This window comes from Lactuca sativa, chromosome 9 (genome assembly GCF_002870075.4).
Source record: "Lactuca sativa cultivar Salinas chromosome 9, Lsat_Salinas_v11, whole genome shotgun sequence".
In the NCBI taxonomy this organism is placed as follows: domain Eukaryota; kingdom Viridiplantae; phylum Streptophyta; class Magnoliopsida; order Asterales; family Asteraceae; genus Lactuca; species Lactuca sativa.
The window spans coordinates 174719488-174791576 of NC_056631.2; the positions used below are offsets into that span (position 1 = coordinate 174719488).

General features: G+C 37.7%; 1 protein-coding gene and 4 long non-coding RNA genes across 9 annotated transcripts; 4 read left to right on the forward strand and 1 right to left on the reverse strand.

The window, feature by feature from the left end:
- Positions 1–20496: 20496 nt before the first annotated feature.
- LOC111916983 (uncharacterized) lies at positions 20497–23193 on the reverse strand. The gene has a single exon (XM_023912627.1). It carries the CDS (start codon positions 23191–23193, stop codon positions 20497–20499), a length of 2697 nt encoding a protein of 898 aa, XP_023768395.1.
- Positions 23194–46564: 23371 nt separating this feature from the next.
- LOC128128708 (uncharacterized) lies at positions 46565–50769 on the forward strand. The gene is made up of 3 exons (XR_008226719.1): positions 46565–47704; positions 50009–50430; positions 50537–50769. It is a non-coding gene; the product is annotated as an uncharacterized LOC128128708 (long non-coding RNA).
- Positions 50770–51070: 301 nt separating this feature from the next.
- On the forward strand, positions 51071–54122 carry LOC128128786 (uncharacterized). Of its 3 annotated transcripts, XR_008226820.1 has the most exons (6): positions 51090–51368; positions 52682–52843; positions 53243–53386; positions 53484–53590; positions 53740–53770; positions 53951–54122. It is a non-coding gene; the product is annotated as an uncharacterized LOC128128786 (long non-coding RNA). The 3 variants fall into 3 exon arrangements; XR_008226822.1 differs by lacking the exons at positions 53740–53770; positions 53951–54122 and adding an exon at positions 52549–52609 and having other exon boundaries at positions 51071–51368; positions 53484–53672; XR_008226821.1 differs by having other exon boundaries at positions 51086–51368; positions 53484–53770.
- Positions 54123–64801: 10679 nt separating this feature from the next.
- Positions 64802–65570, forward strand: LOC128128437 (uncharacterized). Its single transcript, XR_008226363.1, has 2 exons — positions 64802–65231; positions 65338–65570. It is a non-coding gene; the product is annotated as an uncharacterized LOC128128437 (long non-coding RNA).
- Positions 65571–65884: 314 nt separating this feature from the next.
- On the forward strand, positions 65885–68880 carry LOC111917011 (uncharacterized). 3 transcript variants are annotated; one of them, XR_002858759.3, is made up of 5 exons: positions 65885–66170; positions 67307–67367; positions 67440–67601; positions 68001–68144; positions 68242–68880. It is a non-coding gene; the product is annotated as an uncharacterized LOC111917011 (long non-coding RNA). The 3 variants fall into 3 exon arrangements; XR_006187408.2 differs by lacking the exon at positions 67307–67367 and having other exon boundaries at positions 65897–66170; positions 68242–68528; positions 68709–68880; XR_008226773.1 differs by lacking the exon at positions 67307–67367 and having other exon boundaries at positions 65907–66170.
- The last annotated feature ends 3209 nt before the right edge of the window (positions 68881–72089 follow it).

The following is a 72089-nucleotide window of genomic DNA, read 5'->3' on the forward strand; positions in this document are numbered from 1 at the left end:
CAATGATAATTTTTAGAGTAAATTATATTGAGAAATTTCATCAAATGACCAAAAGAAATAGGGGTGTTAGAATATTTTGATCATGAAAATTTGAGTTTTATAGAATGACCAAGGGGTCCTCAGAGGGGTTTTGCAAAAGTCTTTTACCCTCTGAGAAATGTGAATAGTAACGAGGAATTAAGGTGATAGGGGAAAAAAAACAAAAAAAAGGGTTTGTTGCATAGTTCCTCCGAAGGGGCTCTGAGGAAAGGTGACTGAGACTCTGATGATCTGTTCTTCATCAGCACACCTCTGAGGAACTGTTCTTCGGTACACCTCTGAGGAACTGTTCTTCGGTAAACCGAAGAACAGTTCCTCAGAGGTGTGCTGATGAAGAACAAATTCATAGAGCCTCAACAACCTTTCCTCAGAGCCACCTCTGAGGAACTATGCAACAAATCGTTTTTTTTTTCTGCTATCTCAATTTCTCGTTACTATTCAAATTCCTCAAAAGGTAAAACGCTTTCGTAGAGCCCCCTCTGAAGATTCCTTGGTCATTTTACAAAACTAAAATTTTCATGGTCAAAATGTTCAAACACTCCATTCATTTTGGTCATTTAATATTATATTTTCCCCTGATTTTATCTGATTTGTTTGGTTTTGATTTTTAAGGGATTTGGGTTGCAATTTTAGTCCTTATTTCACTATTTTTTTTAAACATTTTTGGTCTTTGGTCCTCAAATTTAACAACCGGTCTTTTAAATATCAAAATAATGTTTATTTTACCTCAATCCTCTCTATTCCTTCATCTACTTAATGCTCAAATAAGAAAGTCCCTAACATCAATGCACAATCCAAAAATTAATCTTCAAATTAATACTCAAAAAAGCAAAAAATGTAAAGAAAAAAAAAATCTAAAAACAAAAATACAATCAATTAATACATTCCTAACACACATATATGTTTATTTTCAAAATCATGGATTCGATTTTAAGGTAGAGAAACACACCTTGGTAGAGTTATTACATGGTTCCTAAGACAAAGTAAATTGGTCCATTATGATCCTATATAAAGTCCAAATTGATAGTGTTCGTAGTTTGGTCTCCAAGGTCAAAATATAGTTATATATGTGTGGTTCTTGATAAGTCAGGTTTATTTCATTTTATAGCAACTTTAACCATACTTTATTTTTACATTTATTTTTCAAAATGCAAATTAAAGTTTAGAATGGTTTATCTCTGATCCTACTATAAAATCTATTTTACACTACAAAAAGAGAGTGTGTGGGAAATGATATCATTTACACTCCAAATTGAAAGTGTCGTTATTCATTTATATGTTTATAGAATATAAAGTAGAATTAAGTTGTAGCTTTTACTTTAATCTATAAATAAAATATAATGACAAAAATATAGTGGGAATAGAGATGCTTTGGAAAAGAAAGTGAAGGGAGGAAGAATGGATAAAATTGTTATTAATTATGATATATTGAACATTTTAATAGTTAAAATGAAAGGGCAAACAAGTTCTTCTAAGAGCATCTCTGACCCACTTTCATTCTCCATTTTTTCCTTTATTTTCCCCCATTCATCTCCAACACTATCCCATTTCTTCCTCCATTTTGAGGGAAATGAATAGTATAACACCAAATATGGTGTTATACTATTCATTTCCTCTAAAATGGGATGAACTTTGAGTTGTCGGTTTTAGTATCTCGTTTTATATATTTATACATTTCTGGTTTTTTTTACTTACTAATTATTATTTAAATGTAATGTTTAATACTTAAAGTACTGTGTTATATATTAAATTATATTAATTAATTATAAATATAAATTTTCTTTTTGCTTATCAAATTCACATTAAAATTTAAATACATATTGAAAATTTTAAAACATAATAACGTATTTTACAAAAGCTTATAATTATGTATTATAAATATAATATTATTGATTCAATATTATTGTAATGAAAAAATATAGTTTATATATATATGTTAAACCAAATTAATAGAAGGGGTGTATTTGAAAATTTATATAAGTTAAAAGAAAAAAATATAATTTTTGGAGGTAAAAATGGGGTAAAAAATGGAGTAAAAAATGGAGTAGAGTTGGAGATTAAATACTATTTATCCTATTTTTTACTCCATTTTTAAGGGAAGAAATGGAAGTGAGTTGGAGATGGTCTAAGGAACCAGTGTTGTAAAACTCTCCGAATTGGCCGATTACTCCTCCAAGTACTCGCTACTCGACCTTTGCCAATGCGAGTTACAGAATCTCGAGTACTCTCCGATTGTCCTCTTATTGAACTGAGCAATGTTGTAAAACTCGGTCAACTCGGTGGTTATTATGTATAATATACTTAGTGATTTATTATTTAACATACACACATGTGATTATTACTACATATATATCTTAAATTTTCAGTAATTATTCACGAAGTGAGACCATTATTTGTTTTTTTTAGTTTTTGTGTATTCACATGTATCTAATTTTGTTATATATTTCAATCAACTTATGATTTTGACATATATAATTTCCCTAAAAATATTACTACATGAATTACCAAATCCGAGTACTCTCCGAGTACTCCTGAGTACTCCCGAGTACTCGCTACTCGATAGTCGGCCGGGCAGGTACCGAGTAATAAGTTCTACAACCTTGTAAGAAACAATACCAAAAATATGAGTTAAAACAAAGACCAAAATATTAATTAATCTAAATATTCTACTCGTTATGATATTTTTATTTCATTGTGGATAAGTTCAATGATTGTGGATGCTTTAAATATCAATTAAACACAATAACCAGAAAATTTGAGGATAAGATCAATGATTATGGATGCCCAAAATATATGTTAATGTTTTTAATTTGTTGATTTATGATGATATCATACAAAAAAGTATTGGAATTTTATGCATACCACTCCTCTTGTCTATCCTCTAATATCTATACAAATTCAATGTTATTGGTTTATCAATAGTATCACGTCGGTTTTTGTAATTATCTTTACATCAATAAATTATCAACAAGGTCGAATTGTAGATTGTATTCATAATTTAATTATATATAATATAACATTAGTAATTCATCAAACGATTTGCTTAAATTTATAATTTATAATATATAATATATAACCGGAAACAATAAGCTTAATAAGCTTAATGTCACTGGCCAATTATCATGTGTGTTGGAATCCTAAGCTTGAGGATCAAGCAATCCAATTTAGGCAATCTAGTTTTAGGAAACTATTTTACAAGTCGGTTCTTAGTTTCCTAATTACAATCTAATACAAGTAGGTCATTAGATCTATATATACATATCTTAATCGAGTTTTCGGATTAAGAATTCACAATTGTAACACAAAGGCTTTTGAGTGATTTTCCTTTTAATCAAAGAGTTTGTCTGATTAATTATGTCTCAGTTTTATCTTGAATTGGTATCAGAGCCAAGGAATCGAAGGATGTGAGATCGATTTTGTTACCTGTTGACAAGCTAAGTCAACATGTCGGATGTTGAAGATGGTGCACAGCCTCCTCTGGTGAGAATCAAGGAGGCCAGAGCGACTTCTATTGCTTGTCCGATGCTCATACCCACCAATTACACTATTTGGTCCCTGTGTATGATGGTGGTGCTTAGAATTCACAAGGCTTGGACTGTGATTGATCCAAGAATAGACAAGAACGAGGAGAAATATTACCTTGTTATGGGGTTGCTTTATCAGTCGATTCCAGAAAGCTTGATAATGTAGATTGGCGATGCCGAGTCTTCGAAGGCTCTATGGGAATCGATCAAGGATCGCTATGTAGGGGCTAATAGGGTGAAAAGAGGTAATATTACAAACCCTAAGCATCGATTTCGACAGGCTGAAGATGTTCGAGACAGAATCAATTGACAATTTCGCTGGAAAACTATCCGGAATTTCGTCTAAATCGGTAGAACTTGGTGAGACGATTGAAGAATCAAAGATGGTGAAGAAATTACTTAATTCGTTGCCAAAAAAATATATCCACGTCGTGGCCTCCCTTGAGCAGGTCCTTGATCTGAAGACGGTGGGCTTCGAGGATGTGGTTGGACAGTTGAAAGCCTACAAGGAGAGGGTGAAGGAGGCTGATGACGACGGAGAAGGGCAGACGATGGCGATGTTTTTGAGGTCTTCTAGCAGTAGTAGAACCAAGCAACGATGTTGGTTCGAGTAGTCGGAAGTAGGGATGAGATTTGGAACCGGAAAATCGGACCGGAACCAGAATCGGACCGGAACCGGAACCATTAGAAGCGGAATATATAGAACCGGTTCCGGTTCCGGTTTAAAAATTGGTTTTATCCGGGTTCCGGTAATCCGGGTTTGGGTCCATCGGGTCCAGGTAAACCGGGTCTAAAAACCGGAACCGGTGTTAGGAACCGAAACCACTTTTAGGGCCGGAACCGGTTTTAGTGAAACATTTAAAAGATGCATATCTCATTCGTTTCAATTTCAATTGGCATGCGGTTTTTTCCAACGTGTAGTTTATAGTTTTACATGATTTTATAGTATAAATTTGTCATTTTTAGTTTTATATTCATTGACTTACGGTTCCCCAAAGTCGAGATATCAAAGTTGAAAATTTTTAGTTTTTCAGTTTTCTTGTACTCTGTGAAAGTTTTAAAATAGGCATATTTAATTCGTTTGAAGTCGTATTGACATGTGGTTTTTTCCAACATGTAGTTTAGAGTTTGTACATGAGTTTAGACTATAATTTTGTCATTTTTAGTTTAATATTCGATGATTTACAGTCCCCCGAAGTCGGGATATCAAAGCTGAAAATTTTCAACTTTTCAGCTATTTGTTTTTGTACTTTGTATTATGTGAAAATGTTAACACATGCATATCTCTTTCGTTTAAAGTCAGATTGACATACGGTTTTTTTCCAGAGTGTAACTTAGAGTCTGTAAATGATTTTAGACTATAATTTTGTCAATTTTGGTTTAATATTCAATGAGTTACAGTCCCCCAAAGTTGGGATATCAATATGAAAAATTTCAAAGTTCAACCCACTAAGTAGTAAGTAATTACCAAAAAATTCCGGTTTTTCCAGGTTTTCCAATTCTAAACCCACTTTATCCGGTTCCAACCTACCCACTTTGATGTTTCTGGGTTTTCCGATTCTAGACCCACTTTACCCGGTACTGTACCCGGAATCGAACCGGAACCGGTTCCTATATACCGGTCCGGTTTCCGGTTCTACAAAATCTCGTTAAACGGTTCCGGGTTTTCCAGGTCCGGGTCCATCCGGTCCGGGTTGGACCCACTTTCATCCCTAGTCGGAAGTTGTTGTAGAGTGATTCAAGGTGGAAAGGGGCTGGTTGATCAAATAGCTTAAGTGGGTCATCAAATGGGTATAAGTCTCAATAGACCCATGGCCCAAAACAGAGAGATAATCGGCCCAATGATCAAAACATGCCTAAATTTGATCAAAAGCCCAAATCTAACCCGAACCGTAAATCGAAAAAGGACCCATCCAAAAGTATTTTCTACCGATGTGATAAACCGAGCCACTTCGTGTCCAAATGTCCAGACCGACTCCAAAAACTCCAAGAAAGTAATTTTACTGAGCATGATGCTGTCGATGAGACCGTATTTTTACATGAGACTGTGTTTTTAAACGTAGAATAGGTGATACCGTCTCGATACGACTCATAAGACAATGATGTGTGGTATTTGGGTAACGGGGCGAGCAATCACATGGTGGGAAACCGGTCGTTTTTCTCTGAACTTGATGAAGGCATAACTGGGAGGGTTAAATACGGAGGTTATTCGTGTGTAAAAATCAAAGGAAAATGTGCTATATTTTTCCAAGGGAAGAAGGCTCAACAAAGGCTGATGGCAGAGATTTACTACATACTGAATCTCAAGAACAATATTATTAGTCTCGGACAAGCAACCAAATTCGGGTGTGATATTAGAATGAAAGACAACTATTTGACCATACACGATGTTGATAATTGCTTATTAATGAAAGTACAAAGAACTCCAAACCGCCTTTATAAAATTACAAATTGAAGTACCTATTTGCCTTCATTCGAGACTAAGTGAAGATACATGTGATGACCAGCAAGACTCATGCACATCAATTTCGAGTCAATAAAAAAGATGTCCAAGAAGGGTCTAGTCAAAGGGTTACCCAAATTTGATCATGAGAATCAATTGTGTGAGTCTTGCTTGGTGGGCAAGCAAACAAGAAAGTCATTCTCGACTATGACGACATACAAAGCAAAACGACCATTGGAATTGGTTCACAGTGATTTATGTGGTCCGATCACGCTAGCAACCAAGGGTCAAAATCGATATGTCTTCACACTAATTGATGATTTTTCATGATTTATGTGGATTTATCTCACGAAAGAGAAGAGTGAGGCGTTTACACCCTTCAAAAAATTCAAAACTTTGGTGGAGAATGAAATTGTAAAGCCTTTGAAAGTGTTTAAAAGTGATCAAGGAGGTGAGTTTACTTCTCTTGATTTTTATTCTTATTGTGATCAAAACAGAGTCAAACGCCACCTTACCGCCCTATAATCTCCACAAAAAAATGGAATTGTGGAACGAAGAAACTGAACACTTATGGACATGACACGAAGTATGATGAAGGCAATGAATGTACCAACTACTTATGGGGAGAAGCGGTAAATCACTCTAAAGATCTAATCAATCGAGTTTACACAAGAGTCCTTGGTGATACAACTCCATATGAAAAGTTGTATAAAAGAAAACTAAATTTAGAAAATGTTCGTTTATTTGGGTGTCTAGCACATGAAAAAGTTGAACCGGTTAATCTAAAGAAGTTGGATGCAAGATCAAGACCACTAGTGCATGTTGGTTCTGAACCGGGTACAAAAGCTTATCGATTATTTAACCCGGCGACACAAAAAATAATCGTGAGTCGAGATGTTATTTTTGATGAAACCAAAGGGTGGGATTGGATCAAAGAAGCAGATACCAATGATGAAGAACCCGACTCATTCATAATACCATGAGACTACCCAAAAGATGAGATGAGCAACAATCAAGGAAACGATGTAAACAATGACCCAATCAAACCAATTGAATCAGATCATGAGTTTGAAGATGGAGCGGAAGTACAAGATAATGAACAACCAAGTCCGATCAACAATAATGCTCAACAAGGAGCCGCAGACCAAAGGCCCTCAAGAACAAGAGTACCTCCAATACGATTTCAAGATTATAAGCTTGATCTTGATAATCTCGAAGAACTTCTCCTAATAACCAATGACGAGCCGGTGTCGGTTGAAGAGGTGAAGAGAGAACCGGAGTGGGTCAAAGCCATGAATGTAGAAATCAATTTGATAAACAAAAATAATACTTGGACTCTTGTGAACAAGCCTATGGGGGTGAAGCCAATTGGAATCAAGTGGGTGTTCAAAATGAAGAAAAATGCAGACGATGCCATTAATAAATACAAGGCAAGATTAGTTGCTAAAGGTTATGTACAACAACCCGATATTGATTTTCAAGAAGTATTTGCTCCGATAGCTCGAATCGAAACCATCTGATTTCTTATAGTCGTAGCTGTTACTTATGGGTGGGAGCTTCACCACTTAGATGTTAAAACGAAATTGTTACATGGAGAATAGAAGGAGACCGTTTACGTATTGCAACTGGAAGACTATATAAAGAAAGGCAACGAGCATAAAGTGTATCACCTTACGAAAGCACTATATGGTCTAAGCCAAGCACCTTGTGCATGGAACACGAAGCTTGACGGGATTTTAAAGAGTATGGAATTTCAAAAGTGCATGAAAGAACCATCGGTGTACCGGAAAAGTGAAGGATCTAACTTGCTAATTTTAACAATTTATGTCACACCCCCAAACCAGAACGGCGGAAACGTTCAGGGGTGGATGACTTCATGTGACATCCCCAAAATCACGGCCAGAAAAGACCGATTTTGTTTATGCTTTATAAAAATCAGAGTACTTCATTTTATAAAAAGGTTGCGGAATTTGTTCCCAGAAAAACATGGTAAATACGTTATTAAAACATTTTCGAAGAAACGTATTTATTTCATTTTAAAATGTTTGGGATGTCATCGTTAATACCGAAACATAAGCATAAACAGAACTTACAATGATTTACACTAGTGATCTACATCTCTTTTAAATCTCTTAGTGTAATGTCACTTCACTTCGACACCTGTGATATACATAAACTGAGTGGGTCAGGTTGGGAAACCTGGTGAGTACATAGGGTTTTCAACCCACAATAATATAATTATTATGTTCAATCAAACAATCAACCCAATTACCCATCCCCATTATCTTCTTTACTCTTTAAGGATTTAACCTAAGAGTCATCTATCCTGCATTCGTTTATTCCGAAGTCCCTTACTTCCAAGGTTATGGGACTGGCACTAAATCCATAGCTGCCAATGTTCGTTCATAAAGCACTAATTCCATAGCTGCTATAGTCTATTCATCGGGTACTAAATCCATAGCTACCAGTCTTTATCTAATAGGTACTAAGTCCATAGCTACCAATGTTCAACATGTACTAAGTCCATAGCTACCAATTCCTACAGGTACTAAATCCATAGCTACCAACGTCTAAAAGGTACTAAGTCCATAGCTACCGGTGTTTGTCCCATAGGCACTAAGTCTGTAGCTGCCAATGTATACTCACGTCATCTTCTATCTCTCATCATTCATCTACCTATCTCATACCCAACATTTTTGTATATATAAAATACATATACAGTTTAAGTCCTTTAAAACATGTATAAAACGTTCAACCAACATAGACAGCAAGTATTCAGATAATGTGCACATATAGCACGTAGTTTATATAAAATACTTCATATTTATGTGTAAGATGAAAGTAACTATGCACTCACTTGAGAAGGTGGTGACTCGGTACTCGGACAGCGCTTTGTTTACTTTAAAATAATTTCCTTCGACGAAACCTAGTATTATTACCACTAGATTTTAGTCTAATATTTACCGTGACTAATTATTAGTCTTATTATTATTATTATATAAGCGTTTAAACAATACTTTCCAACCACTATGTACAGACAGGGACCAGACATAAAACACCAGAGGGCAGGACCATTTTGGCATATAGCACTTCTCAAATCCAACAACCCTATGCGGCCCTTTAAACCAGATTCCCCATACTGCGAGTAGTTAAAAAGATATTATAACGACACTTATATAAGTCATAATAATAGCTCAAATATTTATTATAAATTTATAATAACAATACTAATTTTAAATATAAACTATATTTAAAATAGGGTAAGCATAACTTACTTACAAGGGGATTTTAGCTAGGAGTCGGGCTCTATAGGGGCAGAACTTCGTCGCTAAATCTCTCTAAGAAAGATTCGTGCAGCGCTTCAGCGCTCACCTTACTATACTAAAACTACAGAAAGAGAAGTCGAATCACGAGGGACCGAAATGCTCGGGGGATAAGGAGAGAAAGACTCTTGAATCAAGAGAATGGTGCAAGAAATATGAGAGCCCAAGGCTCTTATTTATACTAATTGAATTTTCAAAAACTACCCTCCATAATTACTTAATGACCTTTTAGTTATATAAACAACTAAATACCCCTCTATAATACTATTTTAAATGGATTTAATGATATTTGTACTAAACTAACGTCGAAAGAACTCAACATTAGTCTTATAATGACCGCATCGTCGATACCTTTCTAATGATATATACATATGTATATATATGTGTACGTATACATGATTTATACTTTATTTTAATACGTAAATATGCAATTATAATTTGTAACTCGTTCATACGAACTCCGTTTTTGACATTCTTTATATCCACGCGTAGGTGGAGACATACTCTACAACTTTCGTTTAGACTCCGTCGGCTAATTTTGACTTTATTTTTAAAGTTATATTTTTAACAGGCCGGGACAGGATTGGTCCATTAAAATCTCATAACTTCTTTATCCGATGTCCATTTTCGTCTGTCTTTTTATCGTTACGCTACTAATAACGAGATCTTCGATTCTCGTTTAGGTTGTGTCGGCTAAAAATCAATCGATCTAAAATTCGAATTTCGGGTTGTACACCGCTAATCCGAAACTTAGAAAAATCATAACTTCTTCATACGAAGTCAGATTTGGGCGTTCTTTTTATCGATGTTCTTAGTTTAACATATTCTACGACTTTTTTTTAGAGCGCTAAGGCTAAATCTCGCTCTATCATAAATTTACTATTTACGCTTCCCGGTGCCGTGCCGGTTCCGACGCGAAACTTCGACGGGTCATAACTTCTTCGTTATAACTCGGATTTCGGCGTTCTTTATATGTACGGAAACCTTGTGACATATTCTACAACTTGGTTAAGATTATTTACTCTAAATAATCTTTTTGTCGAAAAGTTGTTTTCGACCTCTATTGCCTCTAAATTGACTAGCCCGGATCTGCGGACGTTACAATTATCTCCCCCTTAGGATGATTACGTCCCGGAATCATCAACGAAACAGGGCTCGTATAATGACTCCATACGTCATCTCTTCATCCTAGGTAATAATTATAACTTCTATATTCCTTCAAGTCTATCTCTTAGACTCATTGACTGTAAGAGTATTCGATCGTGCACCTGCTCTCTACCTCAGGTTAGACTCCAAATTATGACCTTCAAGTCACAATCTCGATCCTTGCTGGATACGGACTTGAGATAAGTTTTTTTATTACTACTATAGATCGATGTGTCATATTCTAATGACCTATCATCGTATGTTGCAACACTTAGACTTAGGTCTCTTAGAGTTAAATTCTAAAACAAACTATGCCTTCCTTCATGTTCTAATGTGATATAATCACACTTTAACATTAGGCATTTCTAGCCACCAACTTCTTTAACAACGAGTGCGATACTTCTATTGATCGCTTTGATTTCAACCGTTTGGTTTAAGTCGGACGCTACATCAAACTTGGTCCTCTGAGCCACACAACATACTCATCGTAGTCGGACTCGATTCGATATGACCACTAGGGTCGGAATATCAACAATCTTCTTAGTCATTACCGAAACGATGGTAACAACACACTTGAATAAAACGAAATCAATTACTAGCTTCTTGGTAACCTTGTGACTTTCCCTGATCCAAGTGTGAGTCCTGTGCTTCCGGTAGTATAGGCCTCTACTACCATTCACACCTACTCATACTCGTCTCAAGTATTGTCCCGCAGTTTTCCAAGTCACCACACAAGAAAATCACATAACAGCTTAACACATCAAATATCAAAACGAAGGTTTTTTTTATTATTCCTCGAAACTATTACATAGGTGTTCAAGTTCACCCTAGACTATGCCTCTAACAGGCTACATCATACGATTCTATGGCTACTTCATAACTCGATCCTTGGATGTCAAGCCATCACTCCTGAATCCTCGCATTGTCTTCTGCTTCGTCAAGGATCATTTGAAATGCTCTCGCCTTTGGCTTTGGCGACACATTTGGCTTTGTATCCCCCTCTCTCTTTGGGCAATCTTGCTTGAAGTGCCCTTCCTCATTACATTCGTAACACACCCTTTTATTGAATTTACACTCGTTGGCATAATGCCCATGCTTCCCACACTTGAAACAAGTTACTTCCTCACCGCATTTTCCAGAGTGTTTCTTTTTGCACTTCTCGCACCATCTTTCTTCACTCCCTCCTCCTCTAAACTTCCTGGTACTGGATTTGCTTCTCTCATCGGGCTTCGCAGACCCCTCAAATTTCCTCTTTTCGCCAACCTCGGTCTTGTTGGCAGCTCTTCCCTTGATCATCTCCTCAACCGACTTGGCAGCCCAGATAGCTGCCTCCAAAGTAGGTGCTTGACACACTGGTACTGCATATTCCCATGGAAGTCCTTTTGCGTACTTGTCAATTTTCATCAGCTCATCCGGAACAAGACGTAAGGCGAACTCCATCTTCTCTGTGAAGTTGTTGGTGTATTCATCAACAGACATGCTTCCTTTCTTTAAGGTAAGGAATTGGTTTTCTAGCTCGAGCAGATTTTGGGCTGAGCAGTACATACGTTTGAATTGCACCAGAAATTCTACCCATGTCAGCTGCAGGGGCTCATTGGGGCTCAACGTCTTTCCCAAGGTATTCCACCATCGTACAACGCCTCCTCGAAACTGACGCATTGCAAATGTGGTCTGTTGTTTTCCCTTGCAACCGCACGTCATGAAAGCTAATTCCATCTCCGAGATCCAATCCATGACCCCGATCGGATCCTCCTTTCCAGTGAAAGTCGATGGCTTGCAAGTCAGAAAATCCTTGTACTTGCATCCATTCCTCTCGACTTCGTCATCTTGGTTGTTTTGTCGAACTATTGGTGGGTTGACTTGACCAACAGTCCCACTGTAGTTTCCTTCCTCAGTCTGCCCTTCGTTCAACTCGGGCTGTTCGATCTGAATAGTCGCTTCCTCTCGATTTTGCTGGAGCAAACGTCTGGTTTCCTCCATTTGACGATCCAACATCGCTTGGATCATCGCTTGCACTCCGGCCATCGTTATTGGCTCAGCAGCGGCTACCACAACCGGTATTTGCTCAATCGCTGGGGGTTGATCTTGGTTCCCATTTGCATTCACGTTTCCGCTACAGGTTCTTGCCATCTTGATCTATACACCGAATAAGGTGAATCTAGACCTTTACTTAGGATTGACGTTTAAATCATTCTTATCACTCCGAAACGTTTATATGCTAGTTCTAATATCGTAGTTAAACGCTTAGAATCCTAAACACATAAGGTTTCCAGATCCGTTCGGCAACAGACCATAGATCCGAACAAATAACAGCATATCAGGCACAAGCATTTAGCACATAAAAGCATTTTAGGCACAATTCCTAAAATAATCTAGTGCTCACGACTCACAATCATCGCTTAGCATTCTAAGTTTAAGTCTAGAAATAAATCCATATTCCTAGTTCGCTTAAACTAATGCTCTGATACCAACTGTGACATCCCCAAAATCACGGCCAGAAAAGACCGATTTTGTTTATGCTTTATAAAAATCAGAGTACTTCATTTTATAAAAAGGTTGCGGAATTTGTTCCCAGAAAAACATGGTAAATACGTTATTAAAACATTTTCGAAGAAACGTATTTATTTCATTTTAAAATGTTTGGGATGTCATCGTTAATACCGAAACATAAGCATAAACAGAACTTACAATGATTTACACTAGTGATCTACATCTCTTTTAAATCTCTTAGTGTAATGTCACTTCACTTCGTCACCTGTGATATACATAAACTGAGTGGGTCAGGTTGGGAAACCTGGTGAGTACATAGGGTTTTCAACCCACAATAATATAATTATTATGTTCAATCAAATAATCAACCCAATTACCCATCCCCATTATCTTCTTTACTCTTTAAGGATTTAACCTAAGAGTCATCTATCCTGCATTCGTTTATTCCGAAGTCCCTTACTTCCAGGGTTATGGGACTGGCACTAAATCCATAGCTGCCAATGTTTGTTCATAAAGCACTAATTCCATAGCTGCTATAGTCTATTCATCGGGTACTAAATCCATAGCTACCAGTCTTTATCTAATAGGTACTAAGTCCATAGCTACCAATGTTCAACATGTACTAAGTCCATAGCTACCAATTCCTACAGGTACTAAATCCATAGCTACCAACGTCTAAAAGGTACTAAGTCCATAGCTACCGGTGTTTGTCAATAGGCACTAAGTCTGTAGCTGCCAATGTATACTCACGTCATCTTCTATCTCTCATCATTCATCTACCCATCTCATACCCAACATTTTTGTATATATAAAATACATATACAGTTTAAGTCCTTTAAAACATGTATAAAACGTTCAACCAGCATAGACATCAAGTATTCAGATAATGTGCACATATAGCACGTAGTTTATATAAAATACTTCATATCTATGTGTAAGATGAAAGTAACTATGCACTCACTTGAGAAGGTGGTGACTCGGTACTCGGACAGCGCTTTGTTTACTTTAAAATAATTTCCTTCGACGAAACCTAGTATTATTACCACTAGATTTTAGTCTAATATTTACCGTGACTAATTATTAGTCTTATTATTATTATTATATAAGCGTTTAAACAATACTTTCCAACCACTATGTACAGACAGGGGCCAGACATAAAACACCGGAGGGCAGGACCATTTTGGCATATAGCACTTCTGAAATCCAACAACCCTATGCGGCCCTTTAAACCAGATTCCCCGTACTGCGAGTAGTTAAAAAGATATTATAACGACACTTATATAAGTCATAATAATAGCTCAAATATTTATTATAAATTTATAATAACAATACTAATTTTAAATATAAACTATATTTAAAATAGGGTAAGCATAACTTACTTACAAGGGGATTTTAGCTAGGAGTCGGGCTCTATAGGGGCAGAACTTCGTCGCTAAATCTCTCTAAGAAAGATTCGTGCAGCGCTTCAGCGCTCACCTTACTATACTAAAACTACAGAAAGAGAAGTCGAATCACGAGGGACCGAAATGCTCGGGGGATAAGGAGAGAAAGACTCTTGAATCAAGAGAATGGTGCAAGAAATATGAGAGCCCAAGGCTCTTATTTATACTAATTGAATTTTCAAAAACTACCCTCCATAATTACTTAATGACCTTTTAGTTATATAAACAACTAAATACCCCTCTATAATACTATTTTAAATGGATTTAATGATATTTGTACTAAACTAACGTCGAAAGAACTCAACATTAGTCTTATAATGACCGCATCGTCGATACCTTTCTAATGATATATACATATGTATATATATGTGTACGTATACATGATTTATACTTTATTTTAATACGTAAATATGCAATTATAATTTGTAACTCGTTCATACGAACTCCGTTTTTGACATTCTTTATATCCACGCGTAGGTGGAGACGTACTCTACAACTTTCGTTTAGACTCCGTCGGCTAATTTTGACTTTATTTTTAAAGTTATATTTTTAACAGGCCGGGACAGGATTGGTCCATTAAAATCTCATAACTTCTTTATCCGATGTCCATTTTCGTCTGTCTTTTTATCGTTACGCTACTAATAACGAGATCTTCGATTCTCGTTTAGGTTGTGTCGGCTAAAAATCAATCGATCTAAAATTCGAATTTCGGGTTGTACACCGCTAATCCGAAACTTCGAAAAATCATAACTTCTTCATACGAAGTCAGATTTGGGCGTTCTTTTTATCGATGTTCTTAGTTTAACATATTCTACGACTTTCTTTTAGAGCGCTAAGGCTAAATCTCGCTCTATCATAAATTTACTATTTACGCTTCCCGGTGCCGTGCCGGTTCCGACGCGAAACTTCGACGGGTCATAACTTCTTCGTTATAACTCGGATTTCGGCGTTCTTTATATGTACGGAAACCTTGTGACATATTCTACAAATTGGTTAAGATTATTTACTCTAAATAATCTTTTTGTCGAAAAGTTGTTTTCGACCTCTATTGCCTCTAAATTGACTAGCCCGGATCTGCGAGCGTTACACTTCATGTATAGTATCATGACAACGAGTATAATAGCGAAGAAAGAAAACACAACCATCATCAATATAATTGAAAGAGTTACATCATAAAGTAAGTTTACATGTTTCAATATCAATTACATCATGATGACAAAATAAGTTTTGAATTTAATGCCTTAGCGTCCCGTCCTCGAAAGCAGTTGATTACCTGTTTAGCGATTTCCTGAGAATACAAGTTGTTTGAAAAAGGTGTCAACACAAAGGTTTGTGAGTTCATAAGAGTTTTAATTGAGAAATAAATTGTTTTCTTTGTAAAAGCAATTAAGTTGTTCCAGAAAATCCGATATTTTCCTTAAAGAGTGAATTGAAAGTTTCTATGTTATGAAATAGTGCATCCTAGAATTCCCAATAGTTTCCTTCTATAATCTCCAAGTATATATAAGTTATATAAAAGTAAAGTTAGATAAAACGTCGAATGTAATGAGTTTGCCCTAGGCCCACAACCAAACAAGGAACAGGAAATAAAGCGGACCCACCAATTCTAAGTCAATCACGACTAGATTCTATATAACTCTAGCATATACACTTAGAAATTATATCTGAAAAACTAACAATTCTAGATAGAATGTAGTCTTAAAACCAAATACCGAAACCAAATCCTAGTGTAGTGTATGAAATAGTAGTAGTGGCTGTGAATATAAACTATACATATCATAGTTCATCGAATAGTGATAGTGGCAATGAACATGAACTATGCATATTATAGTTTATCAAATGTGATGATGATGGTGAACATAAACTATACATATTACAGTTCATCAAATAGCGATAGTGGTAGTGAACATAAACTATGCATATTATAGCTTATCAAAAGTGATGGTGATGGTGAAATCCCTTTTTGTAATAATTTTGTAGTGTAGATGAAACATAAACTATACCTATTATAGTTTATCACATTGTTTGTAATGTATATACGCCTTAACAGTACCGATTATAATTAGCGTATTCGTTTGTGGGGGGTATAATAAACTTAACTATACTTATTATAGTTTATCATAATTATTTGTAGTGGTAGTAACCCTTTTGTATACGTAATACCTTTAGTAATGTGTTTGTTATGTAAATGAATCATAAACTATACCTATTATAGTTTATCTAAATAATTGTTGGGGTAGCGAGCATAAACTATACTTGTCATAGTTTACCAATGTTTGTATTTCAATGGATATAACCTCGAAATACCATTTGTTTTCTGATATATGCCTATATACCAAGACAAAATGACACATAATGTAATATTATATAATCACATAATGATACACACCTTGCTCAACAAGTTACAAGGTGTGAATGAAAGTTATAAGCTATTAACTAGTTTTTAAGCTTTCTACACTGTTTTAGAAAAATCATAGGAAAATCATACGAAGTCGAAAACTAAATCCGTAAATTCTGAGAGTTCATAGAATGTGTCTAGTTTATCCATAATTTTTATTATGACTTTTGGAAGTCTTTAACTTGTGTTAAAATGTCCATATTCACAAACTGGTCCGGATTTGTTCTTGAAATGATAGGCTGTTTTGTAAAAATCACCATAAATCATAGAAACATCATATGGAGATGTGCAAGTAGTCATTTTAAAGGTATAAACCTGAAATATTTTTATATAATACAGTTTTGAAAACTAAAATGTTTAAGTTGTCAAAAACAGTCCATGAATGGAGTCCAACTTTTCTGATGAAAGCTGTTGGAAGAATTTAGTTGTGTTCTTGGTGTTTTAACTTGTATTCCCCCCCCCCCCCCCCTTAAAACTTAAGAAAACATGAAAATATAGGGGTATGAACTCACCTTGTGTGATTTCAGTGGTTGAATGTTGAAGGGAAGAAGTGTTCAACTCAAGAACACTTGGAGGATTGCTTGAAGATTCGAGAATCTTAACACAAATATGATGGAGTTTGTGTAAGGGATCTATGATTTAAGTAAAATGAAGTGTAATAATCATAAGGAGGATAATTTCACTTACCAAAAATAAGAGGAAACTTGATGATTAGCCCTTGAATTTCGAATTTGAGGGAAGAGAAGTGAGAGAGAGAGAGAGGTGTTTGTTCTTTGGGTGGAAATGAGAGAAATGAGAGAAAGGTGAAGAGAGATAAGAGTCTTCAGCCTTTGATCAAGAGTGTGGCTGGTCAAATGGTGGGGAAAGTACTCTTGAATGACCAGGTATCGTGGGGATGGGTGTGGGCTGGTCATGGAGTGGGTGTGGGTGATTGCTTGTGTCATAAACTAAAGTGAAGTCAACACTCCACCTCAAGATCTTACATTAATAGATTTTATTCTTAAATAAGGATTTTCCTAAAAATATGATAAATTTATGAATTTATAGGGTCTTATATGTCAAAATATGAGTTTGCGTGAAAATCCCCCGTTAAAATAATTAAAAACGGGCTTAAAACGAAGCCGTGGTCGAAAACCGGGTGAAAAATGTGGAAATCCGAAGTCAGGAGGGTAATTCCAGTCTTAACAGCCTTAGGTCCGAAGTAGGGGTTAGGCCGCTGAAGTGGATCCGAAGGGAAAGGGGGCTGCGGTCTGAGGAGGCACCGCGGGTGGTTCGACAGTAGGGTCCGGAGCGAAGTCTGATGCGGCTTGGTGACTGTGGCTGCTCAAGGGGACTTCGGACTCGGTTCATGTGGCCTCGGTTCCAAGAGGGTTTGGCCCCTATAGAGAGGCTTCGGCCCTAAGAGGCTAATTTCCAATGTATCTTCCCGCTTCGAGTGGTTTTTCACCAAGTTAAGTGTCAGGATGCCCCAAATGATTAAAATAAATCAAAAGGGGTTTTGAGAGAGATTTGGGAGAGATTCCATATTCTTGGAGAGATTTGGGAGAGATTCCACATTCTTGGAGAGATTTGACATACTTGGAGAGATTTCACATACGGAGAGAGATTTGAGAGAGATCCCACATTCTTGGAGAGATTTGGGAGATATTTTTAATATAGAAAGATATAGTGAAAGAGATTAAGAGAAACTTCTTTTGAGACCTTTTTGAGTGTTTGGCTCTGTATTTCAAGGTTCATAAACCTTGTTAAGTCTTGTTATGACTGTTATATGCCCCGAGGGTTAAGGAATAATGTTTTATCGAGTAGCTTCATCACTTGCCCTGATTAGTGTTTAGGGTTTCTGAACACGTGAAAACTCTAAGTGATACTTTGTATTTAAGAGTGCGAGTGGTTCAATAAGAAACATAATGAAAACCCTAGCATACAAGGGTTAAATGAGTTGACCGGTTTGACCTGTTGACTTTGACTTGACTGGAAATTGACGGTTGTCACAATTTATGTTGATGATTTATTTGTCACAGGTACAAGTTTGAGCATGGTTGAAAGGTTCAAGATGGATATATCAAAGAATTTTGAAACGTCGGATCTTGGAAAATTGATTTACTACCTTGGCATTAAAGTGAAACAAGAAGAATCGGGGATTACTATAAACCAAGAAGCGTATGCTCAACGCATTCTAAAAGAAGCCGGTTTACATGATTGCAATCCGACCCACATTCCTATGGAACCGGCAAATAAATTGTCAAAGGCCGAAGATGAACCCGAAATCGACCCAACACAATATTGAAAGGTGGTAGGATGCCTTAGATATCTCTTGCAAATATGACCCGATATGGTATATGCGGTTGGGGTTGTTAGTCAATACATACAAAGTCCAAAAGAATCACATGGTGTTGCAATCAAACATATCCTATGATACTTATGAGGAGCAACGAGATACGGTATCAAGTACGAGAGGATAGGACAAAACCGACTCATTGGTTATAGTGATAGTAGTCACGATGTTGACACAAATGACGGAAAAAGCACAACCTGTCACATTTTCTACTGTGGGTCATCTCCAATTACTTGGTGTTTGCAAAAGCAAGATACCGTTGCTTTATCAGTTTGTGAGGAGGAGTTCATGGCGGCCACGACGACCGCATGTCAAGCAATATGGCTTCAAGATTTGCTCGGAGAAATCATGAACAAAGCGCAAGAGAAAGTGGTTCTAAGAGTTGATAACAAGTCGGCTATCGAACTAACGAAGAATCTTGTTTTTCATGGAAGGAATAAACACATTCACACGAGGTTTCACTTTATTCGTAATTGTGTTGAAAACGAAAAATTGGAGGTGGAGTACATTCCCAGTGAGGAACAAAAGACGGACATTCTTACCAAACCATTAGCTCGAACCAAGTTCAAGGAAATGCAGAGCTTGATTGGGATTGAAGACGTCTCTAGAAGGACTTAGAGATTCAAGGGTGATTGTTGGAATCCTAAGTTTGAGGATCAAACAATCCAATTTAGGCAATCTAGTTTTAGGAAACTATTTTACAAGTCGGTTCTTAGTTTCGTAATTACAATCTAGTACAAGTCGATCATTAGATCTATATATACATATCTTAATCGAGTTTTAGGATTAAGAATTCATAATTGTAACACAAATGTTTTAAGTGATTTTCCTTTTAATCAAAGAGTTTGATTACTTGTGACTCAATTTTATCTTGAATATGACTATGTTGACCGAGAAAACAAAGACAGTGCCACTGAATTAGGTTTGGCAATTTCTATACGTACCCCCAATGTTGTGTAATAGTGTTTGTGCACCCTCCTGATGTGACACTGTATGTGAGTGAACGAGGATACTTACAACACAACTCTTAGCTTTCCATTGGATTCAAAACAGGGAGCCTAGACCAAGGACATTGTTAGTTTAATCATTGCCGCCAAGATGATTCGATGAAGGGCTTTACAAATGCAATTATTTGTCTTTCAACAGCATCACTGGCAGTTTTTATAATCACCTTTACATAAGTAAATTATCGTGACTTATCGACTACATTAATGAGTATATAGTAAGCAGATGATGCAAGAAAATACAAATTTAGGCTTTGGTTTGTGGAACTGAAAATTTTGACTCTCTATTACTACTTCCGAAAAAAATAACTATTACAAACACTAAAACTTTGCGTACGTAATCATTAATAAATTACTCATTGTTTACCACAGGCACCATTTCATATTCAACAGACTCCTGGAATCTCTTTGGAAGCATAAATCGACCACCAAAACGTTGCTGCAAGAACACGATCACTGCAAACACAACACCCCCACAAGCAATGAAAACATCCCAAGAAGTTGAGTAGAAATCTGCTCTTGGATTTGCATACAGATAGAATCGATCAAATTGATGACTGATGTTCTTTTGACCCCTATAAAGATCATACGCATGAGGTAGTAATCGAACAAAAGTGTTCCCTATATAAAACAAATAAGACAAAGCATTCCCTTTTGAAATCTGAAAAATGTTAAGAACGATTTGTGGAAACAAGAATCCATCTAGTGTTAACCCCGCATAAGACCTCAAATCACCCCAGATTGATCGATTACTTGAGATAATGTAATCATTGTCAATCCACTTCGCTAGCAACATGATCAATCCACCACTTATATAAATCGGTAAACAGATTACAATACTCCGTATCTCATGATTCCAATGTTTCTGTTCGTCATTCCCAGGTTTAGAATTCCATGTCAATTGGAGGAGACGGAATTGCAAAATGAAAGCTACCATTGTCACTATCCTCACAATCACTTCATTCACTTCAAGCAATCCACCACTACCCCCGAGTGGAATGTTTTGAGGGTAACGAGTGTTTGAAAACATTGCCTCGAAATTCAACACTAAAGGAACCATGTACCCAAGTGTAAGAATCACCATCATCAAAACCGAAATCAAAGGAATCATATCCGGATTCTTTTTCACATGAAAGAGTTGTAGCACGATAAATAAACACGAAAGTGTCACTGAAATCAAGTCCATGATGATTTCCAAATCCATTCTCCATATCGATTCTTTCGCTTCAGTTTCAGTGTAAGTGAGAGAAACGATACGTAAAGGATCAAAGTACAATGCATCTGATCTTTCACGTAAACTTTGTATACTTCCTTTAATCAAAAAGCTTCCGTTATTCCGTTCGATACGTGGGAATCGGAATCGCACCATAATCTCACAATCGAAAGATTCATTTCTTGATTCCTTGCTAGATGAATTTAGATTCCTACAACCAATCATGCAAAGTCTTCCCGTTTGACTATCGTAAAACCCTTCCGCTGAAATCTCGACTTTACCATTGTTGGTAGAGGGTAACAACGGAATCCCGCTTTGCAATTCCGATGTTGAATTAACAAACGGACGGAATGTAATCTCGTAGCTAATGTTCATCGGACCGGTGTCACTGGTGGCGGCTGGGAGTGATGCCGCCTGAAATGGATTAGAATTTGAAGTCACCACCGTATGTGAGTTGTAAAACTGATTCCCGACAAAGATCGGAACTGCAGAGCCGGTGGAAACCATGTTTCCATGTTTCACAGACATGTCGAAAGTCATATCCCAATTATACCCTGATGGGTATGAGATCGATCCCCAATTAGGAAACTTTCTTCCAGGGCAAATCCGTCTTAATTTCTCCAATTTTGTAAACTCATACTTCGATCCATAATGATCAAAACTATGATCAAAGCTTTGAAACTTGATTGGTTCAAAGTACCCGACATCATCCGCTTTCTTGGTTGACCAAATTTGACCTTCGGTGGTATGTGTGTTCATGATTGATCGAACTTCAGGGAAATATAAGGTCAACCTGATCGAACAATCTCCGACATGAGCACTTCCCAAAGGATCAGTTTGATTCAAGATATGGCAAGCTAGTATGCAAAGCTCGTTGTTTGTTCCATTCCATGTTCCATCTCCAATTAACGTTATATTTGGATTAAAAGATTGATCATAACGACTATTCCTTCTATCTTGAAACTCCACCAAAAAACGTAACTTTCTTTCATGTGGTGAACATTGAATCGCATATAACGATAAAAAAGAAGGCGAAAAAGGAAAGGAAAGTGGGTGCCCAGTATCTTGATTCTCCAACTTGAAAGTCTTGAATTGATCTCTAAAAATCGAACACATATCTAAAGATTGCATACTAGCTACCGAATGTTGTAGAGTGAAATTACCGTTTTGCCCATTACACTCTTCGTTAGAAACCAACGAGTAATTGTATTTGAACTGAGCTACACGAGGGAACCCCATCATCGAAATCGGCTCGAAGTAATCAGAATCTTGAACGGAAGCCAAACTCTCCAAGATTCCACTGACTAAACTATTATTCAAATTTATAAACCTGGCGAAATTAAGTTTAAGAACAGCGTCAAGTTTAAGAGGTTTACCCTTTTCGGAAAACCAATGAGCGGATCCCACCATACAAAGCTTGTTAGTGGAAACTGACCAAAACCCATCTAAGTAAAACACCAATGGACGATAAAATCGTGAATAATTAGAGTGGAAAACGTAAATATTTGACGAAATGAATCTTAGTTGGGCTTGAATTTTGTATGTGTCGAAGGTTTGTGTTCTAAAGAGGTTGCTTGTGGGTGTAAAAAGGATGGATCTTTGTGAGGGGGAATCAGGGCCGAGAATGTTTTGACCACCGGTGTAATGACTGGTTACGGGTTCAAGAAACGGGTATCGGGTGAATATGTGGGTGGTCGGAATGGCTTCCGGAGCAAAGGAATTACAGTGATCGGAATAGGAGATTGTTTGAGCTGAGGAAATGACTGTTGGAATGAGGATGAAGGTTAGGATGAAGATGGTGACGAAGGAATTGGATGGAAAGAGTGAAGGATTCATGGCTGGAATGGAATTGGAGATGGGGGGTTTGGTTGATGGTTGACTTGGTTTTGATCTTATAATGTGATTTTTAACTTTTTATAATGGGTTTAATTGCTTAATATATTGTGGTGACACCTTCCAAGAAACTAAGATTGGTTTTGACGGGGTTAATGAAGTGGGGTTAAAATTGTCAAAAAGAAATTATCCACAATACTTATGTGAAATGTCCTCATCATATGTATATTTTAATTTTTTATTTTAGGATTCTTGGATATTTCGATGGATTTTTGTGGAATTCTTGTTTACTCTTGTTTTTTTGTGTTGTTCATCTACGATATAACAAATGTGAAATTTGTACAGATTCTTTTTGGAAATCAGATTGGTAGAAAAAAATTAGAAAAAAATGTGAAGGTTTGAAAATCAAAATCAAGATAAAACTTTGGATTTTTCTTGTTTTCGTGAGTTGTAATTAATGTTTCATTTTTAGGGTCTTGATTCCTGTAATATTGTAAATTATTAATCAAACCAAATGATGAACTGAATGAACTTGATATTCAAATACCATTTATACAACTTGAGTAGATTTTCTAATTTGTTTACTTATACATCTTACATATTCAATAAGAGCTAAATACATAAATTAATAACATAGTTAAGATCAATTTACACTCTAAACGGTATAACGTTTATTTATTTGCTTTTGTTAGAATATTTATGCATGTACTATATTGTTTAGGCTTATATATTAGCCCATGTTTTATATAGCCGTTCGACTGGGTTTATTTCTCACCACAATGCATCAAAATCACATGCGAGCGAACGCACACTATTGTCCATGAAATGGGCTTCTTGTGCCATCTCCACAAGTAGCGACAGAAACCACACATCAGGCCCATGTGTAAATGGGTCATTCGTATACTGCTGAAAAATCAAATGACAACGATATCCCTTCTCCTTGGTCCTGGTTTAATTCGGATCAACTCAGCTCACTTCCGTAAATGTTCAGCAGAATGTCTCTCTAAGATCCATAGCCGGGTGAATGCGTTATGACACCTGTGCCACAAAACATGTCCACACAAACCAGGTATACTCAGATAAATATAACTCTAATGCTATCCTAGTTGGAGATGGTTCCTCAATTCATGTTAATATCGAACGAACACACAATTTCCTATCCAACATTCTACGGCCCACTCTATTTATTTAAATAAGTCTATCCGGAGTGGAACCCCAAGACGTGTGAGAAGCTGACGTGGAGACTGCCAAGATGCGTGAACACCGCCCCTAGGGCCGGTGGTTGTGGCGTGAGTTTGAAGATGGAAGGAGACGACGAATAGGAGAAGGGGAAAGCTCCTTGTTTGTTCCATTCCATGTTGCATCTCCAATTAACGTTATATTTGGATTAAAAGATTGATCATAACGACTATTCCTTCTATCTTGAAATTCTACTAAAAACGTAACTTTTTTTTCTTGTGGTGAACATTGAATCACATACAACGATAAAAAAGAAGGCGAAAAAGGAAAGGAAAGTGGGTGCCCAGTATCTTGATTCTCCAACTTGTAAGTCTTGAATTGATTTGTAAAATTCGAACATAAGTCTAAAGATTGTATACTAGCTACCGGATCTACAAGAGAAGTCATCAAGGTTAAGACTTTATACCTCTAAAAGATAGATCAAGATGCACAAATTTTGGATCCACAAGTTCCAAGCTAACCAACACTTCTCCAATGAACTCCTTTCTCTTTAATGTGTACCAAAAGCACTCCAAATCACTCAAAAACCCCCAAGAATGCTCAAATGACAGCTAGGGTTACGTTTTTAGGGTTAAGGTTGATGGAGGCCGAAGATAATAGGGTTTGAACACAAGTCAAGACCTTTAAATAGGGTCCAAGACACTAAATTAGGGTTTATACCTGACTGGAGTACGCCCTGCGTACTCCAAGGCCATGCACGATCATTCATCCTAGTACGCCCAACGTACTCCCTATACGCCGAGCGTACTAGACTTAGCCCTAAAAGTCCCAAACTTTCGAAGGTCACAACTTCTTCGTTCTAAGTTCGTTTTCGACGATCTTTATATCCATAGAAAGGTAATGAGAAGCTCTACCATCCTATCAACTCTCATTTGCCTTAAAGATTTCTCAACTTAAATCCAAAATTTATAAAAGGCCTGGACTATCACTTTACAATTATACCCTTAGGCTCTACAACACAAACCAAACTCTCGGATCACCTAATCTACATTATCCACATCCAAAGGGGTCTAAATCTCTCTTTCCCCAAGGCCTAAAGCCTTATGATAACTTATCTTCGGGTCACGACCCCGAATTAGGAAACGATTCGAAACAGGGTGTTACACTTTAGCTCATTTCTCTACTAGTCTTTCTCTTTGGCACCAATGTATTGGTCACCATGACAATAAATTCTTCAAGTCTTTAATTTCCAGTAATTCAATTTCTTGTAATAAACTCGGTTGAATGATTTGTTGCATGCTTGTGAACTTGGAAATCATATTAAATTTCCTTTCCTTATATTTGATTTCATTGTTTAAAATACATTTGATATTATACAATCTTATATTTGGTCATCATCAGTTGATAGTGTTAGTCGCCTGCAATACTATATCATTTTTTACCATCATATTCACTATCTTTGGGTTTACCCACTCAAACATAATTAGATGTCTTTTCCAAATTCCTTGAATTCATCAAAATTATCCAAACACAATATGGAAAAAGTAAAAAACATTAAACGTTTTCTTTTTCAGTGTGACAATGTGTGGAATATAACAACCAATTGATGACCATTTTACTGATTTTCTCGTTTACATACATCTTAATAAAATGGAAAATCCAAACGAACGCTTCGTACCATCAACAACATAATCCGAACACTTTTGTTTCAAGCTCACATTTCTCCTCTGACTAATTAGGTTGAAGTCTTTCATATGATTACCCACTTACTTAATATGATCACTTCCACTTCCATAAACAATGACACACCGCATTTTCGCCTCCATAAATCTCATCCCGAATACACTCACTTATGAGTGTTTGGTTGTCTATGCCTCCCTCACCTCATCACACCACATAATCTATTTCTTTGTACCACAACTTGATTTTTTCTTGGTTACCCAATCCATCACCATGGATATCAATGCCTTGATTTAGCCACTCATAAAATCATTATTTCTCATCATGTTGTCTACGACAAAACATCCTTTCCCTTTTAGTTGGTAACACCAAATGAACCTCCTTAATACTCCTTCTTTAATGATACACATGACCCATTACACTTACTTCAATCCTATGTTCCCTCGCTCTCACCCTCACCCTTTCCAAAATCCATTATTAAGCTCTAATACCATTTAGTTACCATTGCCCCCCCCCCCCCCCCAATTGTGAGTTGCATAAATTGCATTTTTTACATGTTTGTTTATAGCATTGCATTACATTTTAGTGTAATTTTACATGCATTTTGCATATTTGGACATTATCAAGGATCTATCAATATTTCACCATTTTTTGTGGATGTTTCAGGGTGATTTAGAGATTGGAGCATGCTTACAATGTTTGAGGGAAGCTCTCGGTGAAGTTTCGGAATTTTCGGAGCTACATTGAAGAAATTGGAAAATCGGAAATTGGCCATTTTGTAGTTCATTACACGGCCCATGCTTTGGCAAGGCATACATTACGTGGGCGCGCTTTGGTAACTTTTTAGCACATCAGAGCCATTACACGACCGTGTAATGGAAAAGCTTATGTTACACGGCTGTGTAACGTGTCTGACAATTGATTTTTGAATTTTAACTTCCGATTTAAGTGACTTTTCTAAGTCATTTTGAGGGGACTTCGAACACACACATTAAGAGGCGATTTTGCGAAGAAACTATTATCATTTGGTTCTTTGGAAAAAACACTTTTACTTTGATCTTGTAAGTTAATTTAGGATAAAAACTTGTTGAATTTGTGCTCTAAGTTAGTCATGTGTGGCTAACTTTTCTTATTATTTCTGATTATAGATTCTTATGTGTTTGTTGTTTAGATTATAATTTGTACTTGGTTTCATGTTTATCATCTAGTAATCTTTGGTTTGGTCTTTATTATGTGTTTGATTTGTACTCTTTTCACTTAATCAATGGAATTAGGGTCCTTATGAATCTAGTTAGTCAAATAGTGAAATCTGTATATGTTTTATGATTTGATGTTGGTAACATACACTTGATTGGTTTCAAATAGATCAAAAATTAGTGTAATCAAAGATTAGATGTTAATATTCCCGAGCTTATGAGGAATGCTGGACATTGTGGTAATTATTACAAGAACTTAATGTCATTTAGTGATTTGATGCAAAAGCTTATTTGAATTGAATCAACCAAATGAAGTTTTATTTTAAGAGCATATTTTGAATAAAACATTTTTGTTAACATGGATATTAGAGCTTATTAATATCTTGATTACCAACTTAGATTGAACACGAATCATAGTCATATTACATCTTATAACATTAGACATGTGTAACACCCCGACTCTCAGGTATTAATTTTATGGCTTTATTTTCATATTGAAGGGTCTACTCGATGAGTTGGATGCCCTGACTCGTCGAGTAGGAACGTTTTGGCCACGTGTTTAAGTGATCAACTCGCCGCGTCGGAGGCATGACTCGACGAGTTGGAGCTGGAGGATGAAACCTTAATTTCTGGGGTTTTGCACCCTATTTAAAGGGTCATTAGCCTCCCTTACAACCTCCTTTGAGTCTAGAAACCCTAAAACGCGTTTTTCTCTCTTGTGTGATATTAAGCCTTATGGTGGATTGTGGAAGGAAGATCTTGAAGTACTTAAGATTAGAACAAGAGGAAGGCTGTAGATCCGAGTTCTTCTTCATCTTAGCATCGTTTTTTAGATAACAAGTTGTTACCTTGAGCTTTTTCTATCTAGATCTATGCATGTATGAGATTAGGGCCACTTTGGCCATGTTGATATGTTATTTGGGTATTAGGCGTGATCTGAAGTTGCAACTTCAGATCTAGGCTTATCTTGGTCTGCAAGATCATAAAGTTTCAGCCTTTAGTGAGTTAATACCTTATTCATCCCTTAGAACCTTTCTTTAGCTTGATTTGGGCCATTATCACCTTGCATGTATGTAAAGTTTGCAACTTTAAGTAAGAAGTATGCCTTAGGAGCTTGGATCTGCGTTATGGAGCTTTAAAGTGGCTTAAAAATCGACTGGATGGAGAAAGGACTGAAGGGACTTGACGAGTTGCATGTCCAACTCGGCGAGTCTGATGAAGATTGTTGTGCAAGGATTTCTGCATGGACTCGGCGAGTCAACTAGGGCTTTCCTGACTTTTGAACATGCATGAATTCGGCGGGTTGCAGGGAAACTCGACGAGTCAACGGAGGATTTCATAACTTCTCGAGTTCAGGAAGGATTGGACGAGTCTGTGAACTGCACTCGACGAGTTGGATCAACATGGAATGTTAACCTTGACCATTGACTTAGACTTTGACCAAGGATTGACTAGTTGAATTCTGGGGTATTTTGGTAAATTGGAAATTTATGGAAATGGTCCTATGGTAAATATAGGTGGTGGGGTCCGTGGCGGTGATTTGAGAGATTGAGCTTACCACTTCAGTTTGACAGTTGTGAGGTGAGTTTTCCTCACTATACTCAAGGGTCTAAGGCACCAATGTCGGCCCTTTTGGATTGCTATCCTGATATGTTATATGCTCGAGTATTGTTATGATCCGTTAGATCAGTATCCTGATAGATAGGATGTTATATGATGTTATGAGCCATTAGATCAGTATCCTGGTAGATAGGATGTTATATGTTGTTATGATCCGTTAGATCAGTATCCTGGTAGATAGGATGTTATATGTTCCTAATCACTGTTAGATCGGTTTGTCTGTCTATAGACTGTTATGTGATTAGCTGATATATGTGCACATGTTTGATTGGTGGTTGAGGCTTATCTGCTTTCTGAGAAAGGCAATAGACCTAGGCATTCCAACCTGATGGTTTTGGGCCGTGAGTATTCCATTTCGAAGATGATTGGACTCGTAGTATGTAGGCATTCCAACCTGTTGGTTGTGGGCATGGGTTATTCCATCCCAAGGATGATTGGACCCATAGTATGTTGGCATTCCAACCGGATGGTTGAGGGCCTGGGGTATTCCAACCCGATGGTTGACTGGACCCATAGTATGCTGTTCGTGATTATATGTATACTGTTGTGTGTATGAGTATGTTGGGGAACTCACTAAGCTTTGGGCTTACAGTTTTAGTTTTGGTTTCAGGTACCTCATATGATCGCGGGAAGGAAAAGGCGTGATCGTACAACTCCTCATGTTTATGACTTTATTTATGGGATACTCTGATATTATACTATTTTAAAAACAAGTTTTGTAATGATTAATGGTTTTGAAATGTTTTTTAAAAGTTTATATTGGGTTGATTTTTATGGGTGTTACAAGTTGGTATCAGAGCGTTGGTTTGAGTGAATTGGAGGAACACTCGTGTGAATTCAGTCTCAAATCAAGGAAAGACTTTCAAAATGATTTTTTTAAAAGGTTTTCAAAATAAGTAAAGTAGGATGCAGAGTGTACGAGTAGCCGGAGCCAGTAAGTAGACCCCAAAATACCATGCAGTTATTTGATTATATGATATGTTATAACAGCATGCTAGTACTAGGTTAGGGATCTTCAGGAATTGCATGATAGAATTGCCCGATTGCATGATGCCTGATAGCCTAGGGTTTTCTTATATGAAATTGACATCATTACTGTAGTTGCTTGTGTATGCATCATGGATGTACATAATTAAGATCTTATCGCCTAAGAAGGTTTAGTTTGGCCTTATTTCCTGTTCTTGTTTGATGAAGGGCTTAGGGTAGGATCAGGTATTCAAAAGTCTATAGGGTCCAACGTTATGTATGGCCATCATACATTAGTGTTGCAGGGTTGGTGGAAGTTTTATGGGTGGGTTGTATGAGGCCAGTAAGTCAGTTATGAGATAGTTAGCCTAACTCTAGAAGTAAGGAATGAGCGACCACCATGTATATATATATTGTTAGGGTGTTGTGGTGATACTTGAGAAAAATATGGGTAGGTGTGGAAGGTAGTATGGGCCCGTACTACTAAAAGCACAAGCCCATACGTGTAGCAAGGAAGTCATAACCTCTAGGGTTTAGTTGGGAGTTGGTTCCCTGCTGTTTGTGCGGATTATCTGATATCTTCCTAGTGTATTTTCAGTATGATGGTTACGAGCCGTTTTGTGACTGGATCCGGATCGGGATTAGGGCAGGGCGATCAGGGTGCCCCGGCAGCACCCGAGATTATCGGCCAAGTGGGCCAATATTGACAGAGGATCGCGTCAGGGAGATCATCCGCGAGGAGGTGGTCGAGACTATCCGGGGTCAGATTCTGGAGATGTTTGGGTCTATTAAGACTGCCATGATGGAGTATTTTGATAACAGATATGCAGCCCTAGCTGAGACGGCTGCCGCAGCAGCTACAACTAGGGGTGAGCAAAAACCGCACCGCAACAAAAATTAACCGCAAAAACTGCATAAACCGCAACCGCAAGAAAAACCGATGGTGAGGTTTTCTGTTTTTCAAAAACTGCAAATTTGCAGTGAGGTGCGGTTATTAGTTTTCAAAAACCGCAAAAAAAAACCACACCGCACCACATATATTATATACAATTTTTTTAATTAATTATTAATATATTAAATATTAAAAATAAGACAAGTTTCATGGATGAAAGATGGATAAAATACTAGAAGGCAAACGTATTGGTGTTTTGTTATGTTTAACTTTGAAAAATGGTGAAATTAGACAATATTAAGATATTTCTTGTTAATTACTATTGATTTGACGTTTTAAAGATATTAGTGTTTGTGATTTAAGTTAATTGTATTATACTTTATCGTTTTTTTATTATTACAAGTAATATGTTTGAACTTTTAAAACCGTTTGAGTTCTAAACTGTGGTTAAAAACCATACAAAATAACCACACCCAATCCATGCGGTTAATAACCGCAACTCAGAAAAAACAAAACCACACTGCAAAAATAACTGCCTAACCGCACCGCAAAAATAACTGCACCAAGCGGTTTTGAAAATGGATTAACCGCATTTACGGTTAGTGGCGAGGTTTTGGCTAATAACCGCACCTCGCTCACCCCTAGCTACAACATATGTAGAGGGAGGATCGGGGCTTTCAGTACCGGGACTTCGATAACACAAAGCCCTCGACCTTCGATGGGACTTAGGATCCGATCATAGCCATGAGGTGGCTGTCTGATGTGGAGGGATGTTTCTTTACATGCTCATCTCCTACTGACCAAAAGGTCAGATGTGTCCTGAAATTGCTGAGGTCGGGGCAAAGGATTGGTGGAGATTGATGATTGGGTCGTATACGGATGACCAGAGAGCTGCTATTACGTGGGAGCAGTTCAGAGATATGTTCTGCGCTCACTATATCCCATGTTTTGAGAGCGAGTGGTTGTCACAAGAGTTCTTGGATCTGAGACAGGGTACGAAGTCGGTGACAGAGATCACCTGCATGTTTACCGAGAGGGCGATGTTTTGCCCGGAGTTTGCTTCTGAGCACGCTCAGATGACACATTATCTGAGCATGCTCAAGACTAACATCCATCAATTGGTTGCCACCCAATGATGTGATACACTGCTGGAGTTACAAGAGGCTGCTAGGCGGCGTAAGTTGGAGATTGAGCTGCAGTTGAGGGAGCAATGGTAGGCCCCAGTATAGTCACAGCTGGCGCCAAAGCTGTCTAAGACCGCTGATACCAGATCTGGGGGACAGCCAGGCCGCACTTATGGGAAGTGCGGAAAGGCTTATTTGGGGATTTTCCGATCAGGGAGCGGGTGCCACAAATGTGGAAAGCAAGGTCATCTGGCCAGGGATTGCAAGCAACATACTCCAACTCTCGGAGTCAGACTTAGTTACCATTATGATCAGGTGGGCCATATGAAAGCCTAGTGTCCCCTACTAGCCGCCAAACTGGCATAGGCTCTCGTGCCGGCTACACTGTGGATCACTAACGAGACGCAAGGTAGAGCGAAGCCCCCAAGGGCTCAGGGATGTGCCTTCTAGCTTACAACAGAGGAGGCCAGGGCAGTACTAGATGTGGTTGCTGGTATGTTTCTATCCCTTATGATACTGATTATATATGCTTTATGCTTATCTATTTGTACCTGTGATTAGGTACGTTTATAGTGAACTCCTTGCTTGCATTGGTTTTATTTGACTCGGAGGCAAGTCGGTCGTTTGTGTCTCAGACGTTTAGTATGGGGTTCGTGTGTCAGTAGGAGAGCTAGAGTGTTCGTTGCGAGTCTCTATCACCAACGAACAAGGAGTTTTCGCTTCTTTAGTTTTTCAGGGATGTGTGTTGGAGATAGTCGGGGTGTCTTTCTCGGTAGACTTGATTTCGATTCCCATGGGGGATGTGTGTGATCATGGGTATGGAATGGCTTAGTCGTTTTAGTGCCATAATCAACAGTGAGGGTCAGCGAGTGGTGGTTCGAACCCCAAGTGGGGGAAAAATGATTGTCTATGGCGAGGGTACCAGATTGGGATCAGGGTTTTGTTCTGATTCCATGGCTCGACAGTACATTCAGCATGGGTGTGCAGGTTATCTAACGTATGTGGTAAGGGAGTTTGCTGACGTATTTTGGGTGGAGTTTCTCGGAGTACCTCCGGAGAGGCAGGTCGAGTTTAGGATCGACCTAATGCCAGGTGCGGCCCCTATCGCCAAGGCGCTGTACCAGTTGGCACCACCAGAGATGCAGGAGCTGTCATCACAACTATAAGAACTGTTGGGCAAGCAGTTCATTCGTCTGATTAGTTCCCCATGGGGAGCGTCGATACTCTTCGTCAGGAAGAAGGATGGTTCGCACAGGATGTGCATTGATTACCGGGAGTTGAATAAGTTGACGATGAAAAACCGTTATCCACTCCCGAGGATAGATGATATCTTTGATTAGTTGCAGGGAGCATCTTGGTTCTCCAAGATAGACCTGAGGTCCGAGTACCATTTGGTCAGGGTTAGAGATGAGGACGTGGAGAAGACCGTGTTTCTGACTTGTTATGGACATTATGAGTTCGTGGTGATGCCGTTTGGGCTCACCAACGCCCCAACAGTATTCATGGACCTGATGAATCGGGTCTACAGACCGATGATCGATCGCTCGGTCATCGTGTTCATAAACAATATCTTGGTATACTCCAAGACCCGAGAGCAGCATGAGGAGCACCTTCGGGAGTTATTGGGAGTTTTGAGGCGGGAACGACTTTATGCCAAGTTCTCGGAGTGTGAGTTTTGGTTACGAGAGGTTCCGTTCCTTGGAAACCTCGTTAACCAGCATGGGATTTTGGTTGATTCGGCCAAAATCGAGGCGGTTATGAAGTGGGAGGTTCCGAAGTCTCTCTCGGATATTAGGAGCTTTCTGGGATTGGCAGGGTACTACCGAAGATTTATACATGATTTCTCCAAGATTGCAGTACCCCTCACTCGTCTGACGAGGAAGGGTTGGATTTCCAGTAGGGCCCCGAGTAGCAAAGGGCGTTTGAGACTCTCCGACAACGGTTATGCGAGGCTCCAGTATTGACTCTCCCGGAGGGAGTCGAGGATTTTGTAGTATTTTGTGATGCATCCATCACAGGACTAGGAGCGGTCCTCATGTAGAGAGGACGGGTGATGGCCTATGCATCACGACAGTTGAATCCGCATGAAACGAGATAACTTACTCATGATCTGGAGTTGGGGGCGGTGGTATTCGCCCACAAGATTTGGAGGCATTACCTCTATGGGGTCCGCTATACCATATACACGGACCACAAGAGCATGAGACACATCATGGATAAGCCAAACCTGAACATGAGGCAGCACAGGTGGCTAGATGTAGTCAATGACTACGACTGTGAGATCCTTTACCACCCAGGTAAGGCGAACGTGGTGGCGGACGCTCTGAGCTGCAAGTCATCTGGGTCTTCCACCCCAGTGACATGTATGAGGATTAGATGCATTCTCCACTCACGAGTTTGATTAGAGATGCTCAGGTTAAGGGCATGCGGCCAGAGAACTGGAAACCGAAGAGGATTAGGGTGAGAACACCCATTTTGTGCGGGATAGCCAGGGATTATTGACGCGTTGCGATCGGGTCTGGGTTCCGATGTCTGGTGGGGTCAGACAGACTATATTGGAGGAGGCTCATAAGTCTCACTTCTATTTTCACCCGGGGACCACCAAGATGTTCTGGGACTTGCGATTGAGTTACTGGTGGCCATGCATGAAGCGAGAAATCGCTTGGTATGTCGAGAGGTGTTTGACCTGCAGGATGGTGAAGGTCGTGCTGTAGAGGCCGCACGGAAAATTGCAGCCTCTGGAGATTCCCATGTGGAAATAGGAGCAGATCTTGATAGACTTCATCACCAAGCTGCCGAGAACGGTGAAGGAGTTCGACGCTATTTAGGTCATCGTGGATCGATTAACCAAGAGTTCTCATTTCCTGCCCGTTCGGGAGAGTTCATCGGCCGAGAATGTAGCATTCGGGATTTTCTAGATATTATTATTATTATTATTCATCCTAATTGAAGTGTGGAGTGGTTTGGTTTGGCCTTTGACCTTTGGGCCTTGCTAATGGGCCAAGGAAGCTGCATACATGGGGCGTACTCGTGGAAAGGAAGCGCGGAGGCCAAGCACGTACGCCCAACGTACGTGTACAACTCTTTAAACCCTAAAATTTAGGGTTTACTCCCTATATAAAGAATATTACCCCTATTTGTTCAGCCTCCCTTCACCCTCATACAGCCTCCACGAAAGCCCTAGCCTACTTTTGTGTGTTCTTGTGATTTGGGAGCTATTTGAGAGTATTTGGTGTAGTTTTAATTTGGTGCTTTGGAAGAGAAAGGAACTTGAAAAAGGAGCAAGGATACACCAAGAGCTTGTAGATCTAGAAGATTAGCACCATTTCTAACTTATTTGAGGTATCAAGTTCCAACCTTGGCCATTATGTTCTTACTTCTTAGATTTGTTTTGGAGGTGTTTAAAGTTACTTTTGGACTCCTTTGTTGAGGTTTCTTGCATCTTAATGATTTCAGACCATAATAGCTGTCCTTTTGGGCTCTTAGAGGCACTAAGAGTCATAAAAATTGGACCTTGATGGTTAAGCCACAACCATGCAAGTGTTTGTGGGTCTTAAAGTTTGTTAGAAGGACCAAAATCATGTTTTGACCCCAACCTTGCATGCAAGCAGATAAAGTTTGTGACTTTATGGTTTAGGAGGTCTTTAAGGACGTTGATCTGCATTTTGGACGTAAAGACTTAACAGATTAAGTCATGAATGAAATCCCTAAGAAACTGGCTAGTACGCTGGCGTACTCCATGGTACACCGCACGTGCTGGGTCAACTCCACGTCCTAGTCAAGGCCAGCGTACGCTAGGCGTACGTGCCAAGTACGCCGCGCGTACACATGCAAAATGAATGTTTTGGGATTTTGGGCCCTGTAGCCCACTGTGAGGTATAATTCTGGACTTGGGAATCTGGAACTTGCGTATTTGGCCTATTGGGCCATGATTGGACCCTTTGGAATTATTGTATATTAGGACTCGGAACTTTTGGGCCCATTTGGGGGGTTAAGGCTCAATTCAGATATTGAGCAATTAGTAGGACCTTAGGGAGTCCTTGATGGGCCATAGGAGGGATGGATTTAATAAGCTAGAATTGGGACTTATGAATGTTCCACTCGGACCAAGGGGTAAAATAGTCATTTTACCCTAAGGGGCGTTATAGATGCTGACCAAGTATTATTATGATTATGATAGTCGGGAGTTATCAGAGCAGCTGTTAGAGGTTACATCCCGTGGGATTCGATACTCGGCTTGGCAAGGTGAGTTACCTTCCATTAGAAGTGGGTCTAAGGCCATAATGTCGCCCCACTAGTAGGAGTTCATAATAGACAGTTGTCTGTGTGATAATTAATTGGTATGCCACTATCTGTTATGTTGTATGTGCCAGTATGTTATAATTTTATGTGGTTGTGGTAGGGGTGAAATAATCCCCGATATCTATTTGAAATAGACCAAAGGGGAGGCTAGAACCCAGATATGCTAGACAACTATCCAGTTGAAATAGACCGAAGGGGAGGCCAGCACCCATATATGTTAGGCAACTATCCGGTTGAAATAAACCGAAGGGGAGGCCATCACCCATATATACTAGGCAACTATCCGGTTGAAATAGACCGAAGGGGAGGCCAGCACCCAGATATGTCTGGCTAGATATGTTATTGTATGGTATGTGGTATGATGGGGAACTCACTAAGCTTTGTGCTTACAGTTTCAGTTTTGTTTTCAGGTACCTCTTCTTCGAAGGGGAAGGAGCCGGCTCGGTAGCAGCGCACCACACACATGATTCCACATTATGAGATTCATGGGATTGTACTCTGATATTGTTACTATTTTCTAATATGGTTTTGAGACATGTGACTATGGTTTTATGAAATGATATAATTCAATGATGTTTTTCAATAAACAATTTTATAAGTTACTTAATTTAAAACAAAATTTTTTGTCATGATTTTTAGGATGTTATAAGTTGGTATCAGAGCCTTGGTTTGATGGATTCAGACTCACCTTCGGGGATGTCTGGACTCAAATCGAGGGTTTAAAAGATTTTTACCAGAAAATCATTTTCTAAAATTAAAATAAAAAGGATTTGAGAAAGAACAAGGTGTGTGATGCGTGCGACCGGCCGAGCTCAAGTAAGTTTTCCCCAAGATACCTATACATGTTATGTTACGATATGATATGCTTATAAGAACTGCATGCTAGATTAGGGCTAAGGATCTAAGAAGATGCCTTATGTGCATGTTATATGTGCTTATTGAATTACATGCTAGAGCTGATTAGTCAATAATATGATTGCTGAATAGGACATGCTTGGTATGGTTACTCAATGCTTAAATGTTGCTTGCTTTGTGCTTTTAGGGGTTCTAGTTATCTTTAACTAACTGGTAAACGAATACGTTAATTTACATATTTCAAGGGTTAAATAATTTCAGAAGGTTAGGTCTAGCCTTATTTCGTAGCTCTTGTTTGAGTCCAACCGTTGTAGGGTAGGACCTCTAATTCGAAGAATTATCTGGTCTTAGTGATACATAATGGTATTCGCAAGCTAGTTAGGTAAAGGTAGCCGGAATTCCTTATGCAGTTGATGGCAGAAAGTAGGTCCGAGAGTTACCGTAGGATAAGCCTAGGATTAGATTAGAGTAGAAAGCAAGAGTCGGGAAAGGGACTTGGTGAATTCAAGGCAATCCTTGAGGAAAGTATGGATAGATATGGAAGGTAGTATAGGCCCGTACTACTGAAAGCAGAGGATCCGTAATCGAGTCAAGGAGGGCCAACATAGAACCAGGAAACTTCTAGTATGTGAGACCTCTTGAGGTTGTGTATGACCCTGACAATTATTTGTTTTGTTTCAGAATGGTGATGATTACACGTCACGGAGGAATATCAGGTTTAGGATCACGCTCAAGATCAGGTGTCGAGCCAGTTGATGAGGGACTACGTGAGTTCGTTGCTTCTGAGATCACTAGAGGCATCCTTGAGTCGACCCCTATGATTTTCGGGTCGATCAAGGAGGGGATTATTGAGCTGATGGAGGATCGCCTCAGGGTGTTTAAGAAGGACTGGGTGGCTAGCCAGTCAGGGGCGTGCACAATGTCCTTTAAGGACTTCAGGGGATGCAGTGCTCCATACTTTCACGGGGTGAAGGACCCGATTGTTACGCAGAGATGGATTGCATACATGGAGTCTGCTCAGTTGACTAGCTCCTGCCCTGAGTGGTCGAAGGTCCGGTATGCTGCTGGATGCTTGAGGGACAGGGCTAGGGATTGGTGGGAGTTAGTTGGGGATTCCTTGGGAGCCTCAGCTGTTAAGGCGATGATCTCGTCGGACTTTGTGACCAGGTTTAGGACTGAGTTTGTGTCGGCTGTGGAGCTTCAGCAGCTGGCCAGGGAGTTTCTTGATATGAGATAGACGACTAAGACGATGGCAGAGATTACCACCAAATTGAGAGAGAGGGCTTTACTAGTACCCCGGTATGCAGGAGATGAGGAGATGCGGAAGACCCGCTACCGTGATATGTTGAGGGCTGATATCTAGGATCATGTCAGCTACTCGGCGTGCTCGACCCTAGATTCCATGATTGCGAGGGCGAGGGAGAGAGATTGATATAGAGCACCTCCGTAAGAGGAAGGCGGAGACTGAGTGGGTGACTGGGGTTTCGAGGAAGAAACCCAAAGGATTTGACGTTGGGTCGAAGGGCCAGCAGGGTCGGGGCCGCTGTGGGAAATGCGGAAAATCGCATGAGGGAGTATGCAGGACTGGGGGATCAGGATGCTTCAAGTGTGGTATGATGGGGCATTTCAGCAAGTATTGTACAGCAGAGATTGTGTTTTGAGGCTGTTCGAGGAGCGCTATCTAGTAGATTTGGTTCCCATACCATTGCATGGGAACAAGGTCATCATCGGTATGGATTGGTTGAGCCCTAATGGGCTTGTGATCGACTGTGCGCAAGAGTTGGTACGTGTCAAGATACCAAGTGGGGGAGAACTGGTGATTCAGGGTGAGAGACCACAACATGGACCAACCTTATGCTCAGTAGCGAGGGCTAGGCGATACCTTCAGCAGGGTTGCGTCGGATATGTCGCATATGTCATGGATACCCGGGAGGCGAGTAAGGAAACAATGAGCGATGTACCAGTGATGCGAGAGTACGCGGATGTATTCCTAGAGGAGCTGCATGGGATACCTCCTGAGAGATAGGTGGAGTTCAGGATCGACCTGGTACCTGGTGCGGCCCCGATAGCCAAGGCACCATATCGGTTGGCTCCTCCTGAGATGTTGGAGTTTTCTAAATAGTTGCAGGAGCTGTTAGAGAAGGGATTTATCAGATCGATCAGTTCACACTGGGGAGCCCCGATTTTGTTCATGAAGAAGAAGGACGGGTCGCATCAGATGTGTATTGATTACCGGGAGCTGAACAAGTAACGATGAAGAACCGTTATCCACTCCCGAGGATTGATGATCTTTTCGACTAGCTACGGGGGCATCTTGGTTTTCCAAGATAGATTTACGTTCAGGATACCATCAGATGAGGGTCATAGAAGAGGATGTACAGAAGACTGCATTCCGGATTCGTTATGGATACTACGAATTCATGGTGATGCCTTTCGGGCTCACCAATGCTCCTGCCACGTTCATGGACCTCATGAACCGTGTATACAGACCGATGTTGGATCAATCTGTGATAGTTTTCATTGATGACATCTTGGTTTACTCCAAGACACAGGAGTAGCACGAGGAGCACTTGTGAGAGGTGTTGGATACCTTGAGGAGGGAGAGCTTGTACGTGAAGTTCTCCAAGTGTGAGTTCTGGTTGCATGAGGTGCAGTTTCTTAGGCACCTTGTCAACTAGAACTGTATTTTGGTTGACCCGGCCAAAGTAGAGGCCGTGGTGAGATGGGAGGTTCCGAAATCTCCATCTGAGATTCGGAGTTTCATAGGATTGGCGGGCTATTACCGAAGATTCATTCTAGATTTCTCCAAGATAGTTGTACCCCTGACCCGGCTGACGAAGAAAGCTGTTGTTTTTCGCTGGGGGCCTGAGCAGCAGGCAGCGTTTGAGGTATTGAGATAGAGACTATGCGAGGCACTGATCCTCGCCCTGCCAGAGGGTGTGGAGGATTTTGTGTTATATTGCGATGCATCCATCTCAGGATTGGGTGCGGTATTGATGCAGAGAGGGCATGTTATCGCGTATGCTTCGAGGCAGCTGAAGCCTCATGAGGCGAACTACCCGACGCGTGATTTTGAGTTACACGGATCACAAGAGTCTGAGATACGTCATGGACCAGCCGAATCTGAACATGAGGCAGCGTCGGTGGTTAGATGTGGTGAAGGATTACGATTGTGAGATCCTCTACCACCCGGGGAAGGCCAATGTGGTGGCCGATGCTCTTAGCCGCAAGGCTGCCCCGATCAGAGACGTTTGCTTACGGATGATAGTGGTAACTCTACTCCTAGAGCAAATCCTAGAGGCCCAACAGGAGGCCATGCAGGAGGAACATCGGAAGAGCGAGCGTATTGTGGGACATGTTTCCTCCTTCGACTACGATAGCTGTGAGCTGTTGACGCTAAATCGTAGGGTGTGGGTTCCCTATCATGGGGGTGTGCGTCATGTTTTGATGAAGGAGCCGCACAAATCCAGGTTTTCAATTCATCCTGAGGCGACGAAGATGTATAGGGATCTTCACCCTGATTACTGGTGGCCCTACATGAAGCAGGATGTATCATGGTATGTAGAGCAGTGTTTGACCTGCAGGAAAGTCAAGGCCGAGCACCAAAGGCCACATGGCAAGATACAGCCACTAGATGTTCCCATGTGGCAATGGAAAGATATTACCATGAATTTCATCACCAAACTTCCCAGGACCGCACGGGGAGTGGATTCTATATGAGTCATCATGGATCGATTGACCAAGAGTGTCCATTTTGTACCTATCCAGGAGAGCATATCGGCTGAGAAGCAGGCCGACATCTACATTCAGGAGGTTGTGGCCCGACATGGAGTGCCGGTCTCCGTGATTTCTGACAGAGATGTGCGGTTTACTTCCAGATTCTAGAAGAAATTCCATGACGAGTTGAGTACTCGTCTACACTTTAGTACCGCTTTTCACCCGCAGACGGATGGTCAGAGTGAGCGAACCATCCAAAATCTGGAGGATATGCTACGGGCATGCATTCTAGACTTCGGTGGTAGCTGGGAAACCTACCTTCCATTAGCTGAGTTCTCCTACAACAACAACTATCATGTGAGTATCGATCGTCCTCCCTTCGAGATGTTATGCAGGAGGAAGTGCAGGACCCTGATTTTCTGGGGTCAGGTTTGGCAGAGAGTCATGGGGAGTACCGAAGTGGTACTCAAGACGACGGAGAGGATCTGACAGGTCCAGAGCAGGCTTCAGACTGCTTAGAGTCGGCAGAAAAGTTATGCCAACAAGTGTCGTTCGGACCTGGAATTGCAGGTCGAGGATATGGTCCTCCTGAAGGTGTCACCTTGGAAAGGTGTCATCTGGTTCAGGAAGCGGGGCAAGTTGGGCCCCAGGTACATCAGTCCTTTCAGGCTTGCTACCCGGGTGTGCAAGGTGGCATATAGGCTGGTTCTCCTAGTCGAGCTTAGTCAGATTCATAGCACCTTTCATGTCTCCCGGCTACGGAAATGCTTGGTAGACGACTCTGTAGTGGTATCTCTCGAGGATATTCAGGTGGATGATAGCCTGAACTACATCGAGCGACCGATAACCATTTTAGATAGGAAGACGGAGGCGCTGAGGAACAAGGAAGTAGAGCTGGTGAAGGTGCAGTGGCAGCACCACAAAGGCTCAGAATAGACTTGGGAGCTAGAGGATGAGATGAGAGAGCACTACCCCGAGTTATTTTCAGCAACGACAACGGGCTTCGAGGATGAAGTCTAATTTAAGTGGGGGAGATTTGTAGCATCCGAGATTTTCCATGTATTATTATTATTATTCATCCTAATTAAAGTGTGGAGTGGTTTGGTTTGGACTTTGACCTTTGGGCCTTGCTAATGGGCTGAGGAAGCTGCGTACGCGGGGCATACATTGCCATGTACGCCCAGCATACTCATGGAAAGGAAGCACGGAGTCCAAGCACGTACGCCCAACGTATGTGTGCAGCTCTTTAAACCCTAAAATTTAGGGTTTACTCCCTATATAAAGAATATTACCCCTGTTTGTTCAGCCTCCCTTCACCCTCATACAGCCTCCAAGAAAACCCTAGCCTACTTTTGTGTGTTCTTGTGATTTGGGAGCTATTTGAGAGTATTTGGTGCTTTGGAAGAGAAAGGAACTTGAAGGAGGAGCAAGGATACATCAAGAGCTTATAGATCCAGAAGATTAGCTCCATTTTTGACTTATTTCAGGTATCAAGTTCCAACCTTGGCCATTATATTCTTAGATTTGTTTTTGGGGGTGTTTAAAGTTACTTTTGGACTCCTTTGTTGAGGTTTGTTGCATCTTAATGATTTCAGACCATAATAGCTGTCCTTTTGGGCTCTTAGGGGAACTAAGAGTCATAAAAATCGGACCTTGATGGTTAAGCCACAACCATGCAAGTGTTTGTGGGTCTTAAAGTTTGTTAGAAGGACCAAAACCATGTTTTGACCCCAACCATGCATGCAAGCACATAAAGTTTGTGACTTTATGGTTTAGGAGGTCTTAAAGGACCTGGATCTGCATTTTGGACATAAAGACTTAATGGATTAAGTCATGAATGAAGTCCCTAACAAACTGGCCAATACGCTGGGCGTACTCCCTGGATCCCCACCTCACTTTACCATCGGCTGAAAGAAGACTCCTATTAATTTAGCTACCTACTGCATAAATATAATTACATGCAACAAAACTTAAATAATCTTAGACTAAAAGATTCAACCCTACAATGGTTAGACTCAGACGAGAGCTGTGCAATTGAACAAATTCTTTCACTTTAAGATTATTTAACCTTTTCAGCATGTAACTTAACATATTTATGTAGTAGTTAACTCACATCAATATGACTCCTACAAAGCACAAGGAAAGCAACATTCGAGCAATGAAAACGAGTGACAGTAGGACATCATTAAAACCAGGCAGATCCTCACACACAATTCCTAACCAATAGGCCTAAACATCTAGGATACGCATACACCCTATATCCACTCTCTTGAGAGTAACTAACAATTCCTTACTTGATGGATTTCTTCTACACACACTCACTCATGAAACTTCCACCAACCCTACAACCACTCGTACATGCTAATAATACAAAACACTAGGTTCTATAGACAATCGAATCCTTGATTCTACCCTAAGCTCACAACCAGACGAGGAATATGAAATAAGGATAAATGGAACATTCTCAGGCTATAAAATCTTAGGTATGTACAACTATGATGCACACAACAACTAAAGTAATGATGTCAATTCCATCTAGCATACAAGAGATTTTCCTAGGCTATCAGCAATCACACATTAGACAATTCTATCATGCAATTCCTGAGGATCCCTAGCCTACAAACTAGCATGCAGTTCCATCATAAACAAATAACAATGTGGGTATCTTGGGGAATACTTTCTTGCTCCGGATGATCGCACACATCACATCATTTCTTGATTACTTTTGAAAAAATATATATTTTTTGAAAATAATTTGGAAATTTTCATAGATCCTTAGTTTTAGTCTTGATTCACACGAATGTTCATCCGCTGCGCTCAAACCAATGCTCTGATACCAACTTGTAACATCCCACAAATCATGATAAAATTTTCATTTTTCACTTTAAGAAAAAATCAGTGAAGTACCTTAAACATAAATCATGATAAAATTTGGAAATTATCACTGAAGGATGTGTACGATCACGCCTTTGCATTGCCTTAATCCTCTAAAGTACCTTAAACATAACACTTAAACTATAAACCAAAGCTTAGTGAGATCCCCCAAAGTACCACGCACAACCATATAGATAACAACATGTATATATGAGCCTACAACCTTTCTGGATTGCTCTTTGGGCCTTCGACCTGACTGGACCACCATGCAAGCCTTCAGTCTATCCAGACCACCCTGGGTTTCTTGGCCTTCAGCACAAAATAGGTCCGCCTCAACCCAACAAACCATAACATGTCGAAACATACAAAAAAACCAATAACCATCAAGTACAGTAAATCATACAGATCTACCAATCTATCATATAATAAACATAACATAAATCCAATATACTAGGATACATAATCCAATGGGCCAACATTAGTATCTTTGACCCACAAGTATAGTGAGGAAAACTCACCTCAATGACAGAAAGATAGCAGAACTGAATGCTGCTCCAACTACTAGCTCTACGGGTCACCTATGCAACACCTAGGGACCAAACCTCAATCTACAACTCAAAATATCCCAAATGACCTAAAGTCAAACTTGGTTCAGGTCAACGATCAAAGGTTAAAGTCAAGAGTCACTTCGGTTGGTCGCCATGCTATGGCCATCCTTGGCTACGTCGTGGCCACTAAATGAAAAACCAGATGAGTCTTAGCCCAATCGCCATGTCGTGGAGACCCAGATCATGCCATGGGAACTAGGTTCTTAACAACTTAATGGGTCAAGACATTCTCTTTAATTATAAGGGATCTAAATCTTAGATCTGGTCTATTCTATAGTCTAGATGGATAAAATTTCCAACTTTATCCATTAAGACTCTCTAAGAGATAAATATGTCAACTCCTAGGTCCAAAAATGGCAGAAACACAACTTGGCTTAACCAATAAGCACTCAATCTTGAATATCTATTGTCCAACAAATTCCATAGAGGTTTCTAGCACCATTTCTAGCATAAATATCCATGCTTTTCATTTATGCATGTCTAATGCATGTCCTAAACTTCTATTAGGTCATAATGAGGGTTAATGACCAAAATTTCATACATGACACCAAAATTCATTTCTAATCCATAACCGAAGCACCAAATACTCCAAATGGCCCGGAGATTCATAAATTTGCAAACTTTATGATATTTCACCACTAAAACCCATCAACACATGAAGAAAAAGGACAAAATCTAAAGATCTAGCAACTTGGCAAGGAAAAGGTTGGTTTTGGACACTCACCAAGATCCAGAAGATGTGCTACCTGATGTAGATGATGCTTGTAATGTAACCTCCTTACCAAAGGCTTCCTTCTCCTCCAAATTTCACTAAAATCACTAAGAATGAGCTCACAAACATAACATAGGCCAGGGTTATAGTTTTTAAGCTTGAGAGGGAGATGAAGATTGAATAATTACGAAACTCTAGCCTTAATGTTCTTTAAATAAGGCCCAAAGCCCAAAGATTAGGGTTTTCTCTAAAAACACATGCCACACTGTAATCAAAATTTATTTTCATAAACTGAATACTAGTGTTTTTATTTTCACAAATGTAATCAAAATTTAAGTTAGTACACTACAAAACATGTACTTAGTTAGTTCAATACAAAATATTAGATAATAGTTAGTCCAAAACCCTAAATTTTGATCATATATGAGAAAAGTACTCACATATGGTAGATGACCATTTTATCAGGATAAAAACCTAAAAATTACCAGTTTGATAGGGTAAAAAATTGACGTTACTGATTTTTGAGACTTAATTATAAACAATAGCCATTAGTTTGGGCTTAATTGCAATAAAAAATAAGGACCTTTATGATTTTTTATCTTTTAATTATATTAAAGTTTAATAGTATTTTTGTATAAAAGGAAATATTTGTTTTTATCTAGTTTAAGACATTCTAATGTCATGTAATTACAATGTTAATATTTTTTTAAAGTAAAAAGTGTCAAAGTAACAACAATATGTTAGTCCTGATGACAATGGTGTTTCATGAAGTTTTAGTATCTTTAAGAAAGTTGATTTATGTATAATATTTATTTTTTCATACATAGTAATAATAATAATATTTTTTATTTTTTAATATTTTAAAACATAAATTGTTGTTAAATGACAAACAAAAATGATGTATACCAATCAATTTCTCAAATTTAATAATATTTTATAAGTTAATGCTTTTTTCTTTTTCATCAGCTCTGACACCATCACCACCTTCCCTGCCGCCACCTCCACCTCCATCTCCGCCGCCAACACCATCTCTACTATTACGCCGTTACCTCTATCAGCACTGCCATTATTGACACGGTTACCACCACCATGGTCATCACCACTGTCTTTTACCTTCCTCTACAAACCAATCTGGTTAATGGGTGTATGTACATCTAGTTTGTTTGTTTACTATAATTTATACGGTTTGCAAATTAAATTTTTTTAATGCAAAATGCAAACTTTTTGTCAACATCTTTCTGTGCAGTTAAAAAAACATACATACATTTTACCTTTTCAAAAAAGAAATAACTCTTCGGGAAAAAAGTTGGCTTTAGAACACTAGGAAAATACTGATTGGCTTATGACTGTTAAGTCTCAAGTTTAAGTCTTTTTGGAATATAGCAAGTGACTTTTGGAGCTGTTACAACTTAATGGGATGATGACTAGATAAGCTTGGAAAATTGCAATTGTGTTTTGGAGTCTTTACTTCTTGATGGAAAATAAGACTTAAAAAGCTTGAAAATGTCAACTGACTTTTGTAGTGCTGGAGACTTCAATGCTAGCCTTTACTTGTGCTGGAAATGTCAATGCCAGCATTTACCTGTGCTGGAGACTTCTTGAAATTGTTGAATACCTGAAACTTTTCATTATTTAGGAACATGTTACGCACTGATGATGATGCTACTGTTGGGGGTATTGGCGGAGACCAGGTCAATCGTACTCCCAAGATGCCACCGTTTATTTTTCAAACCCCACTTGCTAGTCATCATCTGCGAGTTTAGCCAGCCTGTAGCGAGCACACCACCGCGACTGCTGCTATCATTGTAGATCTTCGGGAACAGCTTGAGGCACGGGATGCTGAGTTGAAGAGACATGATCGAGCCATGGAGCGGATGCAACATGTTATGCGAGCTGCTGGTCTCTTACCCCCAGAGTATGAAGATAAGGAGAACGAGGAGCCACAAGAGGTGTTAGTTGAGATCCGCTCAGTTACCCATGAGCGGAGTAGGAATCCTATTAGAGATCGTGATGAGGGGTGGGGTAGTTCCTTTAAAGCATTCACGTACCACAAACCCCCTATCTTGTTAGGAGGTGATAACCTAGCATTTTGCATGCAATGGTTGTGCAAGATGAGGCAAATTTTCCATTCATGCGACTTCACTAAGTCACAGAAACTCAGTTATACAGTATTGAAGGCTCTTTAGTGGTGGGAGGCGTTGGACTATGTTGTTCCTAAGGCTACACTTGATGATATGACACTACTGGAAAACAAGGCTATACAGTACACCCACATCTAATACGGTTGTAAATAAAAACCGTTTTAGAAAGGGCTAAATAAATATAATACGCCCAATTACAACATCTAATACGGTTAATGTGCTGTACTAGAAACAAGATCAAATACCTAAATAAAATATGCCACATTTTGGAATAAAGTACGGCTCAATACCTAAATTGAATACGCTGAATAAGTACTCAGCTTCCTCAGCTTACAACATCTAGTACTCAGCTTCCTCCTCCTACACTTCTCCACCCAACCCAACACCTTAACACCACCCTTCCTCCATCTCTACACCACTAATCGGTCCTTTATCTCTATCTCCCCTGTCGCAACACCATCATCACCGGCTAGCCTCGCCTCGCACCTCCAATAATTCAACCAACCCACCACCGGACCATCATCATCATACGGCAAGAGCTTTGATTTCTGTTTTTGCAACAGACAAACACAGGCAAAAATACAAAGGAACTACAACTATTTCACGATGGATAAGGGAGCGTCTGTGATCGAGATGCAAAATCAAATGGTAGGATCTCTATTTTGAAAACTTATTGTTTAATTTTAACCAAATGACTTTGGAATCCTAAAATTCAAACACCCACTTGTTAAAATCAATTGTAATTAACATGAACATTGTAACTAACAGAGACCACATTCCCTTTTTCATCAAGCCTGTCAAAATATCTGAATAAATGAATAAAACATTACATTCATAAAATTTGTTTCTATTTTTATGAAAATAAACCCAATTTACCCTACGTCTATAAATGAAAAGAATGTACTTATAATCATAAATATAAAATTAAGGACTTATCTTAAACATAATATCTAGTTTGAAGTTAAGAACTAAACATACATTGAGCAAAACCACATGATTCAATCCAAATGAAAAAACCAGAATCTAAACATATATGATACAATATATAACTTAAACACATGACACCCATCCAAATCAAAATACCAAATCAAGAAACCAAATCAAATTATCACAATTGAAAAAAAAAACAAACATTTATCTTTTCATATATTTTCACAGTTCACTATAACAGTTGAAACCCAATACCCTAACAATATAAAATAAGAAGAAAAAAATAACACTTTACCATTTGATATAAGATTTTCCTTTTTTTTTTCTTTTTCTAAACAACATGAGCAAGCAAACCTATAAACACTAGTTAATATCTCTTGCTTAACTTCCCCTACCATGACAGTTTTGTCCCTCCTTTCCCATTTACACCTTTTACCAATTTTGCCCTTGTCTCCTTTAATCGATTCTTGTACTCTTTCTTCCATATTTCAAATCTATCTTTGACCTTCTTAAACTTTTCCATTTGTTTGAGATAAGGCATCTGTTGTTGTTGTTGTCCAATAATGGTTTTAGCATCATCATCAAAATCATGTGTTTTTTGATCCAACTCCTTTGATAGATGATCCGCCACCACCCCACCACCATTGTATTCCACAAGAGTTTGAGTTCCTAAAGAAATGGTGCTAATGCCACCCCCCCTGAATCCCCTCCCCCAAAACTCTTCTTGGCTGCAACCAAACTCTTCTGCACCATTCAACAACAAACCATATGGTAAGTAAACTCACTTATTTGTAAAAGGGTATAAAGGTAAAATCACTTGTAAAAAAAGGATAATAATGTAAATTCATTGGTAAAAGGGTAAGAAATTAAACTCAATTGTAGAAGGGTAAAGTCACTAGCCCAAACCAACTATGGTTAATCACAAGACAAAATTCCAAATTGTAAAAGGGTAAAATGGTAAAGTGACCTGTAAAGAAGCAATCTGTTTTTGCCAAGTTTCCTCCACAGACTTCATTTTAATTTCATGTTTAGACCAATGTGTTTCAAATTGTTTAATTTGGTCCCTCAAAGCTGTATTTTCTTGCTCCTTTTGAGTAAGGGACATGTCTCCCTTGATGATCAGCTTCTGCAGCTCTATAACATCCGAGGGCATAATCGGAAGATTATCTTGCAACATACCCTATATACAAAAAAACAACCATTTTGTTATTATAATTATATTTAGTTTCTAAAATAAAATAAAATTACCTTTGTAGACATCTTCCAGCTGCAGACATGGCTAAAATATCTTCCTTCTTGAATTTTCACCATGAATAACTGCAAACAGGTGTAACAAAAATTCAAATTTGGACAAAATAAAAAAATAAAAACGCATTTTTTACTTGATTGCAATGTGACAACTCCCGCCATTAGTTCACGGAAATCACAAACAATTCCAATTCCGATTCCAATTCCAGAAAAGCCCTTCCCCACCTTATTTTCCGTAACTTGTTTTCTTAATTTCTCCAAAACCAAAAACTGTTCTTGTCAGAAATATATTTTGATGTACCAAAAACTGCATTAAGGCCGCTTTTATGATACCTGAAAAAGATATCCTCCACTCTGAAATTATGCTAAAAAGAATCTAAAAAAAAGTAGTTAATTAAAAAAAGGAAAAGGAAAATGAAAAAAAATAAAATAAAAGTGTTAGATATTAATATCAAACCTAGCTGAACTAATTTAGAAGTAAGTATTACTCCCTCCCCAAAATTATTGTCCCCAAACAAAATTATTGGAATCTTAAAATTCAAACACCCTCTTGTTAAAATCAATTGTAATTAACATGAACATTGGAATGAAAAATACTACTTGACAGTCCTTGAGTATTGCACGCTCTTGGAGCTGTACGTTACTGAGAACAACCGACCCATTGATAGAACAAATAGTTAATATTTATATTTTATATTATATTATACCTTTTACATTGTTATTATTTTGTGGGATGACTCTAATCCTTTCTTTTTGTGGTATTTTATTACACAGGTGTATCATGAAACTTGGATGTATGGACTACCATGGGCTAGCAGTGAATATGTACATAACCTCAAGAAGTTTCTTAAAGTTGTTGAGGATCGTCGGGTGCATAGAGGAGAATGTTACATTTGGTGTCCTTGTAAAATGTACCAAAATTGTAAAAAGGTCTATGATTTGGATGTAATAGAAGAATATATGATATTTGAAGGATTTATGAATCGATATACGTGTTGATCACAACATGGCGAGTTATTGATTGATCACAACACAATTGATGTCGAATCTAATTATGATGATACAGATGATTCAGAGGATGACATCCATGATAACCTACCTCCATTTTCTATCGGTATTCCATCTATGAATGTTGATATTAATGACGCTGCTTACTTAAGATCGGACCATAACGAAGGATCATATGTTGAAGAAAGGTAATAAACCCTTTGTTTGATCTAAAAATAAAAAATATAATTTAATGTAAATTTGAAACATATGAAGATAGTATTATGTATGTATTTAATACATTTTTGTTTGCAGCAACACAGACGACACGACACTGGAGGACAATAACAATGATAATTGCAGTTGAGGTTCTTCATGGGGAGATTTACTATGATTGCATTATGAAAAACTTGTGTAGTATCAACATGATGCGAGGATAAAAACTATGTTGAGTTTTTGATGTTTATGTCACATGTAATATGTTCTATATTATACAAAGTCATTTTTTAGTGATGAACATTAATCTTTGTTCATCACTAAATGCTCAATTGCTCATCACGTTCATTTCCCCTTCTTCCTTTTATGAATTCAAAGAGAAAAATATAATATTGATATAATTATTTGATAAATATATTTAATTATTTTACTTTTTAATATGTTCATTTTAATTTTTAATATGTTCATTTTGGTTCGGCATCAATTTTTTTCACATGATATTAATATATTGAAATTGCAATTACATTCCCTTTTATTAAACAAGAAACAAAAGAAAAAAAAATAGAATTTTTTTTGTCCTTTTTACATATATATGAACGTGAATCCCATTTTTCTTTTATATGGATTTGTATATTGAAGGGGCCCATCAGTAGCCCATATGAGCGCATATTCAATTCATCATCGGTCAAAAGTAAAAATTGCAAACTTAACAAAATTGACCCAAAAGTCAAAATTGCAATTACGTTCCCTTTTGCGTGTACTTGTTTGCTTATCACGAGAACGACGAAGCCTTCGCCTTCAGCCGACGACGCCTCCGCATCCGCCTCTGGCCAACGACGCCTCTGCCTCCGGTCTTCGGTCGAAGACACAGACGAAGTCTCCTACTCCGCCCTGCAGCTGCTTCCGCCTCCTCCTTTCACGTTGTTTACAGGTGCGATCGGCCTTCTTTGATTAATGTTCTGTTTATGACAATGTCTTCTTTGATTAATGTTGTGTTTATGAAATGCTGCTTGTTGGCTAGGAGTCGATAATGGTTATACTGTGTAAAAGTATAAATGCTACTCAGTTGTTGGTTTATTAGACCATAATCAGTAAAATTTCTAGTAATCGACAATTTCAACTGGTCTATGATATCATAATCATATTAATTTCTAGTAACCTACTTTTGGAGGGTAGATTTAAACTACTGTATGATTTAGTAAGCACACGAGTATTTACACATGATTCCATTGGGTCACTAGCAGTAAAGTCTCCACTTTGTTTCTTTACGTTTACTCCCTCGGTCTGTATTTCAGCTATACTGTTAAACAACTTAAAATTACATAAATCTCCCTCCATTTTATCTACATTCTTGCCTTTACATGGTTCAAACTTCACATTAGTTTTCACATCAGAAACATGTTCCACACTAGAATCATTATCAGAATGTGGTGATTCTTTATGGAGGGTAATCTGGTCTTTTTGTTCTGGACTGGTGATTGAAGTAGAACTTTCACTCTCCTGTGATAACTTGTCAGCTATGGATGCCAACAAGTCAAAGAAACAAAAAAATGTGTCAATATGAATTTCAAAAATGTATTTGTTTTCCATCAGTGAAACAAAACTTTTGCATAGTTTTATCCCAATTTATTTTATATGGTTTACAATCTTGATTGCATCAATTGTTGATAGAAAACAAACAAATGGATGGAGATATTTAATATTACCTTTCCAGTTTCATCTCTGATCTTATTTAGGACACCAAACACACACACACACACACTATATATATATATATATATATATATATATATATATATATATATATATATATATATATATATATATATATATATATATAGTTATAAACACATCAAGATTACAACAGGCATTACCTCAAGCATTCCGCTTTTAACGGAATATATTGACACAACCCTTTGTAAGCTCAGGATGTTGATCTAAATCAACTCTTTTTCCGGTGGCAACCAAATGGGCAAAATAGTCATTTTGCACTGTACATTATAATACAAATTGATTAGCATGACCATATTAGGGACCTCAGATAACAAAAGGGAACTTGTTAGTCTTGCTATTATGATGTTAGATTTGATGATGCCATGTTGGTAGTTTAGGCTGTCAGTTTGAGCAGCACTGCAACCAGGTTGGCACTTGAGGTTTCCTTTATTAAATCGGGTATGAAATTATCACATTTTTTATTCCCTTGTGAAATGATTCTGTTTGTGTTGTGATACAAATTATCCCCAGGTTGAACATCATCAATTCCAATTGAGAATCCACCGAGCACTGCATCAAAATAATCTCATCATACACTTTCACCAAACATTTATTCAGAGCTCACAACTTCTCCTATAGCAGCAGCCTCACTTGGGCAGGAACTTAGGATTGGCTCTTCGACGTTTTCCTCAGGTAATATTTGTCAAAATTCAGTTCCACATAACATGCATTGTTTTTCTTGATTATCTGAGGCTAGAAAACAAGTGGTTAATGTTATTTGATAATTAGTAAACTCTTTCTATCTATTTTTCATATCTTCTTTGCATGACATGATTTCTCCTTAATGTCTCTTCAGATATCATTCTTTTAGAAAAATATTCAAGTAACTGATTCACAAATACAAGATATAATCATATAATATCAACTTTCTTAATGTGAGTAAATGAGTAAATGACCATTTTACCCTTCTGTAAGTAAAAAAGAAAAGTGAATAGGAGAAAAGATTTCTATATCTTTGCACAAGATTCCAATTTCAATTCATCTTCTGTGTAATCTTCAATCACATTGATCCTTTCGAAATTTTTTGTCCAGGACCAAAAGATTCAGAGACTATTCCAATCTCATACGTATATAATCCTTTTAGTGCAATCAACAATTGTCTGATTGGAGTGTGGTTACTACGTTATGAACTGGATGCATGAGTTTGTACTTTTTCGACAACATGGATTTCCGAATGTAAGTATATTGTTAGATATTTTTTTGCATTTTTGTTTATTGTACTAGTGGGTCACCTTTGTTAAATAACAAATTTTTTATCTTAATTTGTTTGTAGAACATTTGGAAGGACAAAAAACCATTTTCTAGTGAGGAATTGGATGAACGTGTTAAAACATGGATGAGAACTTTTGGAGATAAAGTGAAGTCTTTTTCAAGTTAACGGTTAGTTGTTCTATATACATTGTTATAATTGGTTATGTTTTTCAAAAAACCATTTTCTAGTGAGGAATTGGACGAAAGTTTTTTTTATGGAAAATGTGATATATAAAAGTAGGATGCTATATTTTGTGTTTTATTGTGGAAGTTTGCAGATTTCGAGTTAAGGAGGTTGCTGTTATGGAGGTACACAAACATCCCTTGTATTTCATGTTGTATTTGCTCATATTTTTTATGTTATGGAGAAGTTTTCACCCTTACATTGCTATAGATGAAGGTGTTGATGGCAAGAATGTCCAATAATTTGAGTTTTCTTCATTAAAAGTTATTTGAGATTTTGAATCCTAAGTTTTCTTGTTTTTGTAGGCATACACTGAATTAGCCACAAAGGGGAAAGAGAGGTCAGATGTGTGACATTAACAAATTTAAGAATGTTTTTATGTTTAATGAACTAGGTATACAACTTTTAGATTGTATAGATTGTAGTATGAAAGAATATTAATGTTTTTATGTTTAATGAACTAAATAGTTATTGTAATTTTTTTTTTCTGTTTTTTAAAATTAAAACATGATCAGTGATGCCCCACTTCTTATGGTTGGAATGGAATCATATAGTAGGTTTGTATTTTATGGAGATTGATCAATTGGTTACAATTCACATGCTAAAAGCTTTGCAGAAATTAAAGAGTTTGTTTTAGTTAGAATAGTTGGAATGGTGATCCATGTGTTCCACAGCATCCATGAAGTGGAATTGGCTGATTAATAAGGCTGGAATGCAAAGCCAGAATGGGCTGGAAAGTCTGGAATGCAAAGCTAGGAATAGGAATGAATAAGACATCAAGTACAGTTGTTTATTGGTGTATTAGATGTGTATATATGGCGTATTAGATGATACTTGAGACATCAAGTACGGTTGTTTTGGTGTATTAGATGTTTATATATGGTATACTAGATGATTGTATGGGATGGTATAAGATACATATAATACGGTTAAATAGCCGTACTTTATTATGCATGTAATCTAATACACCCCTCTACTAGTACGCCTGCTATGTACGTACTATATTCATAATTTCAACCGTACTCTATTAACCTTTTTCTAGTAGTGTGATTTGGGAAGCCTTCAGCCAAAGGCTTCAGGAGCTTTTTTGTCCTCCAGGATAGATGAGGAAGCTTGAGCGGGAGTTCCTTGCATTAGAAAAAGGAACAATTACAGTTGCAAAATACAATTCCTTGTTCTCAGAGAAGTTACAAGTTTGGGAAAAATTACCGTCCTACCAAGGAAAACAGGTGGAACATTATGCTGAGGGGTTAATAGCAGAGTATCAGGCTAATGTGGGGCATCACAATATATACTTTGGTGGCTGCCATGGACGAGGCTATTCGGATTGAAGTGGATATGGCTACACCGTTACGTGCTATTACAAAGAGCGGGGAGAATAGGAAGTGTGTGGGTTCGTCTGAATCCTCTCAGACAAAGAAGGGTTACCATGAAAAAAAAGGGTGACAGGTCGGGCTTCTGTATGAGGTGTCATTCCTCATACAAGGGTTCGTGCAATGATAGTACTATGAGTTGCAGACGTTGTGGAAAATTAGGCCACAAGCAGTCAGCGTGTAGGAGTGCTGATCCACTCTGCTTTAATTGTCGTTAGACCGGGCAAATGAATCGGCAATGCACAAATCCTAAAGTGTATCCAAGTGACACTGGTAAGAAGCCTGATGCACCAAAAGTGCAAATGTGAGCATTTCGGATGTTCATCGAGGTGGTCATACACGATGATGAGGTACTCTCATAACTGTTTCATCTAAGTGTTTTGTTTTCTATGTGTAACCGTGTTTGATGCTAGCAGTGGTAGATCATTTAAATTTGCTACTTTATGTTCTTGTTTTATGTTAGTTCAGAGTTTTTATGAATTTTTGTGTTAGGCATTGTGATAGCAGTATAGAATCTTGTTTTCTTGTTTGGGGAATATGCGATGAATGTTCTAATATGATGTGTGAACACATTTTCCCTTCGACTTGGACTACGATCGGGATCAACTCGTGAGATGTCATCATGGATATGTTTTGGCTACTTGCTAGCCAGAATGAGATTCTCTGCGTTAAAGGCATGCGTAAGTTCCGTTTTTGATGTGAGGGTATTTCTGTTTTGTGAGAAGAGAACTCTAGGGTTCATATCTGTCATCTCTACTTTAGGGTGAATAAGTATATGGCGAGTGTTAGGTTCCTTGGCTCATGCGGTGGAGGGTTCAAGGAAGTCAGTGGGTACCTATTTGTTGAGGTGGTCAAGGAGTTTAACGATGATAATTATTCGTCTAAGTAAGTTATATGGCGAGTCTCTTGCTGCTAGACAAGTCGATGAGTTGATGCACGAGAAGGGAGAGTTGGTAGATATCTTGGCGAAAGAAAGAATAAGAAGTTATGAATGAAACAATTCAACCTCATCAAAGTCCAATGAGAGGAGGGGTACGGGTCAGAAGTGACCTAGGTGGTTGTAAGAGACATGAAGGCTCGTTACACTAAGTTGACTATGTCGGTATTTGATTCCGATGGCATAATCATTTTAAAGATGGGAGAATTGTAACAACCTCAAAACTCTTTCATAAACGACGTTAGTTTTTCCGTTACTCGAATAACTATTAATGCGAATAATTTTAGTTTTATGATGTTAAAATTAAATAAAAATAGTAGTATTTAATATCTAAAAGAATTGATCGATAAATAAGAGGGATATAATCCAACTAAATTGATTTTCAGAATTATTATAGTAAATATAATTCATTTAAAAGATTTAATAGGAATTGAGGGGCCAAAGTGTCATTAAAAGAAACTTGATTTATTAAGGAAATTGATATAGGGTTTAAATTATCAATTTGAAATGATTGGAGGGACTAGATTACAAATTCATAATAAATTGCGCATGGTTACGTCCGTTTTTTTTGTATATGCATTGTGTGCGTGCGTTTCTTGAGTATTCCGAATCGATCCCTTTTCTTGGGCTATACCTACTTGTGTTCGATCAAATAAAAATCATATAGAAACGTTCATAATTTAACCAACGTGATTAAGGGCTCGTCCGATTGTGATTCCATGCCCGTTTTGATTTGTGTGGGTACCCTTGATTGCGATCAGAGAAGTCGATCTAAATAACATTAGGTTGCACATGTCGATTAGAAGGGGAAGAAAGAAAGAAAAAAAAAACACGATCCGCAGTGGGAGAAAGAGAAAGCGATCGCAACAGAGGGCAAGGCTAGGGTGCGAGAGTGTAGGGTTGGACGAGTTTGGTAGCGTCCTTGAGGCTGTGAGTGAGTGAGTCCGACTATTCTGGTAACTCTCTTCATTTACTTCTTTCTCATGGTATCAAACTCTAAATTTCAAACAATTTGATTAAGTTATGAGATTGAATTGCTTTCCAATTGACTTAATTAATTTCTTCCTCCTACTCTCAGTTCTAGTGGTTATGTGAGACTAAACCCCAGCCATATTAAGTGTGTTTTGATGGATTATAACTGTCAAAAATCATGTTTTGAACACTCTCAAAAATGTTGTTAATCATGTTTAGGAATTACTCAAAATCATGGATCAATGTCTTCCTTTTTTTTTTTGTTAGAATTCATGTTTCTTTCTCTTCCACACATAGTGACTTCACGTGCGATGTTTTTGTTTTTTTTTTTTTTTTTTTTCTGTATGACTTACCATGTTTTGAACTATCCAAAAGGCTTCATAACAGTCCCTAAAGGCGTTTATATGTGGCTTAATGGTAGAGGAAACTCAAGCCCTAGTGATGTTTTCTCTTTTAGCAAAGTACCTTGTTTTCCCATAAAAGCAATGTTTTTGTGTCATGGTTTGAGGTTGAAATTGTTATTTTAACTACTTGACATGTTGCTACCGTTAAAAACTCAATTTCCATCTTTATAGTTGATTTTGGTTATGGCTTAATGGGTTAAGTTGTCAATTAACCCTTAAAATGCATTGCTGGGAAATTCTGAAAAATTACCAATATGTCCTTGCTTTGAAAAATATATAGAAAAGTCATTAGAAGTCGGATTGATGATCCATAAACTCTCAAAGTTTGAATTTTGAGTCTAGTTTGTCCATGATTTTTCCCAGGATCAGATATTGTCCCTAACCAAGGTGAAAATCGTCTTTTTCACTAACTGGTCGGAAATTAGCTGCACGAACATGTTGTCTTGTAAAATTCATAGAAAATTGTAGAAAAATCAGTTGGACCTGTGCGAGTAGTAATTTTAAACCTAAAAGATTGAACTACCTAAATATGGAATAAAGTTGAAAATTTTACAGGCTTAAGTGGTGCTAAAGTGGCCTTGAACAAACTGCTATTTTAGGTTAAAATCTGAAAATTTGGCCTAATGACTAATTTGCATGTTTAGGTAGTAAAATGCTATTGTTTGTTCATGTAAACTTCTAGTAATACATATATTTGTGTTTAACTAGGGTAAGATTCAATACCTCAGGTCTTACAAGATTTGAAGTGTGGAAAGTGCTTGTTTGAAGAAGGTGAGTCAATATTTGCGGTTATTTAAAGTACTTGTTAGGGATTCCACATCTTAGAGGGATTGGAATGAACCTAGGTTGTTTAGGTTGCATGTACCCTAATTGTGAATGTTATTTTTATTTGAATGATGTGCCATTCGTGCTATACTTTTTGGTTGCTATATCGATGTGAGGGTGTGATAGATCTATAATAGAAATAGGGTTTTGGGTGATTGTGTGTGAATATATGCATGCAATAATTTGTTGGTAATATTTGTCTATGTTGGTTAGGAAAATGCATGCTACTGATATAATATGCCTTAATGATGAAATTATGATATGTGCATGATTATATGAAGATGTGAAATGCCTTAACTTGATGTCTTGTTGCATGTTTACATATTTTGAAGTAGGGAAGTAATATGCCATTTAATATTAATAAAAATTGAGCATGATTACTTAGGGAGGTTTGTAGTGTAATCCTTATGTGATGAATTAATAATATATTAATTAAAAAGGGGAATACACTTAGTGGGGCGTAAAGGGTAGCAACCTAGACTTAGACTTGTGTACCCTATCTGGATACTTGTAAGGGCCTTAGAGGTTGGAAGATGCCTAAAGGGAAAGAGCTTAAGCCAATAGTGACGCCGATTGGCTTTTCTAGACCACCACTTGGGATATGGTTAATGGACACTAAGGTGTTCAAGGACTGGAGTGATATTGGCGTGGTGATGGCGCTGGATCAAATATCACGTTTGAGTGGGAAGTTCTAGTGATGGGAACAATGACAAGTACCACTCTCGAACGACAACGTGCATACTTGTATGTGCAACGTTGGAGTAGCGAGCACAGCGAACCGGGAGCAATGTTAAGAGTGAGAGTCGCGCCTCACTTAGTGCATTGGGTCAAGCCAATCACGTCGGTAGTGAATGAGGTTTTTACCTCTTGGGTTAATGATGAACCCAACGTTAGTGATTGACTCAGTGGGGTAGGGTTGGGCCGGTCACTTAGTAGTGAACGGGTTTGCCTTCAGGTTAGTGATGGACCTAAGTGTTGGGTGTTTGCCTTACGGGTTAGTGATGGACCCATGTGTAGGGAGTCTTCCTTACGGGATAGTGATGGTTAGTGATGGACCCAGGGCTAGGAATTTATTAATTATCTAATATTAAAAGATAAATAATAATGGTAGACCCTAATGATACTCTAGTGATGAACATGTAATGTAAATGATATATGATGTGTGTGATGTATGTGATGATATGCTATGTGTATTTTCCTAACATTGTACTTATGGTTGACTGAATTAGCATTTGCTAACACTTATTTCTTTGCTTGTTGTTGACTTGCATTGGCACAGGTAGCATAGTTTGACGACTTAGTAAGGATGAGGAATTTGGGTAGTTACATTCCAGTTTATGTCCTAGCATTGATACCGTTTGGACATGTCGTTGAGTTTTCTTAGCACTTGTTTTTGAGAACTTGTTTTTGATTTGGTTTATGAACTATATTTTGATAAATGATGTTTTTGAAAATAAATGTAACATTGGTGATGTTTCCTTTAAACTTTAAATAGGACTTCCGCTAACGTATTTTGTTAAATAAACGTTTTAAAAATAAAAAAAAATTGGATGAAAAAAATCACGATGTTACACAGCACCAAATACTCCAAATGGCCTGGAGATTCATAAAATTGCAAACTTTACGAGATCTCACCACTTAAACCCATCAACACATGAAGAAAAGAACAAAATCGAAAGATCTAGCAACTTGGCAAGGAAAATGTTGGTTTTGGACACTCACCAAGATCCAGAAGATGTGCTACCTGATGTAGATAATGCTTGCAAGGTAACCTCCTCACCAAAGGCTTCCTTATCCTCCAAAGATTACTAAAATCACTAAGAATGAGCTTAGAAACTATAACATCCATAAAAATCAAGCCAATTTAAAACTTTTTAAATATAAAAAATACCATTAATTATTACAAAGTGTTTTCAAAATAGTTTAAGCATTAGAGTTCCCAGAAATCGAAATCATGAATCGAGGAAGTGTACGGTCATGCCTTCACCTTCCCGCGGCCATCCGCTGTATCTGAAACAATAATCGATAAACGTAAGATCGAAGGCTTAGTGAGTTACCCCCAAAATACTCATACACCCAACGATACACATAAAATAACAAACATCATACTATGGGTTCAATCATCCATCAGGATGCGATACCCCAGGCCCTCAACCATTGGGTTGGAATGCCCACACACAACACATATATAACATATACTATGGGTCCAATCATCCATCGGGATGGAATACCCCAGGCCCTCAACCATCGGGTTGGAATGCCAACATACTATAGGTCCAATTAACCATCGGGTTGGAATATCCCAGACCCTCAACCATTGGGTTGGAAAGCTAACATACTATGAGTCCAATCATCCTCAGGATGGAATATTCTCGGCCCACAACTGAGTTGGAATGCCCCCATAACCAATCAAGCATGTTCACCTATATCAGTTAATCATATAACAGTCTATAAAGACAACATACTAGGGTCCTATCATCCTCGGGATGGAATATCCTCAACTACCAATCAATCATGTGCACATATCACAGATAATCTCCTACCAACATACAAACAGTTAGACCGAACTATAGGTCGCTAAGAATAACCACATCCGATCGTCCATGATACTGATTTAACAAATCATGGAAACATATAACATCCTATCTTCTAGGATACTGATCTCACGGATCATAACAACATATAACATCTTGTCTACTAGGATACTGATTTAACGGATCATAACAACATATAACATACTATCTACCAGGAAATTGATTTAACGGATCATAACAACATATAACATCCTAAATACCAGGATACTGATTTAACGGATCATAACAATACTCGAGCATATAACATATCAGGATAGCAATCCAAAAGGGTCGGCCATGGTGCCTTATACCCTTGAGTATAGTGAGGAAAACTCACCTCACAAAGCCGATCCGAACTGAAGAATCGAACTCCCGAATAGTTGCCTCACTAAAGATCCTGAACTATCCAAATAATAAATACCAAGTCATTACACAACATAACAATCCTGACTAAGGGGTCCACACAATCCATCCAGTCCATTCTCTTTATTGGGCCAAGGCCTAATTCCAATTCCATAACCTTGAAAGTCATTATGCGAAGCCCATTATTGGCCCAATTTACCAAATTGGACCCAATTCCCTAATTGGGCCTAATTCCAAGATCCATTATCAAAACTTGGCCCAAAAAATTATATTCATAAAGTCCAGCAAAGGCCTAAACCCAACTAGTCCATAAAAAACCCAAAACCCGAAGCCCAATTGCCAAAGGCCCAACAGAGGACGTACACGGGGCATACTCATCCTCATGTTGACCACCATCAAGGTGGTTGACCCAGTATGCTAGACGTACTGGATTTACGTCGGGCGTACACGGGGTTTCACAAAAATCCTAATAAGTGATTAATGGCTTAAGCACTTAAGCCCAAACTCCAGATCCATCGACCAAATGTGCCATAGGCTATAAAGTCTCAAACTTTATCACTTAGGACGTCTAGAAAGTTCTTAACACATGGTCTGAATCCATTAAGACCTTCCTACTTAATGCATGAGACAAATCTAGCTATTGGGACACCATTTTTATCACTTAGGACCTCTTATAAGGTCTGAAAGGACAACTCATTTTGTCCAAAACATAACATGCACCATTTTGGGACTTTTGGGACAAGAATCCTTCCATAAAGCTAAAATACTAGATCTATCTCATACAAGTATAAAGTTCCAAGCTTTTTACCTTCTGGAGCTTCTAGGGCACAAATCAAATTCAGATCTACAAGCTTGATCTTCTTCTCCAAATCCTTGATGCAACACCTTCTTCTTAAAATACTCAAGAAACACTCAATAAACTCAAACACTCAAGGAAATGGATAGGGTTTAGGGAAAACGACTCTAAGCAATGGAGGAAGGGGTAAGGAAGGGTTTTGTGCTCATAATGTTGCTTATATAGTCCCAGAACCCTAAATATTAGGGTTTCTTTCTGCCATGGGTACGCCCAGTGTACACAAGTGTACGCCCAGCATACTAGGGCGCGCCTAGTACGCTCAACGTACCCTTATGTACGCACAACGTACTCCTAATTCAAAAATTGCAATTTAGCCCTTAGACTTTTCATGGCTTCACCCTTCCATCCCCGGGGACTACAAATGGAAAATCTTGGGATGTTACACAAACACAATAGAGGCTAAGGTTAGGGTTTTGAGCTTGAGAGGGAGATGAAGGCTAAATAATCACAAAACTCTAGCCTTAATGTTCTTTAAATAGGGCCCAAAGCCTAAATATTAGGGTTTTTTCAAAAAACACATGCTACGTTGTGGCGCCTACGACTACTCCGTAGCGAGTCATTTAAATCCACGACCCAGTTCAATACCGACACGTTGTGGTGTAGCTCAACCACGTTGTCCCCACCGAAAGTAAAGGTTTTATATTAAGAGACTGGCTAAAACCTAGAATAGGTGGTACACACACACACACTCTCTATCTCTTTCTCTCTCTCTCTCTCTCTCCCCCACTCTCTGCCAAAGAACATACACAGTCCATATATATATATATATATATATATATATATATATATATATATATATATATATATAGAGAGAGAGAGAGAGAGAGAGTTTTGATTCTCCTTATATGTACATATACTCTGATACTGATACAGGAGTAACAAGAAACAGAATGAAGGACTCGCTTTCTCTCTCTCTCTCTCTCTCTCTCACACACACACACACGATATGTTGTTAATATTGGGGATAAGGTGTCCAAGTTTCACAAGTTGGCAGAGTTAATCCCTAAGGTTTGGCATAATGATAGATATCACCCAAATCTTGTATTCTCTTAACATAATAGGTTTCCTAATAGTACTATTTAATCACTAGAATTTATATATATATATATATATGTATATATATATATATATATATATCTTATTAGGCGACGAAAAGGAGGTTTAAAGAAGGTCACTTGAACATTAAATATTTTGGAATGATAATATTTGGCCCAGGTGAGTTCTTTTATCATAGAACATGTGTCCCCATTATTTGAAATATTTTGACTTGTGTTTTCTTTTGCAAAATGCTATATGTAAATTTATTTGCTTGGATACTATATATACTATGTGTTGTTTAGTTTGTTGATGACTATATTTTATAATTCCGGGACATCCTCTATTAGACTAAGGACATGTTTTTGTGTATGATTTTTTATTAACATGGATTTTTCTTTTGACTTTGGTTAAGGATCATATACCTTTAGATTGATTATAATTTGAATTTGGTTAATGTTTAGTGTTTGATTAAATGATGATGTTATTTTGAGTCTCATATTTTGATTACATGCATACATGTTAGGAATAGGTGGAGACTTGTGGGTTATGAATGAAATCATATAGTTATGACTTGTGTTGACTCATAGTGAGTATAGTAATGAATCATGGTGACTTATAACGAGTATATTAACGACTTGTAGTAACTCATATAGAATATCGTAATGACTTGTAGTTACTCATATCAAGTAATAGCATTTTTGAGTTTTTTTTTACCAAGTTAAACCGATAATTTTGGGCTTTTGCCCCGGTAACCGGTCACGAACTGAATACCAGTGTTTTTTTTTCACAAATGTAATCAAAATTTAAGTTAGTACACTATGAAACATGTACTTAGTTAGTTCAATACAAAATATTAGATAATAGTTAGTGCAAAACCTTAAATTTTGATCATATTTGTGAAAAAGTACTCGCATCCGGTAGATGACCGTTTCACCAGGATAAAAACCTAAAAATTACTGGTTTGCTAGGGTAAAACTCTGACGTTGCTGATTTTTGAGACTTAATTATAAACAATAGCCATTGTTTTGGGCTTAATTGCAAGAAAAAAAATAAGAACCTTTATGATGTTTATCTTTTAATTAAAGAATTAGTATAAGCTGACTTTAATTGGTATTCATCATTATAATCTCTGGTTACAAACGAAGACTACATATATAGCCTGATCACAAAAAGATAACTACCAATTACTAACAAATAGGATAACTATCTCAATAAAAATAAGAACTAAATAAACCATGCTAATCTAATAACCAGATAATCACCAAATCCTTTACTCCCCCTCAAGTTGACACATGAAGATTTTGAATGTTCAACTTGACAAGTAGTGACTGTAACCTGTCAGAACCAAGAGGCTTGGTAAACAAATCCGCCAACTAAGATTGAGTAGAAACATGAACAGGAGCTATTTCTTTAGACTCCACTCTCTCTCGAACGAAAAAACAATCCATTTCAACGTGTTTAGTTCGTTTATGAAAAACCGGATTGTGTGCAATATGACGAGCAAACTCATTATCGTACAGGAGTGGAGTGGGCTTGTCAATGCAAACTCCAAGTTCAGAAAGTAACCACCGAACTCATAAGATTTCACTGACCGTAATCGCCATGGCACGATACTCCGCTTCTGTAGAAGACCAAGAGACCACCCAGCATTAACAAATAACCAGTTCTTGAACGCCTAGAGAAGGGACATCCTAACCAGTCAGAGTCATTGTAAGCAAGCAACTCTGGTTGTCCATCCTTTGGAAGAAGAATTCCTTTTCCTAAAGTGGTTTTAAGATAACGCAAAACTCTCAAGGCTGCATTCCAATGATTTTATTACACAGGTGTATCATGAAACTTGGATGTATGGACTACCATGGGCTAGCAGTGAATATGTACATAACCTCAAGAAGTTTCTTAAAGTTGTTGAGGATCGTCGGGTGCATAGAGGAGAATGTTACATTTGGTGTCCTTGTAAAATGTACCAAAATTGTAAAAAGGTCTATGATTTGGATGTAATAGAAGAATATATGATATTTGAAGGATTTATGAATCGATATACGTGTTGATCACAACATGGCGAGTTATTGATTGATCACAACACAATTGATGTCGAATCTAATTATGATGATACAGATGATTCAGAGGATGACATCCATGATAACCTACCTCCATTTTCTATCGGTATTCCATCTATGAATGTTGATATTAATGACGCTGCTTACTTAAGATCGGACCATAACGAAGGATCATATGTTGAAGAAAGGTAATAAACCCTTTGTTTGATCTAAAAATAAAAAATATAATTTAATGTAAATTTGAAACATATGAAGATAGTATTATGTATGTATTTAATACATTTTTGTTTGCAGCAACACAGACGACACGACACTGGAGGACAATAACAATGATAATTGCAGTTGAGGTTCTTCATGGGGAGATTTACTATGATTGCATTATGAAAAACTTGTGTAGTATCAACATGATGCGAGGATAAAAACTATGTTGAGTTTTTGATGTTTATGTCACATGTAATATGTTCTATATTATACAAAGTCATTTTTTAGTGATGAACATTAATCTTTGTTCATCACTAAATGCTCAATTGCTCATCACGTTCATTTCCCCTTCTTCCTTTTATGAATTCAAAGAGAAAAATATAATATTGATATAATTATTTGATAAATATATTTAATTATTTTACTTTTTAATATGTTCATTTTAATTTTTAATATGTTCATTTTGGTTCGGCATCAATTTTTTTCACATGATATTAATATATTGAAATTGCAATTACATTCCCTTTTATTAAACAAGAAACAAAAGAAAAAAAAAATAGAATTTTTTTTGTCCTTTTTACATATATATGAACGTGAATCCCATTTTTCTTTTATATGGATTTGTATATTGAAGGGGCCCATCAGTAGCCCATATGAGCGCATATTCAATTCATCATCGGTCAAAAGTAAAAATTGCAAACTTAACAAAATTGACCCAAAAGTCAAAATTGCAATTACGTTCCCTTTTGCGTGTACTTGTTTGCTTATCACGAGAACGACGAAGCCTTCGCCTTCAGCCGACGACGCCTCCGCATCCGCCTCTGGCCAACGACGCCTCTGCCTCCGGTCTTCGGTCGAAGACACAGACGAAGTCTCCTACTCCGCCCTGCAGCTGCTTCCGCCTCCTCCTTTCACGTTGTTTACAGGTGCGATCGGCCTTCTTTGATTAATGTTCTGTTTATGACAATGTCTTCTTTGATTAATGTTGTGTTTATGAAATGCTGCTTGTTGGCTAGGAGTCGATAATGGTTATACTGTGTAAAAGTATAAATGCTACTCAGTTGTTGGTTTATTAGACCATAATCAGTAAAATTTCTAGTAATCGACAATTTCAACTGGTCTATGATATCATAATCATATTAATTTCTAGTAACCTACTTTTGGAGGGTAGATTTAAACTACTGTATGATTTAGTAAGCACACGAGTATTTACACATGATTCCATTGGGTCACTAGCAGTAAAGTCTCCACTTTGTTTCTTTACGTTTACTCCCTCGGTCTGTATTTCTGCTATACTGTTAAACAACTTAAAATTACATAAATCTCCCTCCATTTTATCTACATTCTTGCCTTTACATGGTTCAAACTTCACATTAGTTTTCACATCAGAAACATGTTCCACACTAGAATCATTATCAGAATGTGGTGATTCTTTATGGAGGGTAATCTGGTCTTTTTGTTCTGGACTGGTGATTGAAGTAGAACTTTCACTCTCCTGTGATAACTTGTCAGCTATGGATGCCAACAAGTCAAAGAAACAAAAAAATGTGTCAATATGAATTTCAAAAATGTATTTGTTTTCCATCAGTGAAACAAAACTTTTGCATAGTTTTATCCCAATTTATTTTATATGGTTTACAATCTTGATTGCATCAATTGTTGATAGAAAACAAACAAATGGATGGAGATATTTAATATTACCTTTCCAGTTTCATCTCTGATCTTATTTAGGACACCAAACACACACACACACACACACTATATATATATATATATATATATATATATATAGTTATAAACACATCAAGATTACAACAGGCATTACCTCAAGCATTCCGCTTTTAACGGAATATATTGACACAACCCTTTGTAAGCTCAGGATGTTGATCTAAATCAACTCTTTTTCCGGTGGCAACCAAATGGGCAAAATAGTCATTTTGCACTGTACATTATAATACAAATTGATTAGCATGACCATATTAGGGACCTCAGATAACAAAAGGGAACTTGTTAGTCTTGCTATTATGATGTTAGATTTGATGATGCCATGTTGGTAGTTTAGGCTGTCAGTTTGAGCAGCACTGCAACCAGGTTGGCACTTGAGGTTTCCTTTATTAAATCGGGTATGAAATTATCACATTTTTTATTCCCTTGTGAAATGATTCTGTTTGTGTTGTGATACAAATTATCCCCAGGTTGAACATCATCAATTCCAATTGAGAATCCACCGAGCACTGCATCAAAATAATCTCATCATACACTTTCACCAAACATTTATTCAGAGCTCACAACTTCTCCTATAGCAGCAGCCTCACTTGGGCAGGAACTTAGGATTGGCTCTTCGACGTTTTCCTCAGGTAATATTTGTCAAAATTCAGTTCCACATAACATGCATTGTTTTTCTTGATTATCTGAGGCTAGAAAACAAGTGGTTAATGTTATTTGATAATTAGTAAACTCTTTCTATCTATTTTTCATATCTTCTTTGCATGACATGATTTCTCCTTAATGTCTCTTCAGATATCATTCTTTTAGAAAAATATTCAAGTAACTGATTCACAAATACAAGATATAATCATATAATATCAACTTTCTTAATGTGAGTAAATGAGTAAATGACCATTTTACCCTTCTGTAAGTAAAAAAGAAAAGTGAATAGGAGAAAAGATTTCTATATCTTTGCACAAGATTCCAATTTCAATTCATCTTCTGTGTAATCTTCAATCACATTGATCCTTTCGAAATTTTTTGTCCAGGACCAAAAGATTCAGAGACTATTCCAATCTCATACGTATATAATCCTTTTAGTGCAATCAACAATTGTCTGATTGGAGTGTGGTTACTACGTTATGAACTGGATGCATGAGTTTGTACTTTTTCGACAACATGGATTTCCGAATGTAAGTATATTGTTAGATATTTTTTTGCATTTTTGTTTATTGTACTAGTGGGTCACCTTTGTTAAATAACAAATTTTTTATCTTAATTTGTTTGTAGAACATTTGGAAGGACAAAAAACCATTTTCTAGTGAGGAATTGGATGAACGTGTTAAAACATGGATGAGAACTTTTGGAGATAAAGTGAAGTCTTTTTCAAGTTAACGGTTAGTTGTTCTATATACATTGTTATAATTGGTTATGTTTTTCAAAAAACCATTTTCTAGTGAGGAATTGGACGAAAGTTTTTTTTATGGAAAATGTGATATATAAAAGTAGGATGCTATATTTTGTGTTTTATTGTGGAAGTTTGCAGATTTCGAGTTAAGGAGGTTGCTGTTATGGAGGTACACAAACATCCCTTGTATTTCATGTTGTATTTGCTCATATTTTTTATGTTATGGAGAAGTTTTCACCCTTACATTGCTATAGATGAAGGTGTTGATGGCAGGAATGTCCAATAATTTGAGTTTTCTTCATTAAAAGTTATTTGAGATTTTGAATCCTAAGTTTTCTTGTTTTTGTAGGCATACACTGAATTAGCCACAAAGGGGAAAGAGAGGTCAGATGTGTGACATTAACAAATTTAAGAATGTTTTTATGTTTAATGAACTAGGTATACAACTTTTAGATTGTATAGATTGTAGTATGAAAGAATATTAATGTTTTTATGTTTAATGAACTAAATAGTTATTGTAATTTTTTTTTTTCTGTTTTTTAAAATTAAAACATGATCAGTGATGCCCCACTTCTTATGGTTGGAATGGAATCATATAGTAGGTTTGTATTTTATGGAGATTGATCAATTGGTTACAATTCACATGCTAAAAGCTTTGCAGAAATTAAAGAGTTTGTTTTAGTTAGAATAGTTGGAATGGTGATCCATGTGTTCCACAGCATCCATGAAGTGGAATTGGCTGATTAATAAGGCTGGAATGCAAAGCCAGAATGGGCTGGAAAGTCTGGAATGCAAAGCTAGGAATAGGAATGAATAAGACATCAAGTACAGTTGTTTATTGGTGTATTAGATGTGTATATATGGCGTATTAGATGATACTTGAGACATCAAGTACGGTTGTTTTGGTGTATTAGATGTTTATATATGGTATACTAGATGATTGTATGGGATGGTATAAGATACATATAATACGGTTAAATAGCCGTACTTTATTATGCATGTAATCTAATACACCCCTCTACTAGTACGCCTGCTATGTACGTACTATATTCATAATTTCAACCGTACTCTATTAACCTTTTTCTAGTAGTGTGATTTGGGAAGCCTTCAGCCAAAGGCTTCAGGAGCTTTTTTGTCCTCCAGGATAGATGAGGAAGCTTGAGCGGGAGTTCCTTGCATTAGAAAAAGGAACAATTACAGTTGCAAAATACAATTCCTTGTTCTCAGAGAAGTTACAAGTTTGGGAAAAATTACCGTCCTACCAAGGAAAACAGGTGGAACATTATGCTGAGGGGTTAATAGCAGAGTATCAGGCTAATGTGGGGCATCACAATATATACTTTGGTGGCTGCCATGGACGAGGCTATTCGGATTGAAGTGGATATGGCTACACCGTTACGTGCTATTACAAAGAGCGGGGAGAATAGGAAGTGTGTGGGTTCGTCTGAATCCTCTCAGACAAAGAAGGGTTACCATGAAAAAAAAGGGTGACAGGTCGGGCTTCTGTATGAGGTGTCATTCCTCATACAAGGGTTCGTGCAATGATAGTACTATGAGTTGCAGACGTTGTGGAAAATTAGGCCACAAGCAGTCAGCGTGTAGGAGTGCTGATCCACTCTGCTTTAATTGTCGTTAGACCGGGCAAATGAATCGGCAATGCACAAATCCTAAAGTGTATCCAAGTGACACTGGTAAGAAGCCTGATGCACCAAAAGTGCAAATGTGAGCATTTCGGATGTTCATCGAGGTGGTCATACACGATGATGAGGTACTCTCATAACTGTTTCATCTAAGTGTTTTGTTTTCTATGTGTAACCGTGTTTGATGCTAGCAGTGGTAGATCATTTAAATTTGCTACTTTATGTTCTTGTTTTATGTTAGTTCAGAGTTTTTATGAATTTTTGTGTTAGGCATTGTGATAGCAGTATAGAATCTTGTTTTCTTGTTTGGGGAATATGCGATGAATGTTCTAATATGATGTGTGAACACATTTTCCCTTCGACTTGGACTACGATCGGGATCAACTCGTGAGATGTCATCATGGATATGTTTTGGCTACTTGCTAGCCAGAATGAGATTCTCTGCGTTAAAGGCATGCGTAAGTTCCGTTTTTGATGTGAGGGTATTTCTGTTTTGTGAGAAGAGAACTCTAGGGTTCATATCTGTCATCTCTACTTTAGGGTGAATAAGTATATGGCGAGTGTTAGGTTCCTTGGCTCATGCGGTGGAGGGTTCAAGGAAGTCAGTGGGTACCTATTTGTTGAGGTGGTCAAGGAGTTTAACGATGATAATTATTCGTCTAAGTAAGTTATATGGCGAGTCTCTTGCTGCTAGACAAGTCGATGAGTTGATGCACGAGAAGGGAGAGTTGGTAGATATCTTGGCGAAAGAAAGAATAAGAAGTTATGAATGAAACAATTCAACCTCATCAAAGTCCAATGAGAGGAGGGGTACGGGTCAGAAGTGACCTAGGTGGTTGTAAGAGACATGAAGGCTCGTTACACTAAGTTGACTATGTCGGTATTTGATTCCGATGGCATAATCATTTTAAAGATGGGAGAATTGTAACAACCTCAAAACTCTTTCATAAACGACGTTAGTTTTTCCGTTACTCGAATAACTATTAATGCGAATAATTTTAGTTTTATGATGTTAAAATTAAATAAAAATAGTAGTATTTAATATCTAAAAGAATTGATCGATAAATAAGAGGGATATAATCCAACTAAATTGATTTTCAGAATTATTATAGTAAATATAATTCATTTAAAAGATTTAATAGGAATTGAGGGGCCAAAGTGTCATTAAAAGAAACTTGATTTATTAAGGAAATTGATATAGGGTTTAAATTATCAATTTGAAATAATTGGAGGGACTAGATTACAAATTCATAATAAATTGCGCATGGTTACGTCCGTTTTTTTTGTATATGCATTGTGTGCGTGCGTTTCTTGAGTATTCCGAATCGATCCCTTTTCTTGGGCTATACCTACTTGTGTTCGATCAAATAAAAATCATATAGAAACGTTCATAATTTAACCAACGTGATTAAGGGCTCGTCCGATTGTGATTCCATGCCCGTTTTGATTTGTGTGGGTACCCTTGATTGCGATCAGAGAAGTCGATCTAAATAACATTAGGTTGCACATGTCGATTAGAAGGGGAAGAAAGAAAGAAAAAAAAAACACGATCCGCAGTGGGAGAAAGAGAAAGCGATCGCAACAGAGGGCAAGGCTAGGGTGCGAGAGTGTAGGGTTGGACGAGTTTGGTAGCGTCCTTGAGGCTGTGAGTGAGTGAGTCCGACTATTCTGGTAACTCTCTTCATTTACTTCTTTCTCATGGTATCAAACTCTAAATTTCAAACAATTTGATTAAGTTATGAGATTGAATTGCTTTCCAATTGACTTAATTAATTTCTTCCTCCTACTCTCAGTTCTAGTGGTTATGTGAGACTAAACCCCAGCCATATTAAGTGTGTTTTGATGGATTATAACTGTCAAAAATCATGTTTTGAACACTCTCAAAAATGTTGTTAATCATGTTTAGGAATTACTCAAAATCATGGATCAATGTCTTCCTTTTTTTTTGTTAGAATTCATGTTTCTTTCTCTTCCACACATAGTGACTTCACGAGTGATGTTTTTTTTTTTTTTTTTTTTTTTTTTTTTTCTGTATAACTTACCATGTCTTGAACTATCCAAAAGGTTTCATAACAGTCCCTAAAGGCGTT

Excerpts from the sequence above, each read along its gene's own strand:
- LOC111916983 (XM_023912627.1), bottom strand. The coding sequence starts at position 23,193 with ATGAATCCTTCACTCTTTCCATCCAATTCCTTCGTCACCATCTTCATC.